The 72,089-nt window shown below is 35.8% G+C and overlaps 3 protein-coding genes and 4 long non-coding RNA genes across 11 annotated transcripts; 5 read left to right on the top strand and 2 right to left on the bottom strand.

Moving 5' to 3' along the window:
• The first annotated feature begins 22,426 nt into the window (after positions 1-22,426).
• LOC122309807 (cyclic nucleotide-gated ion channel 1-like) lies at positions 22,427-31,288 on the top strand. Its single transcript, XM_043123473.1, has 7 exons — positions 22,427-22,847; positions 27,993-28,425; positions 28,554-28,766; positions 29,118-29,413; positions 30,002-30,113; positions 30,314-30,562; positions 30,677-31,288. The coding sequence occupies exons 1-7, from the start codon at positions 22,810-22,812 to the stop codon at positions 31,172-31,174; spliced, it is 1,839 nt and encodes a 612-aa protein (XP_042979407.1). The 5' UTR covers positions 22,427-22,809; the 3' UTR covers positions 31,175-31,288.
• Positions 31,289-33,580: 2,292 nt separating this feature from the next.
• LOC122309810 lies at positions 33,581-36,368 on the top strand. Its single transcript, XR_006242530.1, has 2 exons — positions 33,581-34,024; positions 36,052-36,368. It is a non-coding gene; the product is annotated as an uncharacterized LOC122309810 (long non-coding RNA).
• Positions 36,369-38,454: 2,086 nt separating this feature from the next.
• LOC122309806 (cyclic nucleotide-gated ion channel 1-like) lies at positions 38,455-44,283 on the top strand. Of its 3 annotated transcripts, none has more exons than XM_043123470.1 (9): positions 38,455-38,605; positions 38,693-38,793; positions 38,904-38,976; positions 39,698-40,133; positions 41,721-41,933; positions 42,171-42,466; positions 42,682-42,793; positions 42,922-43,170; positions 43,387-44,283. In XM_043123470.1, exons 3-9 carry the CDS (start codon positions 38,939-38,941, stop codon positions 43,960-43,962), a joined length of 1,920 nt encoding a protein of 639 aa, XP_042979404.1. In that variant the 5' UTR covers positions 38,455-38,605; positions 38,693-38,793; positions 38,904-38,938; the 3' UTR covers positions 43,963-44,283. The 3 variants fall into 3 exon arrangements, with proteins under 3 accessions (XP_042979404.1, XP_042979405.1, XP_042979406.1); XM_043123471.1 differs by having other exon boundaries at positions 38,894-38,976; XM_043123472.1 differs by lacking the exon at positions 38,693-38,793 and having other exon boundaries at positions 38,471-38,605.
• Positions 44,284-44,701: 418 nt separating this feature from the next.
• On the bottom strand, positions 44,702-50,323 carry LOC122309808 (spermine synthase-like). Of its 2 annotated transcripts, none has more exons than XM_043123474.1 (11): positions 50,172-50,323; positions 48,471-48,691; positions 48,311-48,355; positions 48,153-48,229; positions 47,957-48,079; positions 47,191-47,295; positions 47,023-47,095; positions 46,849-46,920; positions 46,446-46,641; positions 45,595-45,724; positions 44,702-45,116 (listed from the first exon to the last, which is right to left on the bottom strand). In XM_043123474.1, the coding sequence occupies exons 2-11, from the start codon at positions 48,658-48,660 to the stop codon at positions 45,018-45,020; spliced, it is 1,110 nt and encodes a 369-aa protein (XP_042979408.1). In that variant the 5' UTR covers positions 48,661-48,691; positions 50,172-50,323; the 3' UTR covers positions 44,702-45,017. The 2 variants fall into 2 exon arrangements, with proteins under 2 accessions (XP_042979408.1, XP_042979409.1); XM_043123475.1 differs by having other exon boundaries at positions 48,471-48,644; positions 50,172-50,317.
• A 7,158-nt stretch (positions 50,324-57,481) lies between these two features.
• On the top strand, positions 57,482-59,500 carry LOC122309486. Of its 2 annotated transcripts, XR_006242442.1 has the most exons (4): positions 57,499-58,475; positions 58,819-58,938; positions 59,051-59,190; positions 59,307-59,500. It is a non-coding gene; the product is annotated as an uncharacterized LOC122309486 (long non-coding RNA). The 2 variants fall into 2 exon arrangements; XR_006242441.1 differs by having other exon boundaries at positions 57,482-58,475; positions 58,819-59,190.
• Positions 59,501-61,281: 1,781 nt separating this feature from the next.
• On the bottom strand, positions 61,282-62,126 carry LOC122311581. Its single transcript, XR_006242816.1, has 3 exons — positions 61,842-62,126; positions 61,590-61,729; positions 61,282-61,473 (listed from the first exon to the last, which is right to left on the bottom strand). It is a non-coding gene; the product is annotated as an uncharacterized LOC122311581 (long non-coding RNA).
• A 165-nt stretch (positions 62,127-62,291) lies between these two features.
• Positions 62,292-63,419, top strand: LOC122309389. Its single transcript, XR_006242427.1, has 3 exons — positions 62,292-62,344; positions 62,743-62,843; positions 62,974-63,419. It is a non-coding gene; the product is annotated as an uncharacterized LOC122309389 (long non-coding RNA).
• The last annotated feature ends 8,670 nt before the right edge of the window (positions 63,420-72,089 follow it).

The following is a 72,089-nucleotide window of genomic DNA, read 5'->3' as shown; positions in this document are numbered from 1 at the left end:
TGTCGAAGATACCGTAATTTCTTGTTCCTTCCTATCAATGAGGTTGAAGGATATTTATTCATTACAAGGATGGATCCAGCTTACACAGAATGGATATTTCTTGGAGAGCAAGAATCGATGGATTTTAATAAATACACTCTAGACGCGGGGGAAAATCTTCACAATGGTGATGATGGTTACATTGATGACATCCATGAGATGTTGGGTGATATTCATGCCGCTACCACCATGGGTGTTGATGAAGAGATGGATACACATACTGATTTTCCTAATCAAGTGCACCCTGAACCAACCACTTTTGAAAAACTATTGGAAGATACTCGACGTCCATTTTATCCCAGTTACACAACCTTCTTAAAACTATCATTGATTGTGAAGTTGCTGCACATCGAAACAGTATGTGGCTGGAGTGTAAAGTCATTCGACGTGCTTATTAAACTTTTGAAGATTGCTTTTCCAGATGCACTCTTGCCTAACTCATTTAATGAGGCACGGTCTTTAGAGCGGGACTTGGGGTTTAAATACATCAAAATACATGCATGTCCAAATGATTGCATACTATATTGGAAGGAAAATGCCAACAAGCAAGCGTGCCCAAAGTATGGTTCATCCAGGTGGGTGTCTACGTCATGTAGGCGACGACCAGTACCTCAGAAGATATTGCAATTTTTCCCACTGAAACAGAGGTTGTAAAGATTATTCATGTCTAAGAAAATAGTAAATAGCATGAGGTGGCATCAAACAGAAAGGTCGGGAGATGATAACACTTTGAGACATCCTACAAACTTTGAGACGTGGCATAAATTTGATAGAGATCATCCCTAGTTTGCCAGAAATCCTCGCAACGTTCAGCTTAGTCTTGCTAGTGATGGCTTCAATCCTTTCGATAATTTGGCTAAACCATATAGTATATGGCCTGTGAATCTAGTCCCATATAACTTGTCACCATAGTTATGCATGAAAGATCCGTTCTTCATGTTTTCATTACTCATACCTAGTCCTAAGTCACCTAGGAATGAAATTAATGTTTATCTCTGCTTGTTGCTTGATGAACTAGAGGATCTGTGGGAAAATGGCATTGAGACGTACGATGCAATGGGTGGCCAAACTTCTCACTTGCATGCTGCTCTGTTGTGGACAATTAATGATTTTCTCGCGTACGAGAACCTTTCGGGTTGGAGCACTAAAGGTAAGTTGGCATGTCTAGTTTGCAATATGCACACAGAGTCCATGTGGCTTCCCTATGGTCGGAAACATTGTTACATGAGTCATTGTTGCTTCCTACCATCAGGTCATATTTTGAGAACAAAGAAGACTATTTTTAATGGGCAAGAAGATCACCGGATATCATCCTGACAGCTTTCAGGAGAAGATGTTTTGCAACAACTAGATAATATTGATGTTGTGCATTTTGGAAAATGTGCAAAAAGGCAAAAACGTGGCCCTCATGAGTTAAACTGGACCAAAAAAAAGTATCTACTTTAACCTTCCATATTGGTCTTCCTAGGAACTTAGGTATAACCTTGATGTGATGCACATCGAGAAGAATATATGTGAAAGTGTATTGGGTACATTGATGAATATTCAAGGTAAAGCAAAAAATAATATCAATGCTCGACAGGATTTGGCTAAACTTGGTATCAAGAAAGAGTTGCACTTGAGGCAAGATAGAGATCGAGTTACTATCCCTCATGCCTACTTCATGCTATATGGAGATGAAAGGAAAGAGTTATGTCATTGGTTGAGTAGTGTGAAGTTCCCAGATGGCTGTGCTTCTAATATTTCTAGATGTGTTAATCCCAGTGATTATAAAATCTCTTGAATGAAAAGCCATGATGCTCACATCTTTTTGCTACAGTTATTACCAGTGGCAATTGGTGGGTATTTAAGGAGTGATATACGTTTGGCATTGATGGAGCTTAGCATGTTTTTCAGGGAATTGTGTGCACGAACGTGTAAGAAGGATGCGGTTATACATCATGAGTTTGAGATTGTCCTCATTCTTTGCAAGCTTGATATGATATTTCTACCAAGCTTCTTTGACGTAATGGTCCACCCAGCCGTCCATTTGTCCTGAGAACTATTGTTAGGTGGACCTGTTCAGTATAGGTGGATATATCCGTTCAAGAGGTATTTGAGAAAATTTCAACAGCACGTTAAAAACAAAGCTCGTTTGGAAGGTTCCATTGCCGAGGACTATATTCACGTAGAATGCTTGGCATTCTCTTCCATGTATTTGCATGATGTACCAACATCGTTCAGTCGAGAGGATCAAAACTTTGATATTGGTGTTCAAATGGCCAATGAGATGAGTGACTTCTTAGTTTTCTCGCAGAAGTTACGGCCAATCAAGTCTTCAACACCTGTCCAGTTAGAGAAGAAACTATTTAACACTGCAAAATGGTACATCCTTAATAACTGTACGAAGGCCAAGCAGTACTTAGAGTAAGAACCTGATAATAGCATTTCATATGGACAAACTAGCAATAGCAACTTCCATCAAATTTTTTGCTGTCATTTCATTATTCATTGTTTCTGCCTTTACTTTTATGCTATAATTTTGTGTTTGTTATTTGTAGCGAGCATTATAGCATTTTACATGAAAAGAGTGTCCCTAACATCAAGAGGTGGCATCAAGATGAATTTCCACAGTGGTTTGAAAGACGCATAAGCAATCACTAATTTTTAACAAAATAAAAACACCTAAACAATCATCGCTTGTCATCTCTTCTTTATGTATTGCAAACTTGGGCTTTTTGCAGGTTCAAGCGTTGCGTGCTAGTGAACCTGACCAAGTTTCCGATGGTCTTTATGGACTAGCTTGTAGTCCTGACCCTTGGGTCACATCCTATCAAGGTTGTATAATGAATGGTATAAAGTTTCATACAAAGCCTCGTGAAGAAAACCATCGAACCCAAAATAGTGGAGTAGTAGTCATGGCCGAACACGAAGCCAACATGTTGGCTTTCTATGGCATACTTAATGAAATCTTGGAGTTCCGCTACATGGGATGGCGGCATGTATGGGTATTTAAATGCGATTGGTTTGATGTTGGTGATCACCAAGGGATACGTGTGACTGACCATATTACAAGTATGAATTTCAGTCAAAAATGGTATAAGAATGAACCATTCGCGTTGGCATGTCAAGCTTCACAAGTTTTTTTATCTCAAAGACACAAACTTAGGTGGTTCTTGGCATGTTGTGCAGAAGATAATGTATAGAAATGTGAATGATGTTCCAAAAGTGCCACTAGTCAATTCAAATGATTTTTGCGAGGGCAAGGCATATCAGGACGAGGAATATGTTGAACATTCCGTGATGTTCACTTTGAACATGAAGAGCTTCATTCCCCATTGATAAGGCAAGATGTTGAACCAATGATGGTCCCCATGTCTGCATTGAATGCGAGACCTAGTGACAATCTTGATCAGCATATGTTTACTAATGACAGGTCACCTGCAGCTTGCAGCAATGCTGCTCTTGAAAGTACTCTTGAAAGTAACCCTGGAGTCCAACAATTAGGTCCCACCATTAATTCTTTCAAAGGCAACACTCGTTGGGCTTGTAAATGGAAAAGTACAATGCTGGGGTGTATGCTAAATGTTCATCTTAAATATGAACATTAGTGTAAATGAATTTCTTATTATTATTTTTTTAAAATATTTTTTAAACATTCTTAATTATTAGAAAAAATAAATATAATATAAATTCATTCATATTTACTTTATTATAAACTACTAAAAAAATTGAAAATAAAAATAAAAATATATAAATAGATACATTTGATATGATATTTAGAAGTCATGCTATGATTTTCTACATGTACTCCTCAAATATATCCTTAGTTATTGCCAGCCCGGTTTACCCCAGCATAGACACCCACCCACGGAGACTCTCCTGGGCCAAAAAGAAAAAAAAAAATTAAAAATTTTGTTTTTAAAATTCTTTTAAATACTTTTTTGAAAAAATTATAAATTCATTAAAAAATAAATTCTTGATGTTAAAGGAAAAAAAAAAAAAAAAAACCCCAATCGGTCTCGGAGGAATATCATTTCCCTAAAAAGGGGTCACGTACATGTGCTACCTATCTGAACCGAGGTGAAGCATCAGAGCTTTTATTACCTGAAAAAAATTTATTTTTGAATCTAATAATCTAACCATTCACTGAAAACGACTAGCAATCGACTCCGGTATTCCATCTTGCGACTCTAGTTTAGCTGGATGTTCCGTTCCGGTCATTTCAGCCCGTAGCTGTTTAGAGAAGTTGGCCAGCTTACACGCGAGGTAAGAGGTTTGTATAGATTGAATAAGTGGGTTTGGCCTCTATCTGAAGCAGCTAGAGTAGGTATAGTTTTTGTGTTCAGGATGGTTTGGGGGGGATTGATTTTTGTTGTGGGTTGGGATTCATTGTTACGAAAGTTTTACTCTGCTATAAATGGGGACAATCCTGCTACAGTCAGTCCGGAGATGCAAACGCGGGGTAAGCGCGCAGTCCACGTCAATTAAATTATAAATAAAAAATAAAAAAAGACAAAAAAAAGAAAGAAAGACGTGGTCATCTTCTTCGTCAGTCTCTCTTCTTCGCGTGGGTCTCTCGTCTTCATTTTCAAGTGGGTAGATGAAAAAGGTAAATCTTTGGGTTGAGTCGTCTTCGTGTGTAGATGAAAAAGGCAAATCATCCTCTGCTTTACAAGTTCATTGAAGAATTTGCACTGACTTTCGATGGGAACAAGTGGGGGCACAATGGCCCTTACCTAGTCTCAAGAGTTGTTTCCAGGCTGAGTGGAAGGCCTGGATTTAATTTCATTGTGTTGCTGCAATCTGTATTTTATCCGGTTGATTGGAGTTGGATTCGAAGTCTGTTTCGAGGGCCTAGAGACGAGCTGCATTCACCCAAAAAATACACCCCAGGATCCACAATCCCTTTCCTTAGCCTATCAAACCACACTTCTGCATGAGTATTCTTGAATATATAATCATAATCTGGATTAATAGCCATTACCCTAAACCCCTTATCTAAGAAAGGACTTCCTCCTTGATTTCATTGAATTTGAGACTATGACCAAGCAAGCATTTGGGTGAGACTTCAACAAGTTTCCATAGCCAACACTTCTCTATCACCAAATGACTTCAACGAAATCCTGGTTATAAAGAATCAAAACTTACAAGAGGCAGTATAATTTCCAGCGAAGAAATTCTCGATTCTTGGTGAAAAAGGAGTGGACCGAGCTTCGGAGGGCACACTCTTGAGCTTGCGCTTGTGCTTCTGGGCTCGTCTTGGCCTGAAAATCGAAGAATTGGTTATGGGTAGGATTGAAAAGTGTGATTTGTGCAAAAGGGGCGACTGGGTCTTCAAAATCACAGATGCTTTTCTTCTTTCGTTGCATACATCACTGAAGCAAGGTCAGTGGGTTCAATGGAAGAGAAATGGTGTTTGAGCAGAGGGAGGAGAAGATGAGGGGAGACGAAGAAGATGAAGAAAGGAAGAAGATGAAGGAAGAAGATGGAGAAGATAAGAGGGGAGACGAAAGGAGGAAGAAGATTTTGCACTAGACGCACCGTTTCATTAAGGACACGTAGGACCCCGACTGCTCAGCGACTTCCTCTCCTGCTTGCAATTAGCATTTTTCAAATGGGGATAATAAAATTTAGGAGGTGCCGTCTTCTTTAAAAAAAAAAAAAAAAAAAAAAAAAACATCTAGAAATGTCTCTCTTCAATATATTTTATAGTCCTAAAATTTTATTTAATTTCTATATTGTATCTATTTTCAAGGATGTGGTTTTTCTAAAATTAAAAAATTAAAATTAAATTTAGGAAAAATAATAAACTTATTAATTATTATTTCTCTAAGTTTTTTGTTATACAATATTGGGTTTCTTAATATGGAATCCAAAGTGAAAATATAAGAAAAATTATTTAAAGTCGATGATCTATATGAAAAATAGTTTGTAGTTATGTTTTTATAATTTTTCAATCTATTTTTAATTTATATAAGAGAATTGATGTTTGCAGTCTTAGTACTATATACAAGTCCCGCCCACTCCCTCTAAAAACAAAATAGATAAATCTAGGATACACATAAAAAATTATTTTTTTAATGATAGACTCTATTTTTTTTAAATAAAGTACGTAGAGTTTGCACACCCTATATTTAGTATTACTTTTTACATAAATATATCATACAATAAAAAATAAAAAATAAAATAAATAAATAAATTGACCCCGGTTGCGCCACTTAGTCTAGAATAGCTTGCAAACAAGTAGTTATGATATATAATGCATGTTTGGGATTGCGGTAGAAAATATAACTTATAATTTTAGGACGTATAACTTATAAGTTAAGTAATAAATTCTACTATTAAAAAGTTATTTACTGTTTGGTAACCATATGTTTAAAGCACTTTCAAATATATTCCGTTTGTTTGAAAACAAATTAAAAAAGTGCTTTCTGAGGTAGAAATGATGCTTATTTGAATTTTTAAAGATTATGATCATATTCTTGAAAGTTTGAAAGTTGTAATTATCTTAAAGTTGTATGGATATTTTCATTCATTGACAGTCTTTAAAATTCGAATTACGTTCCATATTATTCCTCAATCGTACTTTTTAATTTATTTTAGATTAAAAGCACTTTAATATGCACCCAAACGACCTAATTTTTTCATTAAATAGCTTTTAAGAATATTTAAGCACTTTTTAGGACTCCTAACGCAACCCCAAACAGGCACAATCTTTTATCTAAAGCAACGCACTTTCTTTCTTCATTAATCACCGGAACGTAAAAGAACAATGGGTCCACTGTTACCGACAACACGCACCAAAAGAAAAGTCCCTCTGTAAGAGCATTGCATCCCCTTCTCCATTTCACTGTTATCCGTTAATTATGAAGAAAAATTTTAGAGCAGAGCTGAAAATCTCCTCCCATCCCATTTCCTATTTTAGAGTTTTGCTATTGGGAACAAACAGTGATTCCCCATATATGGAGAATGACTGTTCATCCCCAAAGCGATATTTCACTGTTGCTCCTGCGTGTTTCCTCTCTCTCCATTTTCTGTTGCCCTCTTCTTCGACGTTTCCCTCTCTAGCAACGCACGCACCATTGACGATGCTTTCTCTTCGTCAAAGCGAAAACTCTTTAAGTATTTCTAATTTTCAAAGTCGATTTTTATTACTGAAGTACCCTCCCATGGCTGGATCCCATAGTCTCTACCGCATGATTTTTGGTTTCCCATGGCTAAATCTCTGATGCATATTTCTTGAGAATTTTTTTCCTTACCTTTGGGTCTAACTTTGGCCTATGAAATCTTTGATTGTGATATTTACAATGTTTAATTTGTGCTCTAGGGTTTGCCATTTTGATGTGCCAAACGTTTACAATTGGTTTCCTATTATCGGGATCGTGCCATTTCGTGAGTTTGTTTGTGATTTTGGGGATGTGATTTGAATCCACCGCTTGCCATTTTGATTGCAGAATTTGTGATTTTGGGACTTTTGTGATTATTTTCGTTAGATTGGAACTGGAACTTGCTTGGTATGGATCAAAGGACCTATTGTGATGAATATGATCTGTTGGTTATTGCTATACTTTCATTTTTTATTGCTTGTTTGAATTCTTAAGCTGTTGGTTTATTGAAAAAGTTTGCCATTTCGATGGGCTATTGGTGAGTTTTGGGCTATTGGTATTTTGGTCAGATTGGTTGTGGAGAATATGTGTTTATATCTAAGGGTCTGTTGTGATGAAGAAGCTGTTTGATTACAACCCTTCTTTGCCATTTCGATTGCAAATTTTTTATGAATCAAATGTTTGATTATTACTATTTGTAGCCATTTCGATTGCTTGTTTTTCATGAAAGGGTTGTTGGTTAGAGCTTGTACATATTATATAATATGAAGGGGCTAGTGGTTATAAACGTTGGGCATTTCGATACCTATTAAATGTGATGAAGGGGCTATTAGTGTAAGCAGATTGTTGGAGATGAGAAATTACTAAAAAAAATTTATTTTTTGTGGTCTGTTGATAATTGTTGTACTGAGGGGGGACTTCTTGAATAAATCTCCATAAACATTTTATAAAAATATACATGTTCTTCACATGACAACACAGCATATGCATCAAGTATTAACACATCAAGTTTAGGCATTAGTTCTCGTACTTCTGTATTACTTGTGAGTTGGATTAACTTGTTTGTTGGCATGAAGTTATTAACATATCAAGTATATGCATCAGTCATGAAACAACTGCTTCTAAAATAATAATTAGTTCACGGATGTGGCCGAAATACATACCTTTCTAGGCAGCGGGAATGTTTTTCCACTTTCAATGCATGCAATTAATGCTTCCGAGCATTCTTGGGAATCCCCGTTGTTCACCAACCTCAAGCAATCGAGCCATATCATCAGCATTTGGAGACTGTAAATATTCATCTGAAAAAACACTTACCGTTATCTTGCAAAATTTCTTTAGGCTCTCCATTGCTATGCTTTCACCAATACGTATGTATTCATCCATAAAATCTGCAATAACCACATACACCAGCATTCTGAGGGCTGTAGTTATCTTTTGCATAGAAGATAACCTGAGTCTTCTAGCATTATTTCTTTTCTGGATGAATTAAGGCTCGTAAGCCTCTACCTCATTTAGAATACGGAGAACTAAGGAATGACTCATCTGAAATCTCCTTCGAAATAGGTTCGAGGGATATACTGGATTTTCTTTTAAATAATCGCGGAATAGGCGCTCATGTCCTTGAATATGATCACGCCGAATAAATTTATGACGTTGGTAATTGCCATGACACCTCAATAACTCTCTATCGACCTCGGCATTAAAAACAACCTCTAACTCATTTTCAGATGACAAGTATGTGAGTAATTTGTGAAATAATAAATGAACAATTTGATGAAAAAAAATTGGAGATGAGGGGGGAATGTTAAATTTTAGTTCTTAGATCAAATGAGACTTGGGTTTGTGAGAATGTGAATGTTACCAGAATGCGGATTTATAAAAATAAAAAGTTACTGTTACATATAGGATAAATGATGTTACCATTAGAAGAAAAAAAAAAAAAAAGACAAAACAAGTTATCGTTGGAGAAATAACAAAAAATGTTACTGTTGATAGAGGGAGGATAAAGAATGTTACCGTTTGAGAAATGACAAAAAATTCTGAAGACGATACGTGGATGCATTGTGCCGTTAGAGAATCATAGAAAAAATATTACCGTTATATGAAAATGAAAAAATGTTACCGTAAGACAAATGCAAATCAAATATTACTCGAATATATGCAGACAACATCAAATAAAAAAAATACCATCGCATTGGAAAATTCACATATTTTATTAAAGTATTATTTTTAATACTAATGTTGGTTTGAAATATAATACTGTATCCGAGGAAAAAAATTATATAAATATTTATAAATCAATTTAGAGTGTGATATTTGATAAGAAAAGAATAAGACAAAATAATTAGTAATTAAGAATGGAAATAGAATTGAGAGAAAAAAGTAGTAAAGATATAATAAAAGAATATTATTTTAATAAAATAGAAAAATGACAGGGAATGTGATGTAGGAGATTTTTTGAATATGAATAAAATTTAGGATAAATTTTTAAGGAGTGTATTTTTTAGGTAAAATTTAAAAAAAATTTTAGGGAAGGGAATAGGATGCTCTAAGTATGTTTACAATCCACTTTGGAGGTAGACACTTCGGAGGTAGAGTTTGCTCTTGCCTCTCACCGTCCGGGTCCCTAGGCAAAATAGAACAAACAGGCAGTGATTAAAATCATGGGATCGATCCAAATAATTATGATAAATTGTCTGACTCCAATTGCCCCCAAAAATTACCTAAATATAGTTTGTTATAAGGTGCATACTGCAGGTTCCTTTCAGCCGTATAAAGGTCCCGTTTAGATAGTAAAAATAAATTTTATTATTAAAAATATTTTAAATTTTTATATAAAATATAATAAATAATTTAATTTTTTAAAAATTTTAAAATAATAATAATATTAAAAATAATATTTTAATAATATTTTATTCAACTTTTAACTTTCATCTCATCTCAACTCATTGTCTAAACTATATCAAAATCAGTGTTTTACAGCGACTGTACCAATCTATAAGTCACTATAGATGCAAATACGATTGCACCTACCAAGAAAAAGAAGATAACTTTGGTATATCAACATGGTCTATGCATTTAATGCCTCTTGAGGTCATTAAATAATTGGTCACTAATTAATCATTTCAGATGATCATTTAGATGAAAATAAAACAAAATTTGTAAATGTTGTTTGGTCTGAATTTCAATTTCTCCACAAGGGAAAAAATACTTGCAACACCCCATTAATGATGTCAGCAGCTTTCAGCCATACAAATTCACTAGTTAATTAATCCCCGATAGTATGATTGAGTAAAAATTCAAAAATTTGATTTCGTTTTGATTCCGACAAAATGAAGTTAAAGTCAGAGTTTTTTTTTTTTTTTTTAATTTTTTAGTCAAATTCGAAGTCAGAGGTATCGCTGGATTGACTCCGACTCCAATTCTATTCGACTTTACCCTTCAATTCAAACTCTGAATTTGAATTCGATATTGTACATATGTTATAAAAATATATATTTATTTATATATTGATCATATATACTAGTATATATAATTATATAGTTATATAACTAAAATTTATATAGTTTATTATACTTATATAGTTAAATTCAATAATATACTAGTATGAACTAATTATTATATAATATACTTATACTATAATATAAATAGATTAAGAATAGTTTAGTATATGTAAATATTATAATATTACTATCATACATAATCAAATATAGAAATTATCTAGGCACTAATATTGAAATAGTTCTAATATAATAAATTAATAACACATAATATTAATATATTAAATTATAATTACATGTAATTAAACACTAGAAAGTCTAGCATACAATTAAGTTAGAAATAAGATAGACACTAGTATAATATAATAACATTTAATATTATAGTATAATAATATGTAATTAGACATTATAGTATAAGTCTAATATATAAATAAATTAGACACTAGTATAGAAATAACTAATAAATATAGTATAATAAGTTAATGATTTAACGGTTGGGAACAAATAACAATATTTGGTGGCTGGCTGTGTTTCAACAGTTTTGCCTACGTAACTTATGTTTTAGTTTTGGCTTATATTAAATCAACAGTTAATAATTTAGTTTCTTTTTTATGTCTTAGTTTTGGCTGTAGTAAATCTGCAATGAATAATTTAGTAAAATTGACATCAATCACTGGTGAATGATTTAGTTTTACTTTTTAATTTTTTAAAAAATTGAAATTTGAAAGCTCAAAAAATTATTTTTTAAAAAGTGGGTCAAATATGAAGCTAAACAAAAAAGTCCAATACAAGCACAAATCCGACTCTACAGAGTCAGAGTCGGATCTGAAAAAGCAGTGGTTCTACACAACACTACACCTAGAGGGGGGGTGAATAGGTGTAATCTAATTTTTATGGCCTTTTGAAAATTAATCAAACAAGCAGTTAATAAATGAATCAAATAACACAAATAATCAACACATGATTTTGTTCACGGAGTGGAAACTCATTTGAAGAACCTCTTCAAAATCTAAAACGACTCCGGGTGTAAGACACCACCTCAAATCCACTATAGAAACTTTAGTTTGTTACAACCAATTTAGAAACACTCACAAAACCTTTGTAGTAGCTAAACTTGGCTTGCAACACTACGAGTGACCCACTCGATCTCTACACGCATGTAGTGTCGGAACTCCGACCTTCCTATAGCTTCCCACGAGAACCTCTCGATCTCTGCATCAACGGCAGCTCCGGACTTTTCCGGCCAACAAAAATGTCCACTTCAATGGACTCAAGTAAGAGTTGATTTTGTGTATGTTGTGGTGGAGAAATGTTTTTCCAAGAAAGAATCAACCAAATGGGGGAGAGGTTGCTCTAAGAAGTTCTTGGAGGCCCTTAGGGTTTTTGCTCTGATTCTCCACACTAGAACAGAAGCTAAGCTGTTCTATTTATAGTTCCCATCAAAATGAGGCGTTCAAAACCCTACATTGTAAGTGATCTGGAACATTGGCTCGAGCGAAGGTCGAGCGCCGAAATTTGCCTAAGTTCGCTCGAGCTAAGTGTCGAGCGAGGGTCGAGCGACACACTCTGCCTGGGTTCGCTCGAGCTGTATGTCGAGCGAGGGTCGAGCGGTTGAATCTGTCTGAGTTCGCTCAAGCTGCATGTCGAGCGAGAGTCGAGCGGTGCAATCTGCCCAAGTTTGCTCGAGCGCTCTGTCGAGCGAAGTCGCTTCCTTTGACCAATAATGAGCACACTTTAAGCTTTCCGCAACAACACTTGTTACAACACTATTTTACACAGGTTTTCACAAGAATATGCCAACACGCTCATTTTTCCCTCAACAATCTCCCCCTTTGGCATTTCTGTGACAAAACCTCTAACCTATACACATGACCTAATCCTAGCACACCCAACTAGATCCATATTCTTGAACATGTTGAAATATTTCTGCACACGTTTAGCAAACGGTTAAACATACCCATTCACATATGCACAAAAACGTATTTGCAATTCTCAAATCATAATTCTCAAATCAAATCATAATTAGAAAAGAAATACTTCATTAAGCAACAAATCAGGAGTTCAAGAAACATTAGTCAAACAATCAGCAGCTAACAAGAAATATAAACCAACAGAAATAACCAAAAGCTGCTGTTCCCCCAAAACAAAAAAGAGTTTGTACAAGTAACACTCCCCCTGAGTTAGTACTACCGTACTACTCCCCCTCAACAATCTCCCCAATATCTCCCCCTTTTTGTCACAAGAGGCCAAGGGTCTCAATTATCACTATCGGCATCCTCATTATCCTCATTAAGCTGCCTCTCGATGTCGTTGAAACGTTGAGTCATAAGTTGCTGCAGGTTATCAACTCTCACATCAAGGCTGTGAACCGTGGCATCGAAAGTATCGAACCGCGCTTCAAGACGAGCTAGATACTCAAGTACCTGCTGAATTGGCTCAGACGAGCCGGGGGCCGAGGAAGATGGCCGAGAGCTGGATGGAGCCGAGGGAGACGGCTGAGAACTGGATGGTCGGGAGCTCGAAGGCTGAGAGAAGGGAGCGGGAGGGTGCTCAACACGGAGAGGGTGTGGAGTTGTGTGAGCAGGACTCAGCTGGACCGTCCTACGACCAATAGGGGCCTTAAGTGCAATTCTAGGCTCCTGAGGATGGAACTCAACAGATTGGGAGAGAGCTAGTCGGGTGATTAAACACGGCAAGGGCAAACCAGTCCGTGTTTTGGAGGACCGATACGCCTCAATGATAACCCGACACAAAAGACTTCCTAGATCAATGGAGACACCATTGATCAAGGCATACAGCAGAAGGGCACGGTCAAGACCCACATCACTATTATGGCCTATAGGATCTAAGTTCGTAAGAACAATCCTACTGAGAATGAGATGATCAGAGGTAAAACGAGCAGTTGAAATAGGGGTTGTCCCTTCCCAACTACTAGGCCGACCACAAAGACAACTAGCAATGACTTGTGGACTGGGAGGTGATGTCCACGAGTAAGGAAACTCGGGATAGTGCTCACGAGGGGCATTTAGCAGAGTCGCTATCATGCCCGAAGTGACTCGGAAAACAACGTTCCTGAGACTGACTTCAAATGAGTCATCAATAGATATGTCATGAATATTGGAGTAAAACTCCCTAACCAACTCCACAAAAGGAGTGGGATGACCAGTGGTCAATGCCTACCACTGACGAAACTAAAAAATACGGGGAATGATAGTCTCGGTAAGCTCACCTAATGTCACTTCACGCTCGACTATGGGAGTATGATGCGAGAAGTTCTGAGAGTATAACTCTTGGGCTCGGGCACTATGGAATTGAGCTTGAATGGGTGCAGGGGGGTTTTGGCGAGAACGAACACGTCGAGACATGGTTTCGGCTGTAGACAGAGTCAACGACGTTAGACAAGGCTAAGGCAATGCAAAGACGTGATGAATGCATGCATGCTAACACAAAAATGCCAACCAACAATGTAGGACTTGGTTCATTTTTCAAAACAATGCCACCCATTTGCAAGCCAATTCATGTACATGACACATATGCAATGACAACCCACATGTAAACCAATGCCAACCCATGTGCATGACTCTTATGCAAAGACAATGCCCAGCTATTTACAAGCCAATGCCAACCCATTGGCACGCGAAAGCCAACACTCATGCATGACTCATGTGCATGCCAATCCTAAACCAAAATGCCTTCAAAACATAATGCAATTCTAGTTAAATGATGTCCCAAACCTATAATAGATATGAAATAGATATGGGAACAATGCTATGCCAATGCATGATGAAAAAGCAAAAACACACTTCATTGAGGCATTTTATCGAACACTTGGAGTGCATCCAAGTGAGAAACTCGGGTATAGACCCATGGGAGTTTCAAAAACCTCCTAAATACAATCAATCCCAACAATGGCTACACAATAGCCTCAATAAACCAAAAGAAATGGAAAACAATCGAAGAAAACACTCAAAGACCGAATCCGAAACCCATATGCGCACAACACACGGAAAAACCCAAAATGAAAGCAACAAATCATGAAAATACAAAAGAGAAAGGGATTTACCTTGATTTGGAGATGATTTCGGAAGGAAAACACTCGATTAAACGAAGAAATTTGAGAAAGGAGGAAGAAAATCGCACGGAATGGGAGAAAAACTGGAAAAAGGCCACTGTGCTCGAGCGGCTCGAGCGGCGCTCGAGTTTTATACCTGTCGTTCGCTCGAGCGAACTTAAAACCCTCGAGCGGCTGTCGAGCGGTTTTCGCTCAAGCGGGATCGAGCGATGGTCGAGCGAGATCACCAGAAAATCACATTTTGCCCAGTTTTGAAGCACACAACACTCACATGACTTGGACAAATATTGGGAATGTCAATTTTCACACCAAGAGTACAAATCAAATGTTGAGAAGCATCATATTCCCATAAAACACGCAGTTTAAAATAAAGTATCACAAGTAATATAGACGTGCGTGTTTAAAGCGGTCCTTGCTCAATCAAGAAATTTCAACCGTAAGGCGTGAGCGGGGTTGGGCTGAACATGAAACCATAAGTGCTTGGGAAGCTCATTCAAGACACAGAAAGTCAAACCAAATGCTGCTAGGACCTGAATCTTTCTGTTTAAATACTTGTCTCAGTATGTTCAAGAAAACAGAAAACTTATTCTGTTTCTCACCCTCCTTTTTTTTTTTTTTTATTACAACTTCACTTTTTCTTTTCTTTTTGAGATACATATTTTTGCACAGACGAACCATGATGAGGTCATCTAGCCCGTGGTCAATTCTGTATGAAGATAGAGCTTCCTACCACTTTTGATTGCCTCCCCAATAAACTCACAAGTGGTGAAATGTCAATTGACCGAGTTTGGAGTGAAGTGTGTGATGCCAGTCACAGATTACATGAGATACTCATGTTCCAAACCTTTGTAAAATATAGGTATATGATACAAATCTCAAAAGACACATGCACTTAGATTTTAGAATTAACAACCCCACTATTATATAGCGCAATCATGAAGTGCATGTACGAGCAGCAACCAACGACAAAGAAACTAGACAACAACAAAAAACAAACAACATCAAAATAAAACAAAAATGCATGTAATGTATGTAATGCATGTAATGCATACCTGTCAGTCTACAGCACCAAAACCATGTGTGGTTCGCGTCTTTCCCTTTTGGATGATCCACCTTGGTATCCATTTTCTTGAGAAGGGCTTTTCAATTCTCTTGGTGTGCCTCTTAAGCTCAAAACAGTTTGGTCGGATGTGACCAATCTTACCACAATGATGACACACGGGGCTTGCTTTGTGAGCTCTTTGTCTCAAGAAGGTTGAGACATTCTTAGATTCATTCATGTAATTCTTACCCCTTCCAAAGGATAAGCAGTTCTACTATTAACAAATGCAGGAGCATGCACAAAGTGACTCATTAATTTAAAACAGTTTGGTCTAATATGGCCTAGCTTCCCACAGTGATGACATATGGGGCTCATGTTGCGAGCGCCTTGTCTTTTGGGAGGAGGAACAGACTTTTGCACTTGCACAGGCTTCTTACCCTTTTCAGATGGATGAGCCTTCCTTTTCTCAGTCATTTCAGGAACAAACACTGTGGTTCTCACATTTTTACCGAAGGCTTTTGAGCTTGAAGGAGCATCAGGATTCTCTTCAAAATAGCCTAAACCACTTTTATCACTAGAGGACTTTCCTAAACTTAGGATTTTGTCAAGCTGGTTTGCCCCAATGGAGAATTTCTGCAACTTAGTATTTAACAAAGTTAGCTCATTTTCATGAGTTGTCACTTTATCTTCCAAAGTCACATTCCTCTTTTGCAACTCATCTGTTAGACCAATGGCTTCTCTTAGCTTGCCCTGAAGTCCTTCATTTTCTCTTTTGCATAAATCTATTTCCTCAATATGTGCTTTATTGAGTTTCCTCAATTTCACACATTCCTTATACAACTTCTCATAGATTTCCTGCAAGTCATCTTCATCCCCGGATTCATTTTCAGAAACACTCTCAATTTTAACCACAGATTCACTTCTATGACTTTTTCCTCCAACAGAGGAAGTGAAAGCCATGTAGTTGAAATTTTTCTTCCTGGGAGAACTCTCTTTTGAGTCACTTGACTCAGACTCACTGTCAGTCAAGGAAGCAACATTAGCTTTCTCTTTGGCCCTTTTGTAATTCGCACACTCAAATCGAATGTGACCAAAACCATGACATTCATGGCACTAAATATTGTCATTGACAGCTCTAGTTTCTCGCTTATACCTCCCTTCTCAGTTTTCTGAACTAGAACCTTCATTGAAACCCTTGAACCTTCTCTTCTCCTGTCTTGGGTTTTTCTGGGCAAACATCTTCCTGAATTTTTTAGCATAAAATGCTATCTCCTTGTCACTCATGGCAAGTTCATCAGAAGATTCACCAGACTCTTCTCTAATAGCATTGAGGGCTATGGACTTGTTTTTCTTATCCATAGGAAGAGTATGTTCATAGGTTTGTAAGGAACCCACCAACTCTTCAATTCTCATGTTGTCCAAGTCTTTGCTTTCTTCTATTGCAGTGACTTTGGGACGAAACCTCTCAGGAAGAGATCTAAGGACTTTTCTCACAATTCTGTCCTCAGGAATTCTATCCCCTAAATTGAAACGAGAATTGACAATATCATTAAGTTTGCTATAGAAGCTATCAAACGTTTCATCATCCTTCATCCTAAGTTCTTCAAAGTTGGTGGTCAGCATTTGAAGTTTAGAATTCTTTACAGCCTTGGTACCTTCATGGGTAACCTCAAGAATGTCCCATGCCTCTTTGCAATTTTCACACATGTAGATTCTCTTGAATTCCTCCTGGGACACGGCCATGAACATTGCATTCAAGTCTTTGCTATTCCAACTACACTCATTGACTTCATCCCTAGAGTAATTTTCCACACTCTTGGGGGTTTGGACTCCTTCAATGACTACAACCGGTTGTTTCCAACCCTTTGTTATGGAAGCCCACACTCGTTCATCCACAGACTTAAGGAAAGCTCTCATTCGAACTTTCCAATATGCATATCTAATTTTTATGGCCTTTTGAAAATTAATCAAACAAGCAGTTAATAAATGAATCAAATAACACAAATAATCAACACATGATTTTGTTCACGGAGTGGAAACTCATTTGAAGAACCTCTTCAAAATCTAAAACGACTCCGGGTGTAAGACACCACCTCAAATCCACTATAGAAACTTTAGTTTGTTACAACCAATTTAGAAACACTCACAAAACCTTTGTAGTAGCTAAACTTGGCTTGCAACACCACGAGTGACCCACTCGATCTCTACACGCATGTAGTATCGGAACTCCGACCTTCCTATAGCTTCCCACGAGAACCTCTCGATCTCTGCATCAACGGCAGCTCCGGACTTTTCCGGCCAACAAAAATGTCCACTTCAATGGACTCAAGTAAGAGTTGATTTTGTGTATGTTGTGGTGGAGAAATGTTTTTCCAAGAAAGAATCAACCAAATGGGGGAGAGGTTGCTCTAAGAAGTTCTTGGAGGCCCTTAGGGTTTTTGCTCTGATTCTCCACACTAGAACAGAAGCTAAGCTGTTCTATTTATAGTTCCCATCAAAATGAGGCGTTCAAAACCCTACATTGTAAGTGATCTGGAACATTGGCTCGAGCGAAGGTCGAGCGCCGAAATCTGCCTAAGTTCGCTCGAGCTAAGTGTCGAGCGAGGGTCGAGCGACACACTCTGCCTGGGTTCGCTTGAGCTGTATGTCGAGCGAGGGTCGAGCGGTTGAATCTGCCTGAGTTCGCTCGAGCTGCATGTCGAGCGAGAGTCGAGCGGTGCAATCTGCCCAAGTTCGCTCGAGCGCTCTGTCAAGCGAGGGTCGAGCGAAGTCGCTTCCTTTGACCAATAATGAGCACACTTTAAGCTTTCCGCAACAACACTTGTTACAACACTATTTTACACAGGTTTTCACAAGAATATGCCAACACGCTCATTTTTCCCTCAACAGGATCAAAGCTTACATAAGTTAGAGTCGGAGTTTGGATTCAAACTCCGACACAAAGTGGAAGTTGAAATCGGATTTAGGGAATTCCGACACCGATTTTGTCAGTGCTCACCCTTGCCAACAGAGAAAATAATAATAATAATAATAATAATACTCAGTGGCTAATTACCCCTTCTCTTGCCGACACCCACGGAAGCTCATACTTAAGTAGTGTACCCGTACAATCTGAATTCTGCTTCCTGATGAAAAATGGAAAACAGATTATAGAAACGTGCAACGTACACTCTCGGTCGATCTATTATTCGAAAGTGCATGAACATATATCCACAGATCGTTTTTTCGAGTAACAAACGGCAGCTTAATTAAAGACATTATAAACAATAAAATTCATAACTTAACGGGATATAGGTGATTATATATTAGATCTTTTATGGAAAAAATCATATAATTTAATGTACCACAACAAATTTTATCATTTATAAATTTATTTTTACAAGATTAGTTTTTATTAACAAAACATGATTTATGTTGATTATAAATTTTCTTTCTTTTCTTTCTGAATCGTACCAACACAAAAACTTAATTTTTAGTAGTGTAGATGCATATAGATTATATGCATATATTACGATCAAATCAAACAAGGCGACTAACGGGAAAAATAAATCATGATAATTGACAGCAAAACCCGCCTAGAATATCATGCAAAACCATGTGGCAACACAAGAAAATAAAGGTGGAAAAAACAGAATCTGCACACATACAAATAAAGAAAAAGCAACACTAGCAATACTGATATTGAAATCTCGTGACAACGCCAGCTAATTACCAACCAAGTTTCTCGTCTTCTTCTAGCGCGCGTAAGATTATAATAATGACAGTTAGTGTAAGTGGGGCCTCTCCTTGTTTTGAAGATAAGTATCAATTTCGCCTCATTTTAGAGAACAACGAACGAGCTAATTAATACTGGGATTATATAATTAAATTGCATTATCCTATATTTTAATCTAAAGTCAATTAAGTTAAGATTTAGATTAAATTGCAAATAAGTGCTGTTCCAATCTGTTGTCATAAATAGTACTGTGTTAATTAGTGAACTATTCATGTTAGTACCACTACACTCAAATCTTTCTTTTATATATATATCTATATATATATATATATGTGTGTGTGTGTATTGTTTTTTCAATACATGATTGCATCGTGATGTCCAAAATCATATGTGAACGTAAATAAAATAAAAGCAACTCCAGTACGGTAATAATTATATGATCAGTCTGATCAAGATAAACCCGTGATGGAGGCAATGCTTCTAATTTACCCCCATTCACTGTTCGACCAGGCGCCCGTGGATGGACAGCTCATCCAAACCAAAGTGTTTTAAGTAATGTAATTTCCCTTTTTATATCATCATGCTGAGAAAATGGGAGACATGCCCATTCTTGATGTAATGTGCTGTGGTGTGAAAATAGACTTTGGATTCCAGTCTCCAGCGATGTGGTGTCACCGTACGTTGTTCTTCGAAATTAACTCATTGGGCGTGTTGGAATAATTTTAGAAATGAAACGCTTTTTTCTGTAATTTTTTTTTTTACGTTTAAAATATTTCCCTAGAGAAAATAGAGGCGGAAAAAACCAAGCTTTGAAAAATTGAAATCGGTTCATAGATTCAATTTTGAATTATTTATTTTAATAGTGATAAAAAAGTACAAAAAATTATGTATAATAGAATTAAGATTATCAAGACAGTAAGTGTAATTGGGGCTCTCCTTATGCATTTTGATGATAAGTATGATCAATTTCTCTTCAATATTTTAGAGAACATCTACTTAACGAGTTAATAACCGGATGCAATTAAATAAGTGCACGCAGTTCCAATCCACGCGTAACAAAGACTTGAATCCCAGGAACTGGAGCTCCAATATCGCTTGCTTCAGTTGGTTGAATTTTATTTTTCTGATAGAGAAAATAAGTTATACCGTCTTGGTTGGGGGGCGTATGTTGAAGATCATCAAAGAAGCACACAGTTAAATTTTATGAATTACGCCCACCTATAAGCTGCTCGGAATGAGTACGTTTTCTGACTCGTTTTAGTTAAAAATAGTCATTTTGATTGCAAGATTTTGATCATAAAAATTTATTTTCTTATAGTGAAATTACTAATTAATTATATGATCAGTCTGAACATGAAGTACTGGCCCGTGATGGACCACTCATCCAAAACAAAATGTTTTTATATCGTCAAGCTGAGAAAATGAGTGACATGCCCACTGATCATGTAACCACGATGCTCTTTCTTGTGAAAATTGACTTTTGATGGACTCAGCGACATTGAGGGTTCACCGCACGTTGTTTTTCGGAATTAACTCATTGTCTCTTAGTATCGATATGATACAATAACATCTACGATTTTATATTCAAAAATAATTTTTTTTTTTTTTTTTTTTTTTTTCAGTTTAGGTCGAAAGTATTATCCTAGCAACAGTCCAAATTACATGAAAATAGTTTTTTAATATTTAATTGTAAATGGGTTGTAATACAGTTGTTATATATCATTATCCTTATGACAATTTAGCTTTCTTTATATATATATATATATATAATGAGATATATTATATATAGTTGTGGAGTGTATAAATACTATATAATTAATTCTTTTTAAAAAGAATGAGGTCCACTATTAAAAAAATTAATTATTTTCATTCGTATTTTGTATTTATTCACTCTATTTTAAAGAAGTTATGCAGCGCTTGCATACTCACGATTGTAAATATCATTTCGCATCTCAAATATGATGTGAGATGTGTGTAATTCTGTTGAGTAATGCTAAATACAGTTATGGGTTGTGCCAATGACACGCACTTCTTTTGAAAAAGAGTAGGATCTACTATTAAAAAATTAATTTTTTCATGTGGATCTCATGTCAATTTAATTTTTTTCAAAAGTAATGAGTGACGCTTGCGTATTCTATAACTGTAAATATCATTTCTCAATTTTGTCTAGTGCAAAGAGGCATCAGAAGCAAACAGTTTGGCACAAAACTTGTACAGCAAGCTCATTTGGCTAATGTTAAAGAGAAATTATATATATAGTTACAGAGTATGCAAGTGTTATACATTATTTTTTAAAAAAGTGAGTAAATATAGAACTCACATGAAAAAAAAATTAATTAATTTTAATGGTAGTCTCCACTATTTTTTAAAAAGAGTGCACAACGCTTGCATAACTCAATATTGTATCTAACATTATTTATGCCACATAATAGAAAATGATACATATATGTATGTTTTCTTTTAAAAATTTTATACAACCAATGTTTTAAATTAGAAGTATTTTTATGAAAGAATTTATAAAAATAATATAATTTTATGGAAATATACTCATTTAAAACATAATTATATAAACATCATTAGAAAAAATTTGTACATATATAATTAATTAAGGGCAAATTAACTCATCTTAAACTAATCATTGATAAGAATTATTACTTTTTAAACTTCTTATAAAAAAATTAAACTCATCTCAATATATTTCATATATTTTTTTTAAAAATACTTTATATATTTAAACACATATATCAACTTATTTATAATCAAACATATCTAATAAAATATATAAAATATTACTATTCACATATCAATTCAAATCAAATTATCTAAATAACTTTAACATTTAAACACAAACAAAATTTTTCGTACTTCTGGGAAGGTTGAAGTCCTTACTGCTGTTCATAAAATCACGATATCGATCACTACAAGAAAAATGGCTCATTCATACATACACAGCTATGGCAAGACTTGAGGGATACGTAGACACTCGGCCAACGTACGGCTACAGGGCTACTTTCATATATCTATATATGTACTGGTGATCTGCTAGCCCGAACAAAACCAAGAGTCTTACAAGGCTCAACGAACTGTTACGTGAATATAATAAAGGTTCTTTTTCGGTTTTATTGTCTGCTTTTAACACAACGTTCGATCGAGGAGAGGCTTTTTTTCTGGGTCCGTCGACTATATTCAAGAATATTCAAGAAGACCTTTGCTTCTTCGTGATCATGATATTGTCTTAAGCTGTAGTGTTTTAATTAAGATTATAGTACGTACGTTTCTCGAATCTGATTTCCATTTTTTTCAGGAAGCAGAATATACAGTTAATTTACTGGTACGTACTACTAAGAATTATGAGCTACCGTGGGCGTCGGCAAGAGAACGGCGCTAGGTGGGCATGCATCCTCTGATCTTCTTCTTCCACCGGCGCTGATGTATAATTGTTATTGTAAACATTTCTCACAGGGTTTTGTGTGGCTGAAAGACGTCATTGACGGAATCTTACTAAAGAGGAAGCACACTGCTTTTGGTTTGATTTTGCAACTCACACTCTGTTATTCACATTCAGTTTTTAAGTACAAGCTCTGCCGATCTATCTATGGAAATATACAAATGCTGTTTATGGAAATAAAGCATTTACACAGATAATAAAAACTGACAGCAAATACACTCCTTGATCTACTCTAAACTAATTTTCTGCTGATTTATTGCTTTGATTGGAGCTGTGACAGATCTGTAATATTTTCCTTAATACGCCCCCGCAAGAACGGGCTTCCGTCAGTAAGACCGATCTTGTTCTTGAGATGATCTGTTCGTTGCCGTGAGAGTGGCTTGGTCAATAAATCAGCAAGTTGATCGTTTGTATGAACATGTCGGACAGTGAGCACATTTTTCTGAACCAAGTCACGAACAAAGTGTAGATCAATTTGGATATGTTTCATCCGCGAGTGTTGAATCGGGTTGAAGCTAAGTTGAGTGGCTCCCAAATTATCACATAACAGGAGTGGAGGAGTGGTGATTGGAAACTTTAGTTCTTGAAGAAGGGAAAGAATCCACATACACTCAGCAGCAGCAGTTGCTAATGCACGATATTCGGCCTCGGTAGAAGAACGAGCAATGGAACGTTGTTTTTTTGAGCTCCATGAGATAGGTGTGGAACCAAGCAGAACTAAATAAGCTGAAGTTGAACTCCTGTTGTCCAAACTACCTGCCCAGTCCGAATCTGAGAAGCATAAGAGAGATGGATGAGCTGCTTTGCGAATGGAGATGCCATGAAAAATTGTGTTTTTCAGATATCGTAACAATCTCTTAGTAGCTGTCCAGTGAGTTGTAGTTGGAGAATGCATGAACTGAGAGAGCTTGTTTACTGCAAAGCTGATGTCAGGCCTTGTCAAGGAGAGATATTGCAGCCCGCCAATAACTTTTCTATATTCAGTAGCATCAAATGAAGGAGTGCCATCATCAAGCTTTAAGCAAGCTGATGTTGACAGAGGGGTAGTGACATCTTTGGCACCGTCCATGCTTGTTCGCTCAAGTAGCTCTCGGATGTATTTGTGTTGACTTAGAAAGAGGCCATCTTGTGTGGGTATGACTTCTATGCCGAGAAAGAAGTTTAGAGATCCCAAATCTTTGAGTGAGAATTTTTTACCAAGCTGATGAACTATTTGTTCCACAAGTGTTGAATCATTTCCAGTAATTACCAAGTCATCAACATACACTAAGCAGTAGATAAGAACAGAATCATGATGATACACAAATAGAGATGAGTCAGACTTGGCATTCAGAAAACCAAAAGCAAGCATGGCATGTTTAAGAGCTGAAAACCAAGCACGAGGTGCTTGTTTTAGTCCGTATATCGCCTTATTAAGGCAACAGACATACTCGGGTTTGTCTGAGTCCCGAAAGCCTGGGGGCTGTTTCATAAAAACTTTCTCAGTAAGATACCCACTTAAAAAGGCATTGTTGATATCTAATTGTCTGAGTGACCATCCCTGCATTACAGCAATAGATAATACAGTTCTAATTGTAACAGGTTTGACCACGGGACTAAAAGTCTCTTTGTAATCCAGATCAGGCCTCTGATTAAATCCTTTTGCCACAAGTCGGGCTTTGAACCGGTCAATTGAACCATCTGCATTTCGCTTGACCCGAAATACCCATTTGCACCCAATTATATTAGACCCTTTCGGTGGTGGAACAAGGTTCCAAGTATCATGACTCATGAGAGCAGTTAATTCCAAGGACATGGCTTCACGCCATCTGGGATCAGAGATGGCTTCAGAAACCGAATTGGGTTCTAAGGATGGAGGAATGGGATGGTGGGTGACCAAAAAGGATTTTTTTGGTCGGTAGATATTGTTCATCGATCGGGTTACCATAGTATGAGTGCGCAAATCAGCAGGGGAGGGCATCACGGGTTCAATTTGGACAGGAGCCGATTGAGTATTTTCAGAAATAGAAACTAAATTTATTTATGGCGCAATCATAGGAGAAGGGGAAGAAATATTTACCTGAGAGGAGGTCGGTGCCGGTGAAGACGCTACCAAAGGTGAGTGATCCCTGAAGCTGTCCTGTGCCGAAATCATGGAGGGAATGACCGAAGGAAAAGGAATTTGGGGCAAAGAAATCTGGACATGGGAGTGATTTTCGCTTGAGGGCAGAGAAGATGGGTCTCGGTTTTGAGAATGAGATTGCCGAAAGGGAAAGTTCCCTTCATCAAATAGGACATGCCGTGAATGATAAACACGGTGTGTTTTAAGTTCCATACATAAATAGGCATTTTGAGAAAGAGAGTAACCCAGAAAAATACAAGCCGTGGCTTTGGGCTCCATTTTATTTTTGTTATAGGGCCGTGTAAACGGGTAACACAAGCAACCAAATTGTTTAAGTTTTAAGTAATTTGGTGCTTGGTTAAACAGATGCTCAAATGGGGATTTATTTTGTGAATTGGAACTCGGCATTCTATTGATGAGGTAGGCAGCGGCTTGAAAGGCATAGGGCCAAAAGGAACGAGGCATGTGAGCATCTGTGAGAAGTGTAAGCCCAGTTTCAACAAGATGACGATGTCGTCTCTCAGACATGCCATTTTGCTGTGGAGTGTGTGGAGCAGTGGTATAGTGAGCAATGCCATGAACAGATAGATAAGATTTTAGCCCAATATATTCACCACCATTGTCCGAATATAAACTCTTGATTTTTGTGTTAAATCTATTTTCCACAAGATGTCGAAATTGAGGAAAAAGAGTTTGAACACTTGATTTATTGGGCATAGTATAGAGCCAAATGTACTTGGTATAATGGTCAACAAAAATAATGTAATATTTTGAACCATCAATACCAATATCAGGAGCAGGACCCCAAACATCTGAATAAATTAATTCCAATGGAGCATTGCTAGTTAAACCATGAGAATTGAAAGGTTGGCGATGAGATTTATTTTGAGAGCATGAACTACAAAGAGATGAGTGCCCATTATTTTTTGTGGGTAAAGAAAAAGTGTGAATAACATGATTAACAATTTTTGACGAGGGATGACCAAGTCTTTTATGCCAACCATCAGGGGTGGTGCGTTCATGAATGTAAGCAACAACTTTTTTGGAAACCGTGGCCAAGGATGCCGGTAGTGGGTACACTCCATCTTCACAGTCACCTTTGAGTAGTGTCGCCCCCGTGAGCCGATCCTTCACCAAGAAATAAGATGGATGAAACTCTAAATAGACATTGTTTTGTTTGGTGAAATGATGAACGGAGACAAGATTTTTTTTAATGGTGGGGACACAAAGAGTATCATGTAAATGAAAAACACGATTAGAAGAAATAAAAGACAATGAGCCAACATGAGATACAGGCAAACCTGAACCATCACCAATTACCACTTCATCAGTGCCGTCATATTCTGAGTGGATGGAAAGATTGGAGAGATCAGTGGTCATATTGTGAGATGCTGCAGAATCAACAAGCCATTTGTGATTTTTTTCCTGAGAGGAGCCGGCACAATTTGCTGTGATTTCAGTTAAATTGTACTTGAAGCAATTTCTGGCCGTATGGCCCATTTGATCACATAATTGACATTTGGGCTTGTATTTCTTGAAGCCCGAATCAGGTGGCCCACGTTTGCCACGGCCTTGAGAGCCACGTCCCTGGTTTCCAGGTGAGAAGTGCTTCTGCGAAGAAGAAGACCGATTATTTCCGGAAGAGCCTCCGTTCCGTTGAGTGTAATTTGCAGTGGCAATCATAGTTGCCGATTGGGCTTCCAGTCGACGGATATAATTTTCATGCCCAACCAGTAAGTCATGAATTTCCTCAAATGTCATTGAGGTTTCCCGAGCACGAATGGGTGCTGCAATCTCACGGAATTCGGGTCCAAGGCCATTTAAAATATAAAGTGTTAGATCATCATCCGAAACAGGATGATCTATGATTGCAAGTTCATCGGCAATCAGCTTGATGGCCTGAAGAAATTCAGTGACAGTTTTACTGCCACGGGTGCTCAAGGTTAAATTTTCCTTGAGTTGAAGAGCTCGTGTGCGAGATTTGCCAGCATAAAGCCGAGTGAGAAGAGACCAGGCCTGCTGGGATGTTTTACAGGAGGCAAGAATGGGGGTTATTGTTGTGGAGGTGGAGGCAAGAATGGCATGAAGGAGGAGTTTATCTTGACGCACCCAGTGGGAGTACGCAGCTTTAGAGGCAGCAGAGTTGGTTGCATCAATGGCTGGACATAGACGGTGTCCGGTGACAAAATCAATGAGGTCGTAACCTATAAGCAGGGCTTCAAATTGAGCTCTCCATTGTGGAAAAGTTGCAGAGGTAAGCTTTTCATTTATGGTGGTGGCTGGGTTGATAGTAATGATCTGTGGTTCGGAAGGAGAGGATTGGGAAATATCAGCCATGACTTGGAAAAAAAATGAAGGAATCTCGTTAGAGTACTGGCTCTCTGGATACCATAAAGAGGAAGCACACTGCTTTTGGTTTGATTTTGCAACTCACACTCTGTTATTCACATTCAGTTTTTAAGTACAAGCTCTGCCGATCTATCTATGGAAATATACAAATGCTGTTTATGGAAATAAAGCATTTACACAGATAATAAAAACTGACAGCAAATACACTCCTTGATCTACTCTAAACTAATTTTCTGCTGATTTATTGCTTTGATTGGAGCTGTGACAGATCTGTAATATTTTCCTTAATACTTACAACCTTGTGGAGCAATTAATAATTGAATTCCGACCAAACAACCTTACTTCATCATCAAATTTGTCCTCTTTTTTTTATTTTATTTAAATGGTCTCTTGGGGCAATTTGCTCTGTACATGTCATAAAATATTGCACCAAGTTGATTTACAAAACAAAGCATATATCCTCAATTGTATTAAGAATATATATTATGATTTCCAACCAATAATTAATAGAGCGCTAGCTACCTTCTGATCAGGTTAAAGACATTATTAATTTTCTCAAACTGGCCAGATTCTTAACCGAAAAACAAAAAATATCTATTGATATGATTCTTTCCTCGTTATAATTTTCTGTCCAGGGACGAGGACGTGGAGAAGCAAGTTGCCAACAATAATGGAGTTAATTCAGAAGAAAAGAAAACAGCAAAAATGAAAATCCTCCACCCAAATGGGCTACCCGTTCGAGTCTGGAGTTGGATTTTTGTAGTGTCCTCTGTTATTGCAGTATCAGTGGTGGACCCGTTGTTCTTGTACGTTCCTGTGATCAACGAAGATGAAAAGTGTCTTGCGTTGGATACAAGATTAAAAACCATGGCTATTTGTTTGCGAGCGTTCACCGACGTGATTTATTTTGTGAATATCATTTTGCAATTTGTCTGCCCATATATGGACGAGGGCGCTCGTAAAGTTGGACGAATTAAGTTTGTAACGAGTCCTTGGCCAATAGCAAAGAGGTACTTGTTGTCGTGGCGCTTCCTAATTGACATTCTCGCTATTCTTCCACTTCCACAGGTTAGATATATATAAGAGCTTTCTCTGCTTCCACTTCCACAGAATGTTGAGGATTGTTGTTACCGCAGGAAGAAATGAAATCAAGATCTTACATATATTTACGGAATTCTTGGAATCTTAATTTCCAGGTGTTAGTTCCAATTATATTTAGAGAGATGAGAGACCCAAGATATTTGGACAAGAGGAAGGTTCTGAGTGGTATTGTTCTTGTCCAATATGTGCCAAGAGTTATGCGGATCTACATATCATGGAGGAAACTTGTCAGGACTGCTAACATAATTGCTCGAATTGTATGGCTTAAAGCTGCATTCAATTTCTTTCTGTACATCCTTGCCAGTCATGTAAGGCTTCTGGCCAGTTCATTTGAGCTTAAATTAATATTTTTTTATTTAACTATTTTTAATTGAGGTCAGTTAAATAAAAAAATAGTAATGAGTGCAATAAATATATATATTCTAAAGTCCTAGTAGAATCACGACCTTTTATAACCTTCAAGGTCGAATTTCTCATCATTTGGGTTTGGAAAATGAATTAATTTGCAAAATTGATCTTGTTGAGACTTTTGTTCTCTTAAACGACGGAAGTAGTAATTTCCTCTTTACTGCAGAATTCTCTTTCCTGCTGCTTCTTGTTTTTTCGAGGATACCTGCGCAAAATTTACTCATCTGTAAAGGGAAATGCTGGTTTTTTAGGTACTGGGTGCCTTTTGGTACGTATTTTCTATCCAACGAGAGACGGCTTGCTGGTACATAGCCTGCAAAAAGCAAAATGGATCATGTGTCCCAAGTGCTTTCAGCTGCAGTCATAAGAGACCCCCCAGTTTGGAAAATTACACATTTTTAATTGATTATTGTCCTCTTGATAAACCAACAAAGTCGCAATTTGATTTTGGAATATTTCTTGATGCCATTGAATCTGGTACAGTCGCATCGAAAGATTATCCCAAAAAGATGTTGTACTGTTTCTGGTGGGGACTGCAAAATTTGAGGTTTGCAACCCTGTCAATTAGACCCTTTGCACCTCTTATTATTAATTAGATGATGGTTCTTGTTCTTCTTTTTTTTTTTTTTTAATTTTATTTCATGTTAATCATTTGAGGATTTCTTGTTCATATTTTTAATTGAGTAATGGATATAGTTGTAGGTGCTCAAAGTGAATTCTCTTCAAGAAAAATAGGATCCACCATGAAGTTTTTTCACTTAGATCTCATATTTTCCTACTTCGAATAGTGTGCGAGACTTAGATACTTCGAATAGTTTTAACAGAGTTTTTTCTTTTGACTGCTGTCAAGAGAGGAGGTATAGAAGTTAAGACAATATCCGTCACAAAGAAATTTGTTGACGGGGAAGCTCCTGAGCAGTTGCGTTAGTTGGCTTATAGTCTGGTTTTCCAGTATTGATAAGTCACAGTTGTAACTTTGTTTATGAATGAATGCAGTAAAGCATTTTCCATCAAAAAAAAAAAAGAATAAATCATTTCCCTTTTTAATTTAAGCGTGATGTTTACATCAATAGATCATTTTGTAATTCTGGTACCACTACAATCTCTTACATCATGGTTGCTCCAAATTTTGCAGTTCTTTCGGTCAAAACCTTCAAACCAGCAATTATTTCTGGGAAAACTGCTTTGCGGTTTTTATTTCCATCTCTGGCTTGCTCCTCTTTTTGTATTTCATTGGTAATGTGCAGGTTGGTTCAAGGCCCTTCTTTACATAACTATGTGCACGGAGATAATTTAATTTCTTTTTGTTACTTCATTCGATCCTTATGCTTGTAAATGATTGAATCAATTATTTTCTGTCAAACTTAATTAATTAGCTTCTAATTAAGAGTAGTACGTAAATATTTTTCTATAGGATTTGATGAATTTAACTTGCTGTGTGTGGCAGACATATATTCAGTTGACAACCGCAAGGTCAGAGGAAGTTATACAGAAGATGAAAATAAAAAAAAGAGATATAGATTTGTGGATTAAAAGGAACAACTTGGATGATGATATTAAACCACATATCATGCCCAACATACTACGGGTATTGGAACAAAATATAGATGTTGATGCACAGAATCCGCTACCTCATCTTCCCATTGAAATAAGAAGGGATATTAGGAGCCATCTTTGCTTACCCATGCTAAAGAAAGTGAGTGCTTTTCTTAATGAGTAGTTCTGTAGCCAATAGCTTGAGTTTCCATGCCGTTTTTACATTTTGACTTTGTTCTCATGATCATTCATCGATCTCGATTAATGGTTTTAGGTGCCAATGCTGCAAAGTGAACAACACATGTTGCAATCCATCTGCGAGAGTCTCAGGCCAGTGTACTTCAACGAGCGCACCTATATTGTTCGAGAAGGTGAACCCCTTGATACGATGCTCTTCATCACGCAAGGCATTGTTTGGAACTTCACAACCAGTCGTAGGGTTGATGGAACTTTATTAAGCGGAGAGTGTCTTGAAAGAGGCCATTTCTATGGAGAAGAACTTCTAGCTTGGGGGTTCAGAGGCTCCCCCAAACCCAACCTTTCGGACCTTCCACTCTCCACCAAAACTGTCAAAACCCATACAAAAGTAGAAGGTTTTGTTCTGATGGCCAAGGACTTGAAGACTCTGATTTCCAGGAGGCCGACTGAAGCAGCTTTTGCTTTACAAGCTGCTTGGCGGCGCTATAATGGAAAGAAGAATGCTCAGTGCAGCACTCTTGCAAGGAGGCCAAAACCAGGCCTCCATGCTCATAGACTAATGATGTGTGTTTGAATGTTGAGTTGAGTTGAGCTAAATTTTTTATGAATAATAATAAGTTGAGTAGGTAGAGTGAGTTATGTCGATCCATCTCAAATGAATTTAAATATATTTGGATGTTAAGATGAATTTAGTATTATTTATGAAAAATTAAAAAAGATTGTGGGTCTCTATATAAAGATGTTTTGTGTTGAAAAAAATTGTGGGTCTCATGTGAGAGATTTTAAGTTAAGATATATGACTTGTAATTTGAGAGTTGTGTGTTTGGATATTAGGCTCAGCTTTGATCTCAACTAAATTTTACAACCAAAAGGTCTAGAACCCAACGTTGCTCCTGGGCGAGAATTTGAGACCATATAATGACAGTTAATTAAAACGTTTGGCTAATGGCAATCAACCAGTTAGGTAGCTTTGGTCCTGTGTTTCTATTCCAACTTGTAAGCAATTACATGATTCTGTCATTTTCTATAGTACGTATCAAGGGCCAGAGCAAAACAAGGTACGTCTGGAGTTTGCATCATATAAAATAGATCATACTCACGCTAAGTCGATTTAAGGACCTCTGCCCCAACATTACAAATTTGATTGGCCATTAAAAAGTAGCTCGATCTTAATGGAAAATTTCCGCTTGCATCCAATTTTGGCAATCACAAAACAACTGTACCCTTCCATTTATTTTTTGCTTAATTCATTAAGACAAAAATAAGATTTTAGGACGATTTTTTTTTGAAAAATTTTTTTAGACAAAATGAAAATCGTCCCAAAACATAAATGGTAATGAAGAAATTCAAATTTCGTCCTCAAAAAATGACGGAAGGCATAAACTGTTAGAACAATAAATATTTTGTTCGAACGGTATATGTAAAGACGAGAAATTTCTTCCTTAATAAAATAATTGTTCAAACATTTATTAAAATATTCGAACAAAATAAAATAAACATTTGAACAGATATTATATATAGTCGAACGAGAATTTAGCACATTAAGTAACTAAATTTAGTAGGACATTGCTTAACGATCGAACAACATACAACAACATTCCAACGTCAAGGTTAATTAATGCTCGAATGGGAAATTGGCATATTAAGTTACTAACTTTAGCAGGACATTGATTTATATAATATAAATCAATAATTAATTTAGAAAAGAAAAAGACCATTAATAATTAAATTTTACAAAACATAAAATATTATCTATACAAAAAAAAATACAAATAAAAGATACATATTACTACTGACTCAACTCTCTAACCACATCTTCGACTGCAGTTAGGCATGTCTCTAGCTGTGTTAATGGAATATTGATCGTGACCTTATTCATAGAGATATCATTATACGTAAGTCAAAGATTGCACTATGAATCTCCATACATATTGCATCAATCACCTCTTAAATCTATGCACGGGTCTCTACACGCACTATACCTGCCATCTACTCACGACTAAACAAGTAGCAGTACGTGGTGTCTCGGCCTTAAGCGCATATTGTATTGGGCCGGGGTTCAAAGTCTCCCCGACACCCAGCTTTTCGGACCTTCCAGTCTCCACCAAAACTGCCAAAACCCATACAAAAGTAGAAGGTTTTGTTCTAATGGCCAACGACTTGAAGACCCTGATTTCCAGGAGGCCGACTGAAGCAGCTTCAGCTTTACAAGCTGCTTGGCGGCGCTTTAATGGAAAGAAGAGTAGTGAATTAATGTCCACCACTTTTGCAAGAAGGCCAAAAACTAGATATCATGTTTTTCGTGCTTCAAGACTATTTTTTTTTTTTGAAAAGTGCTTCAAGACTATTTAAAGGCCTAGAACCCAACATTGTTTGTGGGCGAGAATTTGGGACCATATAATGACACTAACTAAAAGGTTTGGCTAATGGCAATATTCAACCTGCAGGTAGCTTTCGTGTTGTGTTTCTATTCCAACTTATAAACAATATTTACAATTATATGAACAATTACGTAAATGATTCTGTGTTCTGTACATATCAAGGGCAAGAGCAAAACAATCAATCTCTTTGTAAGGTACGTCTGGACTTGGCATTACAAATAGACGATCGCTTAATCGATTTAAGGACCTCCGCCCAACTGTTAAGAACGCAATGGATGGAATAACTTGTAAAATTAAATTGAAAGAGAACCCCTGATTTTTCGAGGAAATCAGCACCCCCAAAAAGGACGAAGCCTTGAATATTCTTCTAATATCATTCCTCACATTTTTGCGTACATTATAACTGAGCATGCGAGCATGACAGGAATATGGTAATTGACTAACATGCCCCTAACAGTATGATGGGCTTCCCGGCTATTACTTATAAATCTAAAACGGATTACCAAATCCAATTTAACTAAGTTTCGGCCCATAGGCCCACAACCCAATTTGCAAATGAATCTAATACCCTTATCCTCTTCTTCCTCATTGACCTTAAGACAGAACATCACAACCAGAACACAAGAAGTACTCACCTCTCAGAAGACCTTGCCCTCAATGTTGGGAAACCGCCATTGCAACTGCTCCACGGGAACCCACGACGAGTCTTCTTCTAGGGCGCCACTCTACTTAACCAGGAGCTCTATTAATGGACAGTTCATGAACTTCGTCATCTTTCGATCTAACACCTTCTCTAGTACAACGCGTAGGGATCCATGATGATCTACAAGGGGCAGCAACGGCGAGGGAACAAATGTGGTCTCGAGGTGCTTCTTGAGGGACACATGAAACACGAGATGAATCAAGGAATCAGCCGGCAACTCCAACCGGTAGGCTACTTCACCGATCTCTTCCAAAACCTTGAAGGGACCAAAATAACGGGAAGAAAGTTTGAAGCTTTGGTATTTAGAGACACTCTACTAACAGTATTTCTGGAGCTTGAGGTAAATAAGGTCACCAACCTCAAATCCCCTTTTTACATAATTTTTGTCGTATTGTTTCTTCATGGCCCTTTCAACTAGCTGTAGACTTTTCTTTAGGAGGGTTAGAATATGTTTCCTTGTAATTAACTGTGAATCGACCTCTTGGTTTTAAGTAGTGTCTGAGACATATTGTAGGAGGGTTGGGGGTGGAACCCCATATAAGGTCTCTAAAGGGGTGACTCTGGTGGAGGAATGGAAGTTGGTGTTATACCATCATTTCCCCCAAGGTAGCTAGATGGCCCTTTCCTTCAATTGCTGGAGTACAAAACACCTAAGATACTATTAGATGTAGTGATTCACCACCTTTGGCTAATCGTCAGATTGGGGGTGGTAGGCTAAACTGTAAGCCAGCTTTGTCCCTTGCAGTTTAAACATCTCCTTCAAAAGGAGCTCGTATCACATCTCGATCAAAAACTGTGGTAGAGGGCACACCAAGCAACTTGAACACTTGGGAAAAAAAATCTTGACGCTGTGGAGGCAATGTATGGGTATGCTAGAGGGAGGAAATGGGTGTACTAGGTGAGACGATCCACTACCACTATGATCACTGTATACCCTTTAGACATTGGCAGTGCCTTAATGAAGTCTATTGAGATATCTGACCAACTCCAAGTAGGAATGGGCAGAGGCTATAGTAGACCCGTTGGGTGCAAGTTTTCTAACTTGCATTTCTGGCAAGTAGTACACTCCCTCATCTAAACCTTGAGCCTTAAAAGGGAGAATTCTTAGTCATATATATATTCGCCCCTTCCTCAATAGTAACCCATTCACCAAGGAAAACCCCTTATCAGCCTGCTATTCTATCTTTAACTTCTGACATAGATTTGGGAGTTCCTCATTGGATTTATAAGAATCCCTTGGGGCTTGCAGCCACAAAGGATCCAAAACAGTAATTCCAGCCAATGAGCCCTCCTATTTTATCTCGAGTTGCTGGACAAGCATTAGCAGCCTTGTTTTCCTTCCCTTCTGATACTCGATTAAGAAATCATAACCCAATAGTTTGCTAATCCATTTCTATTAGGAAGGAGTCCCAATTTTCTGTTCCAAAAGGAACTTTAAACTCTACTAGTCAGTTTTGATAATAAAAGGCCTCCCCACTAAATAGGGTTGAAATTTCTAAAGTACCCCTGATTATGCACGCTAACACTCAACACAAACTATTAGCACCGATTAGTAACCAATATATATTAACAACTTTAACACACTATTTGGTTATGAAGGGAAACTCTTTAAAGAACTTCCTCAAAGGTAAAACCTTACAGGGCAACCAAATCCAGGAAATCTAATTTTATCGATTGAAAAAGATCACAAGTAAAACGTTTACAAAACCTTTGTAATTAGACACGTTTACCCAAGAATGCAACTCACTTGTCTTCTACCACAATAGGTAGTCAGAACCTCTGACACTTTTCAATCTTTTTCTTTCCTACTGGAACCTCCAGTGGTTGAACTCGAACACTGCAACTCTCCCTTGGAGTAAGAGAATTGCTACCGATACAAAGAGATTATACAAAAGTAAACCTACAAATTGACATGGCTTTATGGGACCCGTTAGATCTACTTCACAATAAAGTAATTTTACAATCTGACGTATCACATCAAGTCATGTCGTTTTGTAAGTTTATTTTTGTGTAATCTTTTTGTGGCTAAAATATTTTCCAAACCAAAATATTGCGACAACCTTCACACTGCCTTTTGCGATGAGGCATATATGTTGTAGTGTGTATTGCAACTTAAACACCATCTCATAATAAGCATGGATTGCTAGTTGGTCTGAGAATCTTTGCTGGTGCGGAACCAGAGGGGCCTCATGTGTCTAACTGGAATCCTCCACCATTGAATGTATTTAAGGCCAATTGGGATGCAACTGTTGGTCGAGTTAGATGCAGAGTGGGGATAGGGGTGGTAGTCAAAAATTGAGAGGGCCAATTGGTTGCTATGTACATTAAGATCTCAGAAAAGCCTTTTTCCTTATGCCAAACTTGCAGAGGTCATGGCTGCGCTCAAAGCTGTCATTTTTTATAAAGAGTTAAGTATTAACAGCTTAATTCTTGAAGGGGATGCAACCAAGGAATTGGAGCACAGCAAGGTTAATCATTCAAGACATCAAATCCGAGCTCAAGAATAGGCCTAACTAGTCTGTTATGCATGTCTCTAGAATGTTTAATTGTATGGCTCATTGTTTAGCTAAGGATGCATTAAAACTCTATGAGGGGAGTATTTCTTTGGAGGGAGTCCCTCCTTGTATCCAACATTTGCTAAGCTAAGTTGAATAAAACTAATTATTCTTTGAAAAAAAAAAAAACATGGTCTTAATTACTCTTTACTTCAACATTACGTCTTGAAATCACATGAGATCATCATGATTCATACTAGAATTAATACTATTTGCTTTGAGCCTGATCTGGCCGCTCATCTTAAAAATCCTGGCTACACAGATCTTGAGTGCTTTTTCACTATCTATATATTAATTAACGTACGTGAAAAAAAAATTAAAAAAAAAAAAAAGATTGAAGGTCAAGGTTCCTGGAATATTCATGATCTCATGGCAACCTCTGATATTTTTCTTTTATTGATATTAATTACGATATTGCCGGGAAATTAAGGCCCAAAAAGATCCAGCTAGCGTGTTAAAACCTTCATGTGCTTCTAATTTCTTCTTCAATTTCTCTCTATCAGAAAGATGAAAAATAATCAACAAGCCGCGCGAAGCAAGCACCATTAATCGAACTGCAGTTCTTGCATGGATTCAAGTCCTTGTTACGCGCGGGTTGGAGCGAGCGAGCGAGATAGCTAGCAGCACTTATTTGAATTATTATTATTATTATATATTAACAAAAAATTATTCCTCATATATTTTTTAATCATATTCTCATCGTTCCATTATATGATACTAAATAATAAGTTTATAAATAAAATATAATAAATAATTTCTAATTATTTCCGGTCATATTATAGAATAATGAGAGAATGATTAAAAATAGATAATAAGTAGCATTACTCATATATTAATTAAAACAGTTGACATATAAATTTTAGCTTTCAAGATTAAAACAAAAATTTTAAAAAAATCAAATTGTATATTGTATTCTGCATTATTAATATTATTTTAGGTACAGATAATATTTGGAAGTGAAACATACGGCCGCAAACAACAACAAAAAATGATAATAGGATATTAATGCAATTTAATTATATAATCCCGTTATTAACTCGTTAGAAGTTGTTCTTAATTAGCTAAAATGAAGAGAAATTGATACTTATCCTCAAAATAATTAAGGAGAGCCCCACACCACCCCAACCCCCCCGCCACGCCCGCCCCACCTCCCCAACCCTCCCCCCCCCCCCCCCCCCCCCCCCCCCAAATTACGCTGACCGTCCTTATGATCTTACTAGCCAGTACAAGTCAAGAGACAATTGGCTGGTCAGCAAATTGAATTTGATCATCATCTTGCGTGCAAATTCTACGCGGCTTTGATTTTGTTTATTTTGATCTTGAGTTCCCACGTGCATGGTTTTGCACATAAATATTCTAGTAAAAGCAGTGCTATACCATCGAGGATAACACGAGATGGTCCCGATAAGAGCAAAGTTTTTTTATACCTTTAAATATTTAAAAAAAAAATATTTTCTTAATTATTAAATAAAAAAATAAAAATAAATGATAGGGACCCAACAATCTGTGGGAGTAGATTAACCCTTCTAGTAAACGCTCGGTCAATTAGCAAATTCATGATCTTTTTCATGTGAGTCACTTCAATCATGTGCTGGCCGGGGAAGTCGCCGACCTTGTTTGATTTTTTCAATATGCATCTACACTATACTAAAAGTTAAAATTTTGTGTTGGTACAAAAGAAAATAAAGAAAATTTATAATCAAAATAGATTTTTTGTTTATAAAAAAAAAAAAAAAAAAAAAAAAACCCTCATAAAAATAAATTTAAATTGATATAATTTGTTAAAGTACACTGGATTACAAAATATATTTATATATATTATAAAAAAAATCTAATATATCAAATATATATCCACATTAATTTATGAACATTATTTTTTGTTAAGATCTATTTATATTGAGAAATACTTTTTGTAGTCGGCAGATACAGTCGGTGTGCAGCTGGCTGTAAAAAAATAAATTAATACGGGACCTACATAAAAAAAAAATTATTTTTATAACTTTTTTTTTATTCATGTAGGTCTCTCTGAATATAAAAAAAAATTTATAATTTTTTTTTATTTATTCTATACAGCCGACTGCACACCAATTATATTTGCCGACTGTATATAGCAAAGCCATTTATATTTACAAGAGAATGTAAAGAAAAGAAGTTGGGGTTGATGAGAAGTGTTTGAGGGGGTAGACTCTCGGTCAAAGTCTGATCAGAAGCTACTTAATTAATTATAATATTAATGGACTTGACCAGTTCCTGTAAGTAGACTGGCTGGACATGGATGTGGACTCGTCAGCTTGCTTAAAATCCTGCTTTCTGCTTCTCTTTGCTCAGTACATATCCTGGTCTGCTCGAACACACAAGTCTATCAGGTTCAATGAGTTGTTATATGAATACACCTTCCTTTTCAATACCTTAGGTTATATACATATAGAATTGTCTGTTTTAATTTGTTTCAGCTCCGGCCGACACAACCCCGGAGAGGTTCCTTTTCTTCTTCTTTTCCCCGGGTCCGGATACTCTACCGAGTTTGGGAAAAGAAGATTTTAATTTCCCAGTGGTAATGTCTTTAACCTGCAGTTTTTAAACGATCTGTGGATGTTGCACTTAGAATGATAGATCGACGAAGAAGGTTGCATTTTTCTCTGATCCGTTTTCAGTTTTTTTCAGGAAGCAGAATTCACAGTGTACGGGTACACTTTAATATGAGCTACCGCGGGCATCGGCAAGAGAACGGGGTGAGGTAAGCTTCTTCTTCCTTCTTCTTCTTCTTCTTCTCCTCCTCCTCCAAAACCACTCCTCCCCCTCCGGCCTCCAAAACCACCCTTCCTTCTCCCAACTTGTACTGCTCCTTCAACTCCTCGAGCACAGTGCTGAACAATACCCATGACAAAGACGCCAACTTCGCCGTCTAATCCAATTAACAAAGGCGTCGCCAACTACGTCTCTTCCCGTCGAGGTGGCGGCGACTCGTTCAAGAGGTACAGCCGAGCCTTCACCGCCCACTACGAAGCATTCATCAACTACGCAAAAGATACTGACTCCAGCTTCATGCACCAGCTACGGCTCAGGAGCCATCGGCTGCTCCGCGATCGAGATCAAGAACAACAACAATCTCATCAACGTTCTCAAATGGACTCTGACGTACGACTCCAATTCCGGCAACATCGATTGGAGTCGAAATTTGATCTGATTTAAAGACGGAGTCTGAACTCAAAATGGCCTTCGACCTACGTTGGAGTCGGAAGTCGGATTTCACTCCTCCATCGGAGTTGGAGCCCAGCTCTACATCATTGATGGGTTCTGACAAATACTTTGTCCCTTGCGGAGAAATTGAATTTCCGACCAAACAACATTTATCATGATCAACTTTTCTTTATCTTTTTCTTTTCCTCTAAATGGTCAACTGAAATATTAATTAATTTGTTATCAACATGATTCCTTGCTCGTTATTTTCTATTCAGGGATGAGGATGTTGAGAAAGATGTTTCCCACAATGATGGAGTGCTGCATGCGACAGAAGAAAAGAAAACAACAAAAATGAAGATTCTTGACCCACATGGGCAAAACCTTCGAATCTGGAGGATGATTTTTGTAGTGTCGTGTGTGATTGCAGTATCAGTGGACCCTTTGTTCTTTTACATTCCCGTGATCAAAGAACGTGAGAGCTGCCTTGCGTTGGATAAAAGATTACATATCATAGCTATTTGTTTGCGAGCGGTCACCGACTTGATTTATATGGTGAATATCATCTTGCAATTTATCTGTCCATATATAGACAACGGCGCCCGTAAAGTTGGAAGAATTAAGGTTGTTACAGATGCTTGGCCAATAGCAAAGAGATACATGTCCTCGTGGTACTTCCGAATTGATATTCTTGCTATTCTTCCCCTCCCACAGGTAAGAAGTCTTCAATTTTCTGCTTCTGATTAAAAGCAAGCATGCATGTCGTCTTGGTTTTCTTTCAATGTCTTATAGTTTAAAAGCATGCGGTGTGTTTAACTTTTCAATAAACTTAATTTATTTTGTTTACAATTTCTGTACCTTTTTTTTCTAATTGAATTAGTTAAGCATTTAAGTTCGCTACGAAATGATTCAGATAGTAACCACATTATTAATATAGGTAGAAATTTCCACTTCAGGTAGGAGACAGTACCTTAACCGGCCTCTTATGATTAAGTTTTCACTTCACTTACGATCTCCGTACCTTAACCTTAACCTTTTATGGCAAAAGAATATTATATTACAAACAAATCTGGGGTTACAAAAGTCCCAAACCGAAAAAGTTCCAAAAATTTTCTATACTAAGCTTTACAATATGTGAGCAATGAAAGCAATAACTATCTACAAAAAAATCAAGACTATATAATTCCAAAATTGAAGCTTTTATTTTGATCTAAACTTTTATAAAGTTGTCGAGACAATTGTACAGTAAAAGAAAAAGATAAAGCAATACCAAATGCTCTAAAGTTAGCTAAACCATTGCCATTCTATTGCCTTCTCTCTCTCTCTCTCACTATGTATATGTATATATATATGTTGAATATTAAAGATAAAAAATTTACTAAAGTCAAGTATATCTTCTCAAAGACACACATACCAGGAAGGAGGGCTTTTCATATTTTTATATCAGTTAACTGCCAGCAAATTAAAGCATTTGATTTAACAATGAGACCACAAAAACCCAGTCAGTAACATAAAGAGAGGGCTATTTTTAACTGCAAAAATTTCTGCAAAAACATTTGTACCAGTCCCCAAGTAGATGGAAAAGCCAGGTATGAAATGACGTCCATAGTGATCACAAAGGATTCTGCCATATATAACCAGCAAATCCGGGGTTGCCCTTCGAGATTCTGACAATGTTTAGTTTTATTCTATCAGTGTGAGAATTTAACCAGCAAACCAATTTGACCTTTTGAGTTTGTCTTCCATAAAGAGGCTCTCAAAAGATCTAATATAGAGATAGCGCCATGTTTGGATATGCTCTTTGATGGTTTAATCATTACGACTATTTCACAACTTTCCAAATAATGCATGAGACATATTTTATCACACCTTTACACTGGGCTAAATTTCTAGATAACTCCAATTCCTAGAGTATGAAACAGGGAATTAATTGAGCTAGTAAATGAAATTGGTTTGAACAGTGAAAAGGGACCACCAAGTGAGCAAAGCTGATAGGGCAGAGATTTTGATATATAGAACGTACCACACTATTGATGGGTAGCAAATTCTCCACTTTGAGTAGGAAATCACCCCAAATTCTCCATTTAGAGTAGAGGAATATGGCAAACACCATTCAGGGATTTTAGAATAGTATCCCCGAGTTCTCCAAAATGCAACAAATGAGAAAGAAATGCAATGATCTGCGCGTTACTTTTTCCCCCTGCTATTTAGATTTTGTACAAAATTCAGTAGGCCGTGCTTCAAAAAATGTCCAGAGGAAGTTATTCCTTACTGCATGCGTACTTGTTGTAATCTTTCCAGGTGTTAGTTCCAATTATTTTTTCAGAGATGAAAGGCTCAAGATATTTGGACAAAAGAAAGGTTCTGAGTGCTATTGTTCTTCTCCAATACGTGCCAAGAGTTATTCGGATCTACATATCATGGAGGAAACTTATCAGGACTGCAAACATAATTGCTCGAATTGTTTGGGTTAAAGCTGCATTCAATTTCTTTCTGTACATCCTTGCCAGTCATGTAAGTTGATTATCATCAGTTTCCTGTTCCTTTAAGCTTATATATATGAGACCAGAGCATTTTTGTGTTAATCATGTTCTTAAAATCATTTACCTTTTCCGTTACTTCAATTCACGGAAGCAAGATTTTATCTCTTATGTGCAGAATTCTCTCTTTCCTGCTTTTATTTTTTATTTTGCAAAGATATCTGCACAAAAGATAGTAATCGATCTCTAACGGGAATTGCTGGTCTTTTAGGTGCTGGGCGCCTTTTGGTACTTATTTTCAATCCAACGAGAGACCGCTTGCTGGTACATAGACTGCAAAAAGCAAAATGGTCAATGTACCCCAAGTTCTTTCAGTTGTAGCAGCAGAATTTCCAAGTCCTCAAATCACACATTTGTAAATGATTTTTGTAGCCCCCTAGAAAAATCAAATGCAACGCAATTTGATTTCGGAATATTTCTTGAAGCCATTCAGTCAGGTACCGTGGCGTCCACAAATTATCCCAAAAAGGTACTGCACTGTTTCTGGTGGGGACTGCGAAATTTGAGGTTTGCACACATGATCTTTAACCTTTGTCATTCAACATTGAGCTATTCCCTAATACTGCAAGAAAAATTCTTATTCTAGACCAAATATTTGGGACGAAAATAACTTCTTATTTTTTTACAATATATAGATTTGAGCGTATCATATATATCAATATATTCTGTAATTCTGAGACTACTATATATCTCATGCATTGTGGTCACTGCAATTTTTGCAGTTCTTTGGGTCAAAACCTTCAAGCCAGCACCAATTTCTGGGAAAACTGCTTTACGATCTTTATTTCGATCTTTGGCTTGCTACTCTTTTTGTATTTCATTGGTAATGTGCAGGTTGGTACTCAACATTTCCTCTTTTCAGCTTCGAGGCCCTCGTTTATATATATATATATATATATATGCTATTTTTTCTCTTATATTCGTGGATAGGATTGATGAATCATAGTTGTTGCGAGTGGCAGACATATATGCAGTTGACAACTGAAAGGTCCGAGGAAGTTATACAAAAGATGAAAATTAAAGAACGAGACATAGACTTATGGATAACGAGAAACGGACTCGATGATAATTTAAGACGGCAGATCATGCCCAACATACAGCGGATTTTGGAGCAAAATATGGATGTTGATGCGAAGAATCCGCTCCCTCATCTTCCCATAGAGCTTAGAAAAGATATTAAGCGCTATCTTTGCTTGCCTCTGCTAAAGAAAGTGAGTCATTTCCTTCATTAATTCTCCCACTCTTTTGGAAATGGTAAAGAAACCAACTCGATTGAAAATTTTATTACTTTGCTTTGGATTGAAAATAGGTGATATGGCATATATATTCTTCTTGGTCAGATTTTGAAGGAGGTATAAATTAGAAGTATATAATAATTTATATATGAATGGAGTTCGTCACATTTGTCTCGATTATCTGTGAACTAGGTGCCAATGCTCCAAACAAAAAGTGAAAAGCTGTTGCAATTGATCTGCGACAGCCTCAGGCCAGTGTACTACAACGAGCGCACCTACATTATTCGGGAGGGAGAACCACTTGATGCAATGATTTTCATCACGCAAGGCATTGTATGGAACTTCACAAACAGTGTCAGGGCTACGGACGGAACTGTCTCCTTAAGTGCAGGGTGTATTGAAAGTGGCCATTTCTTTGGAGAAGAACTTCTAGATTGGGGGTTCGGAGGTTGCTCCATACCAAGCCTTTCTAACCCTCCAGTCTCTACCAAGACTTTCAAAACCCATACAAATGTTGAAGCCTTTGCTCTAATGGCGAAAGACTTGCGGACACTCTCCAAGCGGCCGACGGAAGCAGCATCAGAAACGGAAGCAGCGTCTGCTTTACAAGCAGCTTGGCGACGCTTTCAAGAAAAGAAGACTACTATTGAAACGGACACCACGTTGGCAAAGAAACAAATAACTAGCCGTCGTGCTCCTCACGCTTCAGGACTTCTAAAAAGACTCTCACCCGACGTTGATGGTGCGCGAGAATTTAATACTATCTAGTGAAAGTCAAATTTAAGCTTTGGCTATCAACCGGGTGCCTGTGCTGTGTTTCTATTCCCGATTTTTAAACACAAACAATTATATGGACAATTACATTTTGTGTTCTGTAAATTACAAGGGCCAAAGCAAAACAAGGTACTGGAGTTTGCATTAGTCTTGTATGTATGCTTAGGTAGCAATAGACAGATGAGAGTTCTAAATGGGCTTCTGCTGAGCCCCTGTAAGTCCCTGCTTTAAGGTGAAAACCTTCCGTGTTTGAGGCATGCCTGAAACTTTGCCTGAAGCCACCTCAGTTTACTATTAACATTTTAAGTTTGTTCAGGGAGTTTGTACAAAATGAAAACGTCCACAGGTTTGAAAACGAAGAGAGAAGGAAAACATCCACATGCAGGTTTACCACTGATAGAGTTGCTAGTTGTTTGGATTCTGAATGGAATGGGTTGGATTAGGGAATGAAGAAATTGTTAGCCAATATAACTGGCTCTTCCACATGAAGTTTTCAAATGGGAGATCATGTTTGAGTCCCCCGCTTAAGTTTGAGGGTGCAAATTGTAAGAAATGGCTGTTTGAACAGCTTTCAGAGCACAAATTCACAATGAGCTAGCTAGGCATGAATAGATCATATTCACGCTTAAAAATTGATTTAAGGACCTCAGCCCCAACCTTACAAATTTGGTTGGCCATAAAAGAGATCGTAATGGGCAAATTCAGCTTGCCTCCTATTTTAACAATCACAAAATAATTGTACACTTCCATTTATATTTTTCTTGGGGCACAAAAGACCCCCCAATTAGTAAACTCCATGCTAAAATAGTCAAAGTAAATGGATAATAACAGAAATGATAATGTCACAAAGGCATGATACGATAAAAGTTGCCATCCACAAATTGGTTGTTGGAGGCAACAATATCACATGGTAGAATAAATATGCTCACTAATACCTCGAACCAAGGTCATGACCCTATATATACTCCTCAATAATCACCCAGTTTGTGCTTTCCAGTTGGAATAATGTCATATATCTGAAAAATCAAACAAGGGCAGGTAATAATTATCTAGGAAACACAGATACGTTGTGCCGGGGATGGAGAATCCTGAAGCAATATCACCTCCCTTTTCAGAAAGGATGGCAAGGCAAAGGCAGCCGAATGCATCTGTTACAACAACAATACCATTTAGGGTTGAGCCATATTGTTTGCGTGTATTCTATTGTGCAAATAAGGTTTGTTTTTCTGTTGTGTGAAATTTTTTTCAGCCAGAGTTTGAATAAGGAATTTAATAACAAGAAAATGTACTCAACCTTAGTGATTCTAACATGCAGAGATTGTGTTTTGTTGATAACAATAACAGATTAGAGTGGGAAGAAAAATAGAAAATGTTTCACCCAATATCTACGATAAAAGGTTTAATTACTCGGGTAAGCCTATATCTCGAAAAGTATACATCATTAACAAATAATGTCTGCTGTCTAGTGTGTATCATATTTCAGCTCTTGCAAGCTGTATGACGTTAATATTTTGCCACAGCTAACTTGCTTTTAAAAGGAAAAGAATAACTTGCAGCATAGGCTGTAGAGGAGATATCAATTGAAGTAGACTTAAACAATAAGTTAATAAATAAATAAAAACATACCTCTGAGTTGTAGAACCTTAGTTCTCTTTTATGCTTTACAGCTCCCTCTAACTTCTCAATGGGATTGATGGGATTAACGAAATCAACAGGTGGCCCCTCAGTTGAGCATATAAGAAATCCTATCACACCACTGCATGACACAGAAGCAGTCAACAAGAATGAGGTGGCGAGATGTAACAACCACAGCAATTCTTTTTTTTTTTATAGGTAACAACCACAGAAATTCTAAATGTGAATAATTAGTTGGCAGGATACAGTCGTGTAAATGGTGTAAACCTCTGTGTAGATGGTCACTTTATAAAATGTCAAAATGTCCAAGTAACCTAAAATAACAAATTTGGCAGACTACATTTTTTTTTTTTTTTTATAGGTAAATTTGCCAAACTACATCAAAACTATTCATTAGAAAAAGCTAAGCACGCATAAGTTTCGTCAGTGCCAAGCCAATATGGAGATGACCAAACTTCAGTAATCCCTTATCGGTTTTGTTAAAGAAGCAGAATTGTGTGCCTCTAAAGACTCTTCTAGAATAGTGGAAAATAAGTCTGCAGAATCTTCTTGTAACAGAAACAATGACTAGGCTAGACAGCTGTCAAATTATGTATGGCAATAGACTGCAAAATCTGTTATGTAAAAGTTTATATAAACTGTCCTAGTTTATACTGTGATGCAAGAAAGAAAATACTCTGATATGGAAAGAAAGATTCTGTAAGAAAGTTCCTTGAGTACTTTATTCAACCACCTGCTGCGCATTGTTCTTCCTTTGTTTTATCAGGTTTGACAGCACACAAAACAGAGAAGGCAATAAGCTGGCAGTAAACGGAAAATAAAAAATGTTGCGAAATCAATACCTTGGGTATGTTGGAACATTGGCCCAGGCATAATGAACAGAACCCTTGAATGTCTGACGGCAAATAGAGATCATATCTTGAATAAGATGTGTATGGAGCCACATGCTTTCCGCCATGTTACAGAGAACGCCACCAGGCCTCAATGCTCTAGCTACGGTTTCAAAAAAAGGTTTCTCTACAAGCTCCTGTGCAGGACCTATTTCAGACAAAGGGACCCCATGACCAAGGTTTTGGTTAATTTCAGACCTAATAAACGCCACATTAAGGTTTTCTTTTTTTTTTCTTTTTTGTCTTTTTTTTTGGGGTTGGGGGGGGAACCAACAACCTCAGAAAGTAATCTGGAGCAGCGATCCATTATGAACATATTAAATGAATCATGACAGAGCAAAATACTAAGACATACCCACAGGGTCTGATGAATCGACAATGATGGCATCATACTTCCCTTTGGGTGCATGCCGAAGAAAATCAACAGCTAGTAGGAAAAAAAAAGTAGGATCAACAACAGGCATATAGCCTTATTCTCAACAATTACAGGTGAAAAGTAAATGAATCTATGACACTTTTTTGAACATACCATCACCAATGCAAAGGTGGACACGAGGATCCTCGAATCCAACAGCCAACTCAGGAAAAAACTTTTTTGAGACCTACAATAAAAGAAATTGATCCAATCACTTGATTAAATAGAAAAATATGTCAACAGGCAATCAAATGAAGAATGCACGTTACATCATCCACTTACATCAATGACCATCTTGTCTATCTCGCAGATATCAATTTTTTCCACAGAGCTATGGCGAGAAATTTCTCTTAGAACTCCTCCATCACCACCACCAACCACCAGAACCTGTAAAATGATGTTTGGTAACACACAGAATTATGCCAACACAGAGGAAAAACCAACAGGCAAAGTTATTGGTCAAAATGAAAGAATGATTGGATTGAAAAATGTCTTAAAAAGCTATGCATATTTTAAAGCAAGGTGACCAGATAAAAAGATCAAATGATCATACAACAAATGAAATGATGTCTACCCATCCTGCTAAAGACAGACTGATGGTACAACACTTGCATCTGTCTAATGGATTTCAAAGTTTCATTCTGCTCTCTTCTAACCACAACTGTTTACTTTTGGTTCTAACTTCAAAAGGAAAACTTTAATAATCGGTTAAGAAGAAGAACAAAATCACGTTTCTTAGCAACATTTCCTCTTAAAGTTCCAGTATCAGTACGGAATCAACCAAGAGCATTAGAGCACAAACTTCAATTATCACAATGTTGCTGTGATTTTTTTTGTTCTAATGATTTAGATTTAGTTATATTAAGAGCATCATGTAACACTACAAAAAAGTTTTTACTATTATTTCAAATCGTTCAATATTCATAGGAACTTTATCCCATTATTCATTACCACATAAAACAAAGACTATGCAAAAGAAAATCATACACAGAAAATGTAAGTTATCAACGGCAAGGACTTCAAACAATGATTTCCGGATGGAAATTACAGTTTTGGGGGATGGAATTGAACAAAGAGGAAGATGAGCAATCATCTCCTGGTAGGCGCATTCATCTTTCTCTGTCAGCTGAACAATGCCATCAAGTGCAAGCACTTTCCCATATGCTGAGGACTGCAGATAAAAGACATGGTATCACCAACTCATATGAGAAAATTATAAGGAACCGAAGGCATGAATTCCAAACCTCGAATACCAGGACCTCTTGAAACTCTGACTTTCCCTTGTACAAAACCTTTTCCACTACTAGTGAATGGGCTTCTCCTAAATATAACCAAAACAGCATCAGCTATCGCCACTTGTTCCACAGAAAATATGTATAACGTATATGAAAGTAATGCCTACCGGGCCACATCGGGTTGTTAAAATAAACCTTTTTGCTAGCTTTCCCTGAAGTAGAAAGACATGAAAAGTGGTTGTGATGTAAACCTATTTATCCCAACCAATTTGCATGGGTTTAAATACATGAACGTAAATGAGATGTTGGGAAAATCATAGATATTACCAGAGCAAGGGTGAGTTTCCGAAAACCACCCAGAAACAACAGTAGAATGGCATTTTGCCTCAAACTCCGGGTCTGACGCCCTGGCCTTCAAGCAACAAGAAGGGAGAGCCTTCTCTGAGCCATTCCGGTCACTCACCTTCCCATCCATAGTCTTCTGGCATTCCAGACCTCTTCCTGCGATACCCTCCATATATTATCTTTTTCTTTTTGGGCTCCAGTATCTAGATTACAAAATATATCAATAAGAAAAAATAACTTTTTTATAAGTAAAATAAACTTTTATTCAATCAAGTAAATAGGCATAGCCCAAGTACACAGGAAATATTCAAAAGAGAACACCTAATAACATGTTACGTGTTAACCATTTCCAAACAAAAAGGGAAGCATTCTCCTTGAGGTTCATGCATTGATCTCCGTTACTACAGTTCATAAATTCAATTGAGATCACTATAAAAAAAGAAATTGAAGCTTCAAAAGAAAATCTATATGTATCCTGTACGTATGAATAAATAGAAAAAAGGACATGGCACAGAAGAATACCAGGCAAAATCTCAAATACAGAACTTCCAAGTTCAAGGGCGTAATTTAAAACAAGATCCATTGCCAAAAACGGAGACTTTTACTTTAAAAGTTGGAGAATCTTTACTTATAGTAAGTAAATATACAGCACAAATTAGTCGCTAGTTCGGCAAATAAAGAACCAAAAAATGGTACTGAAATGTCGCAATCAAATGCCCCAAACTTGAGGGAATATCACAAGCTCCATTCCCAAAAGGAAAAAAATAAGCCTTCTCCTTGTAAAACAATTCCCAGACGATTTTGCTAGGCTCCTATTTTTCTTCGGCCCCAAATAACGTTACAAAGAAATAAGAAAAGTCTCTACGTTTCCAACTTTTTCTTATTAACACAGGTAATCCACTTTTAAAATAAATTTCTTTACGTTAAAATGCGGAAAAGCTTAGGACTAAGCTATATCGAACCACGTGAAACTAAGAAAATTAAGTTCCCCACGGAAGCGTCAGATTCAAATATTTCCAGTTCCAGTAATACTTACCTATTGCATTAAATTGGCACAAAACTTCGTAAAAAGGAACCCGCTTTGGTTTCCGAGAAACTATGGGAAGAGAAAAATATGAAGGGGAATATCTGGCAGCCTCAATGGAATAACCAAATTACATTGCCTATATTTCCAAAGGAATAGACAATGATACAATTAGAGTCTCGTTGAAACCTTATAAAGAGCAAAAACTTCGCCTTTCCAAGCAATGAGATCGCATACTACACCTACCCTTAGTTATCATTGGCAGAAGAGTAAATTAGCAATCATCTTGAAGACGAACAATTCCAAACAGTAACGAGTGCAACAATCAAATTCGCTCTCGAAATTTCCCCAGGAGCCAAACAGAGGCGCTAGGGTTTAACACAGGACGGTCCATTAAACAAAGCCCAAAAGCCAAAAGATAGCCTCTGCTTAGAAAACTTAGTAAATGAAACGAAACAAAATGAAGATCAAAAGAAAATGAAGGAAAAGAAAATTCACGTATCAGCCAAAACCTGCAGCAGTGTAAGACAGATCATACCAAAAAAAAGAGGGAGTGGAGAGAGTTGATACCTTCAAATATATTGAATTGGAATCCATAGACATGGAGACAGAAGAAGAAGAAGAAGAAGGTGAGAGAGAGAGAGAGAGAGAGATCTTGCCTGGCTAAAATGGCAGTGATATTGTATTGCTCAAGATGCTTTCTTCTTCTCTTCGTTTGTCTCTACTGAGGGCAGAGAGTGAGCGGGAAAGAGTTAAGGAGGGGCTGGTTCTCTCTGTCTCTGTGTAATACCTTTGCAGAATGAAGACTGCGCCTATTTATACAAACAGTGACTGATCTGTGTTCGTTGTATAATATTTATTTTTTTGAGAAAATAAAATTTTCTCATTCCCACGTGTTCTTTATATAATATATTTATTTAAAAGCTGTATTTAATTTGTGAAAAAATTAATTTCAGATTTTTTATTAAAAAAAAAATCAAATCATTTCATAATAGTAAGATAAGAAATAATATTTAGATTTGTTAATTTATTTCCTTTTAAACCTAAGATATTCAAATTGCAATCCAACCAACGCGGAAAATCAAAGCTATATATATATATATATATAAGAATTCTTGGGATCATGTAATTTCCCGTTTGAATTGAAGACATTAAGGGTTGGTTTAGTTACACAAAAATAAATTATCTCATCTCATCTCATCTCATATAATTATTATAATTTTTTTAAATTTTTATCGAAAATATAATAAACAATTTAACTTTTTTAAATTTTAAAACAAAAATAATATTAAAAAATTATATTATAACAATATTTTATTCAATCTTCAATAAAATATTTCATCTTATTTCATTTGAACTGTGTAACCAACCGAAACCTAAGATTTGAAGATTCCTGATAATTTCTTGATAGGCAATTCAGACAAAGATGTGCGAATCTCAATTGTTTGGAACCTTTGGATAGATGAGATCAAGTTTTTTTTTTTTTTTTTTTTGTTTTTGGAGAGGTGAGATCTCATGTCCTACTTGCCATTTTATATGAAGACTTCAATCATATAAAATGGCAAGTAGGACATGGTACATAGAAGCCCACAAGGGGACCATGCATGAATGCTATACATCACTCACTACCCGCACATGCAGCATTGTTGATGAGTGATGTGTTTTTACTTTGTAGAATGATTTGTGAGGATTTAAGTGTATAAGTTTTGTAAAAGCTCTTTCAAAATAAAAAATAAAAAAAAAAATTATTTTATAATAAAATTTTCTCTTTTCCAAATAGCTAGCTCGCACGATTATTGATCATTTAATTCTTTTCCCATTTCTCAGATTTTTGGACACGTTTTAATTTTGCGAACAGCTTCTCAGCTATATTGTATTTTAATCACTAGTTTTCATATATATTAATATATTTGGAGACCATCCAAAAATTCATTTTTTTATTATTATTATTAGTTTCGTGTCCAAGTTGATGAAAGGATATTATTCGATGGGATATGGTAATTCAAAACGTGCTTAATTGATGTTTTAGTTGGAGTAAAGATAAAGTTGTAAGAAAGCCTTGGAATTTTAATTAACAAAAGCCGATCGAAACGTGCTAAACTCTTATGGAATCATGTGAACATGCAAGGATTTGATTTCATATAATTTGTCACCACAAGCATTTATAACCACGTAATATTCCCCCACAAGCATCAATTTGTTAATTAAATATGATAAGATTATCATGTCCTTAATTATTTTTAATTTGAACACGTGGCTACTCGTGACTCACGATGAAAATAGCAACCAAAAAAACAGAATTTTTTATGACTTTTACCGCCAACTCTAAAACTACCATACCGATCGAGAAAGATGATATAAAATGTTGGTCTTAGGATTTGTTTAGATACTTAAATTGAGATGAAATTAGTTGAGATAGTTTGTAAATAGTAGTAAAATGATTTGTAAATAATAATAAGATGGTTTGTGTTAAAATATTTCATAGGATTTTGATAAATAAGGAAAAAAAAATTTGAAAAAAATATTATAAAGTTAAAATATTTTTAAGAAATAGTTTTTTTTTAATATTATTTTTATTTTTCAGATTGAAATTTTTGAATTATATTTTTTTATGTTTTATTCGGAAGTTTTGAGAAGTTGTAATAATTAAGTAATAATTAAATAAAAGTTAAAGATTTCAAATTAAAAAGTATTTGATGAGATAAAAGCATCTCTCTATCCAAACCAAGCCTTATAATATTTACCGAATAGATGCTTAAAACTAAATATAAAAAATAAATAAATATAGTAGGTAACACCCACAAATTGTATTATTCATTCTTAAGTACTCTAAATTCATAAACTTAACAAAATAACTTAGAAAGATCCCAATCTAACAGGAGAAATAATATGTATAATTTTAAAATTTGCAAGCCCCGCACTCTCGTTTAAAAAAATATAAACAAATTTATGACTCACATCATATTTTTTCAAAAAGATATATCAAATTTACGCACTCTAAAATTATATCCAAGATTACTAGTCGAACAAAAACTTATAATCAGCAATTCTAAATCGTTACAATTTTACAATGAAGTAGTCAACATACATGTAGTTTGTGACGCCCCCAAATTCCGTTTGGGATCGGACGGACATTTGAAGCGTCAAGACATGCAACACAAGGTTACCTGCCCCCGTTCATGACATATAAGATGCAATATTCCTAACATGCATCTAACATTATGCAATATTCGCAGCGGATAATTTTTTTCTTTAGCAATACTATGCACCAAATTGAAAATATCCCAATTGCTTAAAACATACTTCATACATAAAGACCCATTGAACAACTAAGATCACAACACTAGTCCAAAATGCTTATGATCCAAAAAGTACTGGAGATGCAACTCCATCGTACAAGTAGTAATTTAACTACTATATTAACATTAACGACGCACCGTCGTTCAGTCGACTGTGTCTAGTTGGTCAGCTCCTGATCCTCCTTCAGGTCCTGTAACAAGATCTACCATTCGGGGGGAATGGTAGTTGGGACTACCACAGTGAGATTTGATTACAAATCTCAGCAAGTTAACAAGAAACTTCCACACAGACTAATGATGCATGGATGACAGTAAAAGCATAAATGCATAATCAAATTCATAAGTAATTAAAGCATAACTTAGCGTACAACATAGCATAATTGACATGACTTAAATTGAAACATGAGCTGAATTTGACTTAACATGAACTTGATCTGAAACTTGACTTAGCATGAAAAATACATACTCCACAGTTGTTGTGGCCCCATGTATTCTACGTGTAAATACATACTCCACAGTTGTTGTGGCCCCATGTATTCTACACAAACTTGACTTAACATGAAAAATACATACTCCACAGTTGTTGTGACCCCATGTATTCTATGTGTAAATACATACTCCACAGTTGTTGTGGCCCCATGTATTCTACACATCACAATGCAGTTAAATACATACTCCACAGTTGTTGTGGCCCCATGTATCCTACATAAACTTGACTTAACATGAAAAATACATACTCCACAGTTGTTGTGGCCCCATGTATTCTATGTGTAAATACATACTCCACAGTTGTTGTGGCCCCATATATTCTACACATCACAATCCAGTTAAATACATACTCCACAGTTGTTGTGGCCCCATGTATCCTACATAAACTTGACTTAACATCACAATGCAGTTAAATACATACTCCACAGTTGTTGTGGCCCCATGTATTCTACATAAACTTTACTTAACATGAAAAATACATACTCCACAGTTGTTGTGGCCCCATGTATTCGACGCATCACAATGTAGTTAAATACATACTCCACAGTTGTTGTGGCCCCATGTATTCTACATAAACTTGACTTAACATGAAAAATACATACTCCACAGTTGTTGTGGCCCCATGTATTCTACGTGTAAATACATACTCCACAGTTGTTGTGGCCCCATGTATTATACACAAACTGAATGTACTCAAGATGAAACGTGACTGGAATACGAAAGGACTGAAGCCCTGACGTAACATAACGTGACTTGAACATAATTTGAAATACATGACCAACTTGAGATAGAAACATTTCGTAACATGGCATAACATATAACAGACAACATATTTAACATGACATACTCGTAATGTACAGTAATACATGACAGAATATATTATGTAACAGATAAAAATTGATGACAGAATAAATTTTGTATAATAGACAATTACGTGATAACTTGGCATGGCATGACATATTTGATAACATACATACATACACTGTAGTTCCTTTACTTAGCACATATACACAGTAGACTGCTAGTAAGTTAAAAGCTAACTTACCTCGATCTCCGCGTTTCTTATTAAAACCTTAAGCGCGATCACGAGGAACTGTAATTAGTGATTCTAAAAGTTAGCACTAAATCACTAATAATTTGAAATATGGAAAAATACTAACTTAAAGAGCAAAATTTCTATTTTACTCTCTGCATGTAGGAAAATGACCGTTTTACCCATAACTTAAGGATTTTGCATACTAACTCCAAAAGTCACCAAAATTTACATGCCTCATATAAATTTTATCCTCAATTCAAATATCAATTTAGAAAAATTTAAAACTAATCACAACTATTAAAACTCCATAGGGCCGAAATTCTCATATGCTATTTCTATTAATTTTTGTTTCCAACTTGTTTTGATCAACCTTTTGATCTATGACTTATAAATATGTGATCTTCAAACCAAACCATTACATGGTTTAAAAAGATGTACTAAAACATATATAAGCTTCTAATTCAAGATCACATGGTTAAAAATTAACCAAAACATAAATTTAGCCAAGAACATCCACACTTTGGCTTATCTGAATATCTCTTTACATAAAATTTCATATCTTTGAAACTAACATCAAATATCTTCAAAATAATAATATAACATGTATATAAGATGCTTAGGATCCTCCAATAAAATTATCAAAGTCATTAGAATAGGTTTAGACCACCAAAGAGTTAAACTTTCTCAAAACAGAAACTGTTTTTCCTCTTCCAGTTTCTAAGTTTCTAAATCTAAGAAAATTTTTCATCAAAACCTTTAATCATGCAAAAATCCTCAACCAATAGTCATATATATATGTTAACAATACTCCATAAAAATTTCGGACCAATATCTATCCATTAGCTTGGTCAAAAACTCCAAACTATAACATACTCTCCAGATTCACGCCCAGAATGACCTTTCCATGGTTAAAAATACTTTTGACTGATCAAATGACCATGGAATGATACGAAAAATACATCTACGGAAACTAGACTCAAAGAGGAACAACTTATATGAAGGAGACTTTATGATAAAACACTTACAAAAGCTTCGAAATGAGTGTGCAAAAGAACTTCTAAAAGCTGTCCGAGAGAGAGTGTTTGGTATTCTTTCAATGGAAAGCGTAAATGAAGATAATTTTGTGGGGAGGGGTGGCTGGAGATACTTGTGGATGAGATATGGAAGAGATGAGGTTGGAGTGAGAGTTAAGTGTAGGACTCTCTTACCCGAAGTGAGAGTTAAGTGTAGGACTCTCTTACCGGAGTGAGAGTGGAGTGTAGGACTCTCTTACCTAATAATATCTACAAAAATCAACTCAAGATATTTTTACCCAATAATATCCACGAAATTAGCTTAAAATATTTTTATCCAATAATATCTACAAAATTAGCTTAAGATATTTTTATCCATTAATATCTACAGTTTTGAACAGACGTTTCGCCCGAAATTATGAAAAAATGTTATTGCGCCATAAGACTTTAAATAACCCTCCGAGTCTAATGGCACAAACCATAATACATTTTGACACTTCTAACTATCTCCAATAATCAAAAACACTTTTGATATCATAATGAGTAATAACACTAACTATGTAGTTAGCCTAAAACCTATATGATTAATGGATTCGTGAAAACTTATAGACTATTCACGAGATTCCTAAAGTCAATAAAAATTCCACAATTGAATTTTTAGCAGGCTGTTACATAGTTCGGAGTAGATATGGGAAATGCCACGCGCGGCTAAACGTATATGCTCAAAGGGATAGAAAGACCTTAAATCATGATCAAAGATGTCATTTTCTCCCTTCTGTCTGATTCTTTTATAAGTTTTTATCATGTAATTTTGTCCAGATCTTCAAAGATGAGGATTTTTGTCACGTAGTTTGAAAGAGAAATCAATAACCACCATTCATTTTGGGTTGATGAAAAATAGAATCACGATGAATTCTACGAATCTACACGATGATAGCAGCAAAAGTAGCAGTGCATGTTCAATTTGTGGACTGCTTGGCTTTGTAGTTATCTTCTAAATGAAAAGTATCATAATTCAGATTCCGATCGAAATGATTTGTACAAATCTTAATAGATAAATTCTATACAATTCCATTATAAAAAGTAGACCCATATTGAAAAATATAAAAATTTATTCTTCTTTTATGGGCCGGATTCATCTTTTTATAAAAATAACATAAGTAAAATTTATCTATTTAAAACTTGTACTTAATTAACCACCGTGACCTACTTCCATTATTAGAAGAAAAAGGTATGCAATATATAAAATGTGGCAAACAAAAAGGCATAAACCATCAAAGTTGTATGGAACGTACTACAGTAGCTTAAATTATTGTCGAAAAAGAAAAGTATCTAATTAGTTGGCAGAAACAGATATTTTTCTGCAAGTATTCCCATGCAGAAACTGAGAAAGAGATTTGAGTTAATTGGCGGACCAAAAGCAAGCTATAGCAAATGTCTTTTTCTTTCTTATCATGTTCATAGCAGAAATGGAAAAAGCATGAGATTGTCACCAACATAGAGAAAACTTTAGACCAATTATCATTGCATTGTTCGATTACTCAACGAACAAAGATGAGAGTGGTGGGGTCAGGAACAAAGTAATAAAAATATAATTAAACCATGGACCATAGAACATAATATATACAGTAAAACAACATAAAAAAGAATGGTGGACACGAATCATGTGGAGAGTGCTTTCTTTCACTTTTCCATTATTGCTCGTGATATATATATATATATTGATTTGTCGGACACGTGGTAGATGATAGGTAGACCCCTTTCTTTTGTATAGCTTAATTAACGTTGTTTAATGTCTGTTTTCTTTTTATAATCTTTGTTGTTGAAGGATAAATTATTTGTTAGTACTGAAATGTCGCTAGCTCTCACTGCCCCACAACTCGCTGGAGTCTGGGGCCCCTTGGTATCCACGTTTTAAACGTGGTGGTTGAAGTACTACATAAATCTTGTTCAGTGACGCATATATAACACGTATATGACACAAATAAAAGAGCAGTATAACTCTATTATATATCTTTAAGAAGATTATATATATATCTATACTAATATATAAAGTGCGAATCGCTTAAGAACAGTGTTTTTATCCAACATTTTTATTTCCAATTTTGCCCTTAGTTTTATTTGACAATTACGGTTATTTGTATTCTACTTTTATTTTACTGGTGCTTCTTTTGGTCTTTCTCCATACCCACACCGTCCCTATCCAAAACGGCGCCGTTTTAACACCACCAAAACCCTAACTATAAAAGCAACATAAACTCCTCTCTCTCCCTTCCAGATCTTTCTTGCCTGCCTCCCTTCTCTCTCTCTCTCTCTCTCTCTCTCTCTCTCTCTCTCTTCCAATTTTTTTTCTTGTTTATCGTCGTTTGATGTATATTACCTTCGTATTTTTCAAATCTACAAAACAAAAATTGTTTTTCTTTCCATTTTTGCTATTTGTGTTCATATGTTTTTTTTTTTTTGGCTTTCCATTCAAGTTTATTTATTTTTTGTTGGGTTTGATTTGTTCTACTTTTTTGTTTCTTTACTATTTTGGTTTCGATTTTACGATCATGTTAATTTGCAGGCCAGAGAAAAGATGTACGTGCTATGCTAATTGGAAGTACTGCAACATTATTGGCTACCATGTTGTACCCTAATGTTTTTGCATGGCATCACACGCTATGGCTACTAGATACAACTTTCTTTATGCCAGAGGAGCATAATAATGATGCAGGTGACTTGACACCAAACGGAAGTGAAATAAAGCGGTTCGATGATCTGTTGGTGAATCTTTTCTCAAGACAGCAAAATTTCAAAGTGCTTATTTCCAATTTCTCGGATTTCTATATATCTTATATTATCTTATCAAAAAAAAAAATGAATTCACGTATTCATTCAGTTTTCGATCTTTAAATGCCCCCTAGCTACTCTGAAGTCTGAACCCTATATAGACATGATTGATCATCATCTACATATTCTTCTGCAATATCCATTACAATCTATAAGTTCTTTATTCTACGTGTGCAACCTGTTTTGAATGGAATAAAGGCAGACGGGAAAAAATAGATCTTGAATTGTGGATTGGCCGGTACTAATCATTCAACGTACAATAGCTTGGCATCAACCGTGCATTTTTCACTGCAGGTAAAGGGGTTGCCCTATTGATCCACAAGGCCATGATCACTGTTTACTTTGCATCTTTTCTTACGTAGTAAAAGAGAGAAAAGATTTATTTCAAAAAAAAAAAAAAAAGAAGAGAGAAAAGATTTCCCAAAGATACCGGCATCCATTATCCATATATATATATATATATATATGTAGGATCATTTATTTGCAGATCACATCATACAAAGTCCCTAAAGCAGTTTGAAATATGCACACCCTCGATCTGATCTCCCTCTTGATTGATTTCAGAAATCAACCACACACCTGCACAAACAGTTAAAAAAAGGTTAAAATATCAAGTGGGTCTATTCCCTTTTTGTAGGGAATGAATTGAGTATGGTATTATTTCACCATGCACCTTGGTCTAATTACTCATTTAGTGGAAAGACAAATTCTTGTCGGCAAGACTTACTATTGCTGACTGCTCACCAACTAAGGCCGGGTACTATCTCTCTCTATCTCTCTCTCTCTAGAGGTTGATCTTTTCATCAGTATGGTATGCTTCACTACTCCACTCTTTTTTCTTTTCTTTTTTTTTTTTTTTTGTGTTAAAGGGAAAGGAAATATAGGTGAAGGTGGACACGAGGTACTTAAGTTGCAGAACGGCCAAGATGGCGCAGCTGGGGTGTCTTGCATTGAATCCAGAAGCAATCCTGCAACAAACGATTGGGTTCCAAAGATCAACGAAGATCAGGTACTGATTTTTCATGGTTTTTATTAGGATCTGATTATATTGGAAGAAAAAGATTTGAACCATAGTAAGTTGATAATCAAGAACTAACTGTTGTTTTGTTCTTTGAATGAACATAGGTCTTTGTCTCCTCAAAACCAAATCGGAGCGAGAGCTCTTAGATGTGTCGGTAGGAGGGAGCTTTCGAGAAAGGGACTTAGCACCAACTTTCCCTGTAAACTTTTTTAATCGATAGAGATTAGATGAGCATCATGAAAGTTTTAAAAAATTCACGTAATGGGTTTTCAACTATTCAAGCGATGACTTCTCCCAATAGTATTTGTTTGTTTTCTCTGTTGTTTGCCTTTAGGTTCTATTTGTTTTGTTGGGTTGTCACCCGGTGGCCCCCTTGCCGCCACCATGTCAAGGTCACACGGCATCACCGTATGGTTGGGTGCATCGTGGTTAGACATCACGGCAATCAGTTTTGGATGCTTTCCCGACAGGACTGGGAGTTGGTGGGTGAGAGTCGCTGGAGTTGGTGGATTCAGTATCTATTTATATATATAATAACCGTATATATATAATATATTATATATTATATAATATTTTATCTAAAATAGTAACGGAGTGGGTGTGCACGGCAATTAATTTTGGATTCTTTCCCGACAGGAGTTGAGAGTCGGTGGAGTGGGTGAGATGATAATATATATTATATAATATTTTATATAAAATAGTAATGGAGTGGGTGTGCACGGCAATTAATTTTGGAATCTTTCCCGACAGGAGTGGGAGTTGGTGGGTGAGAGTCACTGGAGGTGAGATGATAATATATATTATATAATATTTTATCTAAAATAGTAACGGTGGATGAGATGATAATAATATATATTATATAATATTTTATCTAAAATAGTAACGTAGTGGGTGTGCCCGTGCATGACTGCATCTTAAACGCCATCTAATAATCACGTGGATCTATACTGCAAAACGTTGGACTGTAAAAAGAGTAGAGATGGGCATCGTGGGACCCATTGTTTGACTGCAAAATGTTACAGGCTACAGCTGGCCAACTCATATAAAAGACAACTAAATGTACATTCTCTTTAGTAAATTAATAATCTAATTTTAGAAAGAGAACAATTTAATCTCGTATATTACTCATTGCACATTATATTCTGCTTTTTTAAAGCTTCTACGAGAATTTTTGGACAATTCTTTGTCACATATCATCATCAATCACGATAATGTATTCTAACTACTCCTTTGAAAACAATTATTTTAATAATAATTAATTCAACAATTTTAAATTCATCCATCAATTTGTTTGACTTTCTAATTCATTTAGTTTGTTGCCAAGGGTTCTACGTGGACACCCACAGAGCTATACGCGGCTTGGTGGGTCCCATGCATATTAATAATATCTTATATTAATCCTTATCTTTATATCTTTTATAAATGTTTTTTGTTTGCGAAATAATATATAAGTTCAGTTACATACAATCACACTCTTTACATATTTTACTTATATGATTAATTAAAATAATTATTTTATATTAAAAAAATTATCATCTCACCCACCGTTACTATTTTAGATAAAATATTATATAATATATATTATCATCTCACCTCCAGTGACTCTCACCCACCAACTCCCGCTCCTGTCGGGAAAGATTCCAAAATTAATTGTCGTGTACACCCACTCCATTACTATTTTAGATAAAATATTATATAATATATATTATCATCTCACCCACTCCACCGACTCTCAACTCCTGTCGGGAAAGAATCCAAAATTAATTGCCGTGCACACCCACTCCGTTACTATTTTAGATCAAATATTATATAATATATAATATATTATATATATACGGTTATTATATATATAAATAGATACTGAATCCACCAACTCCAGCGACTCTCACCCACCAACTCCCAGTCCTGTCGGGAAAGCATCCAAAACTGATTGCCGTGCTGTCTAACCACGATGCACCCAACCATACGGTGATGCCGTGTGACCTTGACATGGTGGCGGCAAGGGGGCCACCGGGTGACAACCCAACAAAACAAATAGAACCTAAAGGCAAACAACAGAGAAAACAAACAAATACTATAGGGAGAAGTCATCGCTTGAATAGTTGAAAATCCATTACGTGAATTTTTTAAAACTTTCATGATGCTCATCTAATCTCTATCGATTAAAAAAGTTTACAGGGAAAGTTGGTGCTAAGTCCCTTTCTCGAAAGCTCCCTCCTACCGACACATCTAAGAGCTCTCGCTCCGATTTGGTTTTGAGGAGACAAAGACCTATGTTCATTCAAAGAACAAAACAACAGTTAGTTCTTGATTATCAACTTACTATGGTTCAAATCTTTTTCTTCCAATATAATCAGATCCTAATAAAAACCATGAAAAATCAGTACCTGATCTTCGTTGATCTTTGGAACCCAATCGTTTGTTGCAGGATTGCTTCTGGATTCAATGCAAGACACCCCAGCTGCGCCATCTTGGCCGTTCTGCAACTTAAGTACCTCGTGTCCACCTTCACCTATATTTCCTTTCCCTTTAACACAAAAAAAAAAAAAAGAAAAGAAAAAAGAGTGGAGTAGTGAAGCATACCATACTGATGAAAAGATCAACCTCTAGAGAGAGAGATAGAGAGAGAGAGATAGTACCCGGCCTTAGTTGGTGAGCAGTCAGCAATAGTAAGTCTTGCCGACAAGAATTTCTGTCTTTCCACTAAATGAGTAATTAGACCAAGGTGCATGGTGAAATAATACCATACTCAATTCATTCCCTACAAAAAGGGAATAGACCCACTTGATATTTTAACCTTTTTTTAACTGTTTGTGCAGGTGTGTGGTTGATTTCTGAAATCAATCAAGAGGGAGATCAGATCGAGGGTGTGCATATTTCAAACTGCTTTAGGGACTTTGTATGATGTGATCTACAAATAAATGATCATACATATATATATATGAAATACAATTAGTATTTCAAATCTAATAATTTCATTCATATCCCCCTTGAATCTTCTCTAAATCCCAATTGAAGCTTCTCATTTTACAAATTTTTTAGTTACAGTTCACTTGTAAAATCTTTGCTTATTATTTGGGAAAATTCCAGGGGATAAAGATATCAACAATCATGACAGTGCTGCTGCTCTCCTTCTAAACAGGTTGATTCACATGAATAACCTCAGTTACTTCAGTATACTTAATGAAATGTACTTATTTCTTCAGTTCTTTATTTTAGGGCATTTCATAAGTTTGAATTTGACGATGTACGAAAACTTGCTGCTAAGCTTTGTGGTCGCATTCACCCCCAAGTATCAACAAATGTGCCCAACCTTGTTATTAGTGCATCTTATTTGGCTTATGCTTGAGACTGTTTGATTATTTGATTATGGTTTTTTTTTCTTTTTTCTTTTTTAAAAGTTTCCAAATTGATGTAATTGGTGTTGGTTTTACTTTCTGGAAGCAATTATTGGGTTCTCATTTCTGCTTGTTGTTTTAATTGCGTGTCTTCTCATTTTCATGTTCAAATACTTTTTGACTCTGCCTTTTGATTTGTTAGGTTCTATTTCCAATTCTTTGCATCGAGTTAGAGCATGTAGCAGCTCTCAGGATATACTGAAGATAAAAGTTTGTTTGTTTTCAGTTTGCACTTCCCTTATGGTAATAATCTTATGATATCAATATATTTTAATGTGATCATGAAGTACTGCTTTTCTTGATTACTTTGATCCAAAGCGTCATCAATAATAATTATGGCACAGCTAATGTAAAGGTTTTTTCTGCATTGTAGATCAGAGGCAGAGATTCAGTTACCTATCCTTTTGTGTTCAAAATTAGGAAGACGCTAGAAACCATGCTCCTATGGCCTTCACTGAATGGGGATGAAACTGCATGCCTGATTACTCTTTTTTTTTTTCCATATTTTTCTACTGGTTACTCTTATCTCTATGCAAGTAATGGCTGTAAGTATTTTCTCCCCTTAGTTTCCAAAGCACAACATGGATGCATTGATTGTCTAGCAATGATGATATGTGCTGAATTCAAAACTCTAGAATCATTTGCCTCGACCTCAGAGAAGATTACGATTCCTGAAAAGAAAGATTGTACCAGTTAGTTTCATATCCTTATTATGAACATAAATATTGATCCATATAAATATGCAATTAATCATGCATATCCAATCAATCTTAACTAAGCTTAACAATATAGTGGTCTTCAAAATATACCAGGAATCACATTTGCTCTATATGTTCTTGGGGCATCAGTGTCTGTCTCTCCAAAAATGACTGCATACAATCGAGTTGGCACTGGAGGTCGTGGCTTTGGTTTGAGATCTCTGTTGGTCAATATAGACAAATACGGTTATAATAAAGCATAAGGTTTTTTATTAGTATTGTTGGGCGCTGTAGTTTGAATAATGAGAAATAATTTTCAGTGTTGAGTTTTTTAAAATTTCTTTTACGTGTTAAAAAAAAAATGCAAATAGATATCTATAAAAATTTATATACCAATATTGTAGTAGTACTTGTTATACTCTACAAAACGATATAACAAGTTGACTAACCAAAATACTTTAAACTTCTATTGCATACCTCCACAACATTTAACGCTTAATGATTTTTTGGTCCAACAAAAATTCTTAGATTTTCTTTATTAATATTTATTTTATCAACATAATGTCAAGTTATACAATTTTTTATTTTCATCATTCTCTTTGATTAAGAACCAAATTTATGCCCCACCAGGCAAACGTCCGAAGGACGTTGTGTTTCCTAGTATATATATATATATATATATATATATATTTGATTATACGAAATGTAAAATCTCTTTTCTAAACGATCGAGATGCTTAATATATATTTTATTAGCTTGTGGACTTACGATTAAGATTTCATATTATTTGAGTTGATATTTTGAATGGAAATATCTTGTTGTAAGTGGTTTCGTTCACTAATATGCATATCTATCTAACATAATTGGTCAGAAAGTTAGACTGTAATAAAAATTATGTCAATTTAAATTTTAAATATAAAGATAGCAGTATTGGTACATGAATTTTCTTGTATGTAGTAGAACTTTATTTAAATAGTTATATTTTATGATTCCATTGAAATATATTTTAATGTATGAAATATGTTAAAATGAGTTTTACCTTTATATAAAAAATTGAAAAGGTAATGAGATAGATTGAGGTGATTTAAATCTTCTAAACACAACTTAAAAGTTTTAAATTAATAAATTTGTTTGCATGGATATCTGCAAAATAGGGTAATCTCGGAATGAAAATAGGAACAAAAATGCTTTAATTTTAAATAAATTTTATAAGAATAAATTTACAAATTAACATATTTTGATATAATATGTTATATTATATAATTATTTTTATTACAAAATAAATTTAACGTATTACAAGAAATTATATAAACCGAGGTTTGTAAACTTTTATAAAATTTCTTTATAGTAGTAAACAGTTCTTGAATAAGAATAATTCAAAAATTTTATAAAAACATAATGACCAAGCTGCCAAACTTACGTACGGTCATATTTCATTCATGTTTTAAACGTGGTAATTAAAAATTAGAAAACAGTACCATATAAGTTTTAATTAATATATATTCCATGATATCTAAATGTATCTCTTTTCTAAAAGTAGAGGAGCTCAAAGACTTCCATGGCATGCTTGGCATGTGGCGAAAGCTGATGCTTTGCTTGGGATTTTAAATAGGAAAAAAAAATGTTATCTTGTGGGCATGTGAATCTCTCATCAGTGCCCTCAAGGACAAAACATGCAGTATTAATTTGGTACTGGAAGTTGAAACTATATACAGACAGGCAACACGTGGTACTTGCAAAACCATGCACTGAAAATTTAAGTGATTAATTTCCTGGGGCAGCAAATAGCATATATGTTGCAAATAGCATATATGCCACAAGTGATCTTCCAAGATCTCACGTATCCAGATGAATATTTCACTATAAAAAAATTGGCCTTTTGCGGCTAATTTATAGCGACAAAAAGACTATTATCCAAAAAATATATATTCGAAATTTCTTTAATTTTAAAAAATCAATATCCTATTATAGAGTTGTAAAATAATTATTCCATCATTTCCATACCGATGCCTTATTTTTATTGCATGCTAATGTTTAGAAAACCAAATTGCAGCTCTTATTTATGACAAGGATGAATGATATTACAAATTTCAACACCCTTTCTACCTTAATTCCTTGGTCTAGACAGTGATACCTTAATTCTTGATTTAGACAGTGAGTTGAACTAAAATTTAAATAAAGTATTATTATAATATTATTTATTATTATTATTATTTTAAAAATTTAAATATTTTATTAAATTTTATATTAAAAATTAAAAAAATTATAAAGATTAAATGAGATAAATTAAATTAAATTTAATAATCAAATGCAGCTTAATAAATTGTTTCATAAACAGTAATAATCTATATTATCAAGGAATCGCGAGCAGAGAAAACAAAGTGAAAGAAGGCCCAATGCAGAAAAAAGACCATCAAAAAAACACACACCACAACAAAGCCTTTTTTTGTTTTTTTGTTTTTCTCCTTTTCTGGCTATTTTTGGAATTAAACAAGACATTAGCCAAGTGCCAAACGCAAAAGAAATGGAAGAGAGATCAAACAAAATGGTGAGCTCCGTTTCCAAGTCCTAATTTTCTGATCAGTCCAAGTCCTTGTAATACCCAAGGAGATGATTACAAGGATGGCGCATGTTGTGGTTATTCTCGTCTAGTAGTTGTTTCCCTTTCTGTCGCTCGACGTGGATCTTCGTTCGATACGTGTACTTTAGTCGCCGGACTTTCAGCCTCTTCCGACGGGTATTCTTCGTTTTTGTCAAGGTAAGTTGGCTGAGCTCTTCGGAATCTAACGCCATTTTCACAGGTATGTGATCGGACGTCGGCTTCGGCTTGGGTTTATTTTTCACAGGGAATGACGCAGGAGTAGTATATTAAAAAAATACATGAAATCGTGGCCGTTGGTTTTACGTGGCCCTTAGATTGGGGACAGATGGGTATGCATGACCACTGACTTGGATTTTTCAAAACACAGACGTGGACGGTAGAGATGAAGATATTGGACGCGTGGAGAGACGATCGGGCGGTTAGTGATTCGGTAAGGGAAAAAGAACGATTTTATGAGTGCCGGTGGGGTCTAACAGGGACGTGGGTGGCTAGAAATACCAATACGTGGCGTCTCGTGTGTTGGGTTGCCATTTTTTGCTTTTTTTTGTTTTTTTTTTGCCCTTTATGTTCGGCCCTTCCCGCCTCTGACAATGAATGTCTGTGCTGAAAGAGTACAGGTGTCGTGAGATGCAGGATCGCGTGCCCGACTTGGACCTCGTACCTTGTGTCCTGCTGATATTTCGTGTCCAGTTCTCATTTGCCTTTTTTATCCTTTAAATAAATATTTATTTTATATTATATGATTTTTGGATTAAAAATATCGAGAGCTATGATTGAGTCACCTGTAGGGGTGTAAATTTTAACCGGAAAACCGGCCCGGACCGGTTATGCCGGTTTTGAACCGGTCCGGTCCGGAACCGGTTTCATAAAATGAAAAACCAGCCGGAACCGGTCCGGTATCGGTTCCGATCATTTTTAAACCGGACCGGTACTATTTAATATGTGTATATTTTTTATTTATTTAATGTTATATATTATATATTTTATATTATATATAATTTTTATATATAATATATAATAATATAAATTATAATTATATCTAAGATAGTGTTGTTTTAATTTATAAAATAAAAGTTTAATCTTAAACATAAAAATTTAATTGATCATATGCTTTAAATATATAATATTATAAATATATATTATTTATTAATAACATTTTATCATAGATTCATAAGAAGTAAGAACCAAAAAAGAAAGAAAATCACTCAAATATTATTACTAAATTTTAATGGCCTAATACACTTAAAATTCTTTATATTTTTTTTTATAAGTACATAAGACATTAGTAGATAAATATAAATTATATATATTAGCATATAATTTATATAAAGCTATACCAAAGCTATACTAATAGCATAATTTTTTTACATAGCAGTTTTTTTTTACATAGAAGTCTTTTTATATAGTAGTTTTTTTTTAAGTAGAATTTTTTGACATAGCAGTTTTTTTTTTTTTTTTTATTTTTATAAACAGATTTTTTTATAATAAATATATATTTTATTAAAACCAGAAAACCGAACCGAACCGGACCGGAAACCGATAAAACCGGAGTATCGGTTTAGGAGGGTAACCGGTGCGTAATCGGTTTTAAAAATGTAAAACCGGTGCCTACCGGTTCGGTCCTAGATTTTGTCCAAAACCGGACCAAACCGGACCGGTTACACCCCTAGTCACCTGTGCAGAACGAGATTGAGGACAAGCTTCACAGTCAATTCAGTGGAGAATTTTATCAATAATAATAATAATAATAATAATAATAATAAGATAATTTGTAAATAAAAATAAAATAATTATTAATTAATTGTAATAGATATATATGAGTTAAATCAACTGCATATAATTTAGCTATAAGATAACGTCAAAAAATAAGATAAAAGGTTCAGATTCTTAAAAAGAAAAAGATTTATATTTTTAAAAAGAATAAACTTTACAAGACAAATTCAATCTAATCACTTTAAGAAAATAAATATCTTTATAAGACAAACAAACTCTCTCTACAAAAGTTCCTGACGCCTAGACTCACCATAATTTTTTTATATTTAGACTAAATTCCTCTATTGTATTATGAAATATATGAGCCTATGAGAGATTGTAAAATCACTTATTATAGTAGATTTCACCACCAAACAATCCGTAGACGTAGATATTATGCTGAACAACATAAATCCCTGTGTCTCTTTATATTTATTTTTATTTGTTTATTTATCATGTATTTGTGAATGAACATGAAGAACACCTTATCGAAGCCCAAACCATCATCGTGGGCTGAGGATAATTTTTTCCTTCCTTTCAGTCTATTGTGCAAATTAAGGCATTAACAATTGGTACCATCTATAGAATCGATTTATTATCTACATCGGAATCAAGAGAATGATGATTCTTTGGCTAACAAATTTATCTTCAGAATATAAGATAAGTTCCTCCACCTTGCATTTATTATTTTTATTTCAAAATTTATCTGTTAAAACATATCATATGTATGTACATGATCCCGTAACATGCATATATATATGTATGTATGTGTGTGTGTGTAGATATGAGTGGGCACGAACTCGACATGCATCATGCACAGGACATAATGTGCATTGCCCCGTGTGCTGGCTTATGGCACAATTCCCAATGGGGCCCCCCGTGCATGGCAAGCTTGTCGCCCACCACCTCAGTGACTAGCTCGGCACAGACCTGGCCACTAGGCAAAGCACTAGAACAGATCTAACAATGATTTCCCTACCGTTATCTCGCACTAGAAGCGTGGGAGCATGCAGGAAGCCACCCATCAGTTGCTTAGGGATTTGCAGGACTACCGGTGGCCACAACTGAGACCACCGACATTGTCTGTTGCCGGAGAAGTGCTTATCGCCCAGTGGCATGGTTAGATCCGACGAACAAAGGGTGCAACATGCTGCGGGCAGCACCACCTAACAACAACTCACTAACCAACGAGCCAGTCAGCAACCACCACCAGCCGCCTCCTAATCCATCGGCATTTTTTGTCATCGGTGAGGTAGCCCTCGACCCTGAAACTCCTTCTCGATGTTTTCTGTCGCCGTAGGTGGTTCTGCAAGTTAGCATTTTCTACCAACTACCTGCATGCATGGCGTGGCCCTGATCCAGCCAATCCTCGGTTGTTTCATGTGTAGGGCCAATCGCCTCCATGCACAGTGCTGCCCACGCCGCCCAGGTCCGACCACGAGAACGGACAACTTCCACCATCAATTCCTCGCAACAGTAACACACTGTGAGCACATGTGGTGAGAGCATGTTGACGTGCGCACACCACTGTGCACCCAATGGCCTTAGTCGGCCGGCATGATCACCTCCTCTGCCCGGTGAAGGGCAAGGCTAGCCACCTAGTCGAAGAATCAAACTACTTCTCGCCGCTGCAAGCTCGTCAACTTTTACTTCATGGCATGCATAGTTCATGTGACAGTGTTTCTGTCGCAGGCAGCAGCAAACCCCAACTAGCTTGCTGGAGATTTCTATCACCGACAAGGTTTTGCTCCCCGTGAAAGAGGTCACCACCTCCACACCAATCAGGTCTGCACCTCCACACCGGTCAGCCACAAAAGTTTGGCACCCACACACAAGTAAGCAGGGCCGTAATCAAGACGAGCCGAGCCGGTCTTTGACTTACCGAGCTTGAGTCGACTCAAAATACTCGAACCCGAGATTTTTTTTAATCTTTGTTCAAGCTCGACTCGATAAGCTAAACTCTCAACTTGAGCTCGAGCTCGATTTCGTCCCACAAACGAGTTCGAGTCGAGTTGAGCTCGAGCTCGAGCTCGAATTATTTATTTTTTTATTTTTAGAATAATATTTAATAATTAATAAATAAAATAAAATATTTAATATTAAATTTATACAACTAACAAGTAGAACCTCTATTGAATTATAAAATTTTAAAAAATTTATAAATAATTAATATCTAACTAGTTGATATCTATCCAAAATAACAATATATTATATGCCTATATATATTATTAATACATATATTTAATATGATAGCATGTATCTATTTCATATATAGTTCCCATATACTAGTATATGAAATTATTAAATTTTACCAACTAATTATTATACAAATTATAAAATATACCTATGAAGTAAGTATATTCACTATATACACATAAGTAATTAGATTACATATTGTATATTTCATTATAAAAGTTGTATGCTTATATTATTAACTAATACATACACACATATATATATATATGTATGTATGTATATATTTATCAATATATGAATGAATTTTAATCAAGTCAAGCTAACGAGTCAACTCGAGCATAAACGAGCCGGGCCTTAATAAACTTTAGCCAAGTCGAATCGAGTTTTGTCGAGTATGTGTCATTTACAAATTGAGCGGGTATCTGCTTTCACGAGCAAGTTTTTTTCTTTTCACGAGTCGAATTCTATTCGAGTTTAACCGAGCGAGTACCGAGCGGGTTATCGAACAGACTGGTTCATTTACAGCCCTACAAGTAAAGTGACCAACAACTCGCCACCCCCATGATAGTATTTTCTGTCACCGCTCCATGAATTTTAAGGTTTACTAGAATAAATAATCATGTCACAACATGAATTTGAGTACTTAATAGCATGTGGGAGTTATCTAATCAAGCGATTAAGCACTAAGCTAAAATTGGGTCCATTTAAGGTTTAAAGGCAAATTTTGGGGTTTTGGAAAAGCATTTAGGGTTTCAATTTCAACTAAGTTTTTGAAGTGTCAATTGGATTCCAAATGTTTAGGAATTTTCTAGGGTTGAAACTCTCTTTGGTTTGACACAAATTGGATGCTTGGATGGAATAAGGTTTTCTTAGGTGGCATTATCATAAAGCTTAATTTCCTTCTCATTTCCATCACATGGTTCCTTTTGGTGCCAAGTGTCCAATACTATTTACTAAGTATGGCTAAAATCTTGCCAAGTGTCCAAACAAAAAACATTTAACCTAATTTGGATATTTCACGTTGTGATTTTGAAAACACTGCTCTATGTGTTACTATTCAGTCCGAAAAAGTAAAAAGTAAACATTGTACTGTAAAATCCTAAATAATCAAACTAATCTTAAAGTGCAAATCATTTGTTGAAATTTGACTCTAGGGGTGAAAGTTTAAATCAAAAAACTGGCCCGTACTGGACATGTTTAAAAATATATATAAATTAAATTTGTAATATTATATAAAATATGTTTTATATATAATATACATAATTATACATGAAATCTTTATATATAATTATATATCATATATAAAATAATTTTATATTATAATTTATAATATAAAATTTTAATCTTAAATATGAACATTTGTAATTTGTTTGGTATGATACTATGATATATACTAGTATTATACTATGATATTAACAAAGTGTTATAATTTATAGTATTAACACTATAATATTATGATATATTAATATGTAATATAAATTGACACTTAATTAAAACTGGAAAACCGGACCAAAACGGGTAAAACCGGAAGTACCGGTTTAGGTGGGTAATCAGTGTGGAATCGGTTCTTGAAAATGCAAAACTGGTGTAACCAGTTTAATTCTAAAAATTCTGTAAAACTAGACCAAACTGGACCGGCTACACCCCTATTCGATTCCGAAGTGCCTCGAAATAATTAAAATACGTTTTCAAGTAAGCGTTTCATTCGAAAATTGAAAAGGGTTTTATTGCGCCATAAAATTCTAAATATAAAAAAGAAACTAATGGTGTAGACCGTATTTCATTTGAACACTTCTAGGTATCTCAAATAAATAAAATCGCGATTCTGAAAGTATAGTGAGCAGCAATACTGACTATGTTGACAAACTAAAATCTATGCGATTGATTCAATTTTAAAAAATTTTAGATTTTCAAGAGCTTCTTAAAGCCTAAAAAGATTCATCTATTGAATTTCTGACAGGCTGTCACAAATACTACAGTCTATTGTTCTGGTGCTTTTGTAGAACTGTACTTCCATAGCTTCCATGAACTCATTCTGGGAAAACCGGAACATAATGAGATAACGATATACGAAAAGTAATGATATCACCGGCAACACCAAATGAGAATTGGCCGCTATATTGGATTTGGCGTGTGGCTTTGCATGGCAATGGGAATAGGGTGGGGTCAGACACATCGTAATTTATAAAAATTTAAGCCCAAGGACTCTATGATGCATGGAGCTCATGTGCGACTTTTGTG

This window comes from Carya illinoinensis, chromosome 5, assembly GCF_018687715.1.
Source record: "Carya illinoinensis cultivar Pawnee chromosome 5, C.illinoinensisPawnee_v1, whole genome shotgun sequence".
In the NCBI taxonomy this organism is placed as follows: domain Eukaryota; kingdom Viridiplantae; phylum Streptophyta; class Magnoliopsida; order Fagales; family Juglandaceae; genus Carya; species Carya illinoinensis.
The sequence above is the reverse complement of the archived record's forward strand: the minus strand, read 5'-3'. Positions and strand labels throughout refer to the sequence as shown.

What these genes read in the sequence shown, in the direction of transcription:
- LOC122309807 (XM_043123473.1), top strand. Translation starts at nt 22,810, where the DNA reads ATGAGCTACCGTGGGCGTCGGCAAGAGAACGGCGCTAG. An exon ending in TGGGGACTGCAAAATTTGAG is followed by an intron (nt 29,414 to 30,001) that starts GTTTGCAACCCT and finishes CAAATTTTGCAG; the next exon opens with TTCTTTCGGTCAAAACCTTC. An exon ending in GCTTACCCATGCTAAAGAAA is followed by an intron (nt 30,563 to 30,676) that starts GTGAGTGCTTTT and finishes TAATGGTTTTAG; the next exon opens with GTGCCAATGCTGCAAAGTGA.
- LOC122309806 (XM_043123470.1), top strand. Translation starts at nt 38,939, where the DNA reads ATGAGCTACCGCGGGCATCGGCAAGAGAACGGGGTGAG. An exon ending in TGTACATCCTTGCCAGTCAT is followed by an intron (nt 41,934 to 42,170) that starts GTAAGTTGATTA and finishes CTGGTCTTTTAG; the next exon opens with GTGCTGGGCGCCTTTTGGTA. An exon ending in ATTTCATTGGTAATGTGCAG is followed by an intron (nt 42,794 to 42,921) that starts GTTGGTACTCAA and finishes TGCGAGTGGCAG; the next exon opens with ACATATATGCAGTTGACAAC.
- LOC122309808 (XM_043123474.1), bottom strand. Translation starts at nt 48,660, where the DNA reads ATGGAGGGTATCGCAGGAAGAGGTCTGGAATGCCAGAAGACTATGGAT. An exon ending in TAACAACCCGATGTGGCCCG is followed by an intron (nt 48,230 to 48,310) that starts GTAGGCATTACT and finishes GGTTATATTTAG; the next exon opens with GAGAAGCCCATTCACTAGTA. An exon ending in CCACCTTTGCATTGGTGATG is followed by an intron (nt 46,921 to 47,022) that starts GTATGTTCAAAA and finishes TTTTCCTACTAG; the next exon opens with CTGTTGATTTTCTTCGGCAT.